Consider the following 72089-nt stretch of genomic DNA (forward strand, 5'->3'; position numbering starts at 1 on the left):
ATGTTGATTCATTATGTAAAATTAATAGCAAAAATAGATCATCTCAAATATCTATTGAGCAAGTCAACATTGACAGGGAGACTAGCCAAATGGGTTATGATACTAAGTGAGTTTGGCATAGAATATGTTGACCGAAAAGCTATCAAGGGACAAGTCATCACTGATCAATTAGCTAATACACCTTTACAAAATGACATGCCTTTGCACATTGAATTTCCTGATGCAGATATCTTGACAGTAAGTACAAACTTTTAGGAATTGTACTTTGATGGTTCTTATACTCAATATGGTTCAAGTGCAGGAATCTTTTTCATCACACCTCAAGGACACACAATTCTGAAATCGTATAGACTACGATTCCCATGCACCAATAATACTGCAGAGTATGAAGCATTGGCTATAGGGCTTAAAATGGCCATTGAATGGAATGTCAAAGAAATCCATGTCTATGGTGATTCACAACTTATCATTAATCAAATAAATGATGAATATCAAATAAAGGATGATAAGCTTATGCCATACAAACAGTTGATAGAGGAATTTAAAGGACACTTTAAAGAAATCACATTCACCTAGATTCCCAGAAATGAGAATAAAGTAGCAGATGCAATGGCTACAATAGCATCTCTCTTGCAAAATAAAGAGAATCAACAACGTTATGAATTTCTCATGGAAGATATCTTAACCCCTACCATCCAATCCCAGCATACCTATCGAATTTGTGATATATCAGGAAACTGTCAATCCTTATATGATCAAACATACCAATACTTGAAAGATCATATCCTTCCTCTTGAATTATCTCATAATCAATGAAGAAAATTTATCTGTCAGTCCTCTTGCTATACCATTATTGCTGATATCCTATATAGGCATGGTCTAGATGGTACATTGTTGAGATGTCTTGAAAAAGATGAATCTGAGAGGGTTCTTAATGACATTCATGTGGGTATTTGCGGTACACACTCAAGTGGTTTAACATTGGCTAAGAAACTTATTCGTATGGGTTACTTTTGGCCTACTATGGAAAGAGATTCATTTATCTATGCTAGAAAATGTGAACAATGTCATATCCATGGAAATCTAATTCATGCACCAACACAAGAGTTATATCCTATGACAGGATCATGGCCATTTTCAAAATGGGGCCTTGATTTGGTAGGAAAGATCAATTCCTCATCTTCTAACGAACATAAGTTTATTCTGATTGCTACTGAATATTTTACTAAGTGGATTGAAGTAGTGCCTTTAACAACAGTGATAGGAAAAAAAATATCATCATTCATCTTGAGTTACATAATCTGTCGCTATGGCGTTCCTATGACCATTATCACTGATAATGGAAGACAATTCAAAAATCAAGATGTGAAAGAGCTATGTGAACAATTTCATATCCAACATAGATTCTCTACTCCATATTATCCACAAGGTAATGGTCAAGCTGAGGCATCAAGCAAAACTATTTTTAAAATCTTGAAGAAAACAGTCAATGAAACTGGAAAAGATTGGCACATTCAGCTAAATCCTGCTCTTTGGGCATACCGAACTAGCGTCCACACTCCAATAGGGGAAACTCCATATTGTTTGGTCTATGTCTCAAAAGGCATATTACCTATAGAAGTAGAGATACCTTCTCTATGAGTATCCTTGCACGGTCTCATATCAGAAGAAGAACAACGAGTCTCTCGACTCCAGGAACTAGAATTGATTTAGGAACATCGCCAAAATGCAACAGATCATTTATAAGCATATCAACTAAGAATGGCAAGAAGCTATAATCATAGAGTCAAGCCGCGTATTTTTCAGATTGGAGATATAGTTCTAAGGGAGAATCTAAGAAATCAACAAGATCAAGACAAGAAGGGAAAATTTGAACCAAATTGGCTAGGACCCTTTGTCTTAATAGCAACATATGGATCATGAGCATACAAGTTATCTACCCCTGAAGGTGATTAGTTTGATGAACCTATCAATTCTATCCATCTCAAGAAGTTTTATGCTTGAGATTTGAAATCCTCAAAAAATCAATAAAAAGCATAAAAAGTCCTGAAGAAATAAGTAAAAAATCAGAAAAGCAGAAAATCCCTAAAAAGTACAAAAACAAATCAAAATGTGCTATAAATTTAGATGGTAAAATACTGGTAAATGGGCGCTATCTAAAAAGTAAGTTCCTCCATCTATGAGATCACTTTACGCACCTATCCATTCCATTCTACTGCATCTATCACTTCCATCTATAATAGCTTATCCATTCTATCATTCGCATCCATTGCTCTGAACCATTTAGCAAGAAATATGCAGCTTACCAACATTTATCAATTTTTGACATACTTGTCATAGTCACTGTCTTAGATTTTATTGGAATCAATCAAATCTGCATTTGTATCTCGCCATGGTTTGGATCTTGATCAATTCATACATCCATAATAAATTTCAAATTCCGCTGGGGGCAAAATCCTAATTCCTTTTGCTAAGGTGATCTTTTGAAATCTTCAAAAATCCAAAACATTCAGAAAACTTAGAAAAACCAAAAACACCTAGGGTTTTGAAACAGATAATGAGCAAGAAAGCAACAAAAATCACGACATTTCATCAACAACTGAATCATGAAACTCAGAAAATGAAGAATCAATTAGCAAGTAATACATGATTATCAAAGATCATTCATCAAGATGATTATATCAGTTAATGACCATAAGAACATGTGAATGACATATAAGATTCAATGTTTATATCTTGATTTTATTACTAATCATGAACTCTATGCGACTCAAGGATGTCCATGACTAGAGAAGCTATGATGGGGCATGATTATTTTCTTTGATTGTTGTCTGTGGTTTATCTCTTACTATGGTATGTACTTGTCTTAGGATATGATCGACAAAAGATCAAGGAGGACGTTCCAAGTCATGCATGAAAGGGGATAATCCTTGTCTGTTCTCCAAGCAATACTCAGGTCAACTTGGTCCATTATATCAAGTTGCTTGTATTAACTTGCTATATCAAAATCCATGTAAGAAATACTCAGGTCATCTTGAATCATTATGTCAAGTTGCTTGTATTTTTTTTACAACATTTAAAAAACTCAATGATGAAATCAAGCATTGTTACAAGATAGCATATGAAGAATGGCAGTACAATTTTTAGTTAGCTCATTATTTGTTTGCATTATAAGCATTCATTTTGTCAGTTGCATTATAAGAATATCATTTCATTCACCGATCAACGGTCATAAATAAAGATTGAGTATACTTGGACAAACAAAAACAATTTACATTTAATCATTATAGGTGCATTCATTCCTTAGAATTATCCATCTCATTTAGTTGCATTTTCATCATTGTATTAATTCAATTAAGTGCATTTCACTCATCATGTAGTGTATCATCATTATCATTGGCATTATCACTCCATTAATGAATTATCCATCTCATTTAGTTGCATTTTCATCATTGTATTAATTCAATTAAGTGCATTTCACTCATCTTGTAGTGTATCATCATTATCATTGGCATTATCACTCCATTAATGATCATTTAGTTGCATCTTTGCACTTACATTCATAATCATTATAAGTATTACATATAGAAACAAAAACATTTCATGCAGATAATTTGCATTTGCATCATCATAAAGCATTAAATCAAATCATTCATTTGCATTTCGATATAGATCATTACATTTGCATATCATTTTAGTTAGTAATCATTTTCATTTAGCATCTAAGATCATCAACATAAAAAATCAACAAAAGCATTTATCATTACATAATCATATAAGCATCATCAAATAGAACATGCATAATAAAGATCATCATCATATAGAGCCCATGTCTGCATATAGATCATCATAAAACAATAAAAGTCCAAAGTATACAATGATATCAGATAAAAAATACAAATGCCTCATCAAATACAAATCAAGTCAAGGTTGTCCTGTACCACTACCACCCGACTCTGTCCATCTATGTGGCTGTGGGTGAGAAGATCCTCCAGATGTCTATCTCCCATGCTCAACACTCCTCTAAGGAGGTCCCATGACCCCGCCACTGCTAGTATCCATCAACATGGTGGTATGATAACTACCTGCTCTCTGGCTCTCTACAATTGCCTCCTCATATTGTCATCGCCAGTAGGAAGTCTCCTTCCCAACCCGAAATAATGCTCTAATAGTGTCCACTGAGAGAGTACCTGTTCCAACCTGCTAAATGTGATCAAGAAGACCCTGAGTAACCTACTGTCTCCTACTAGCTCTATCTTGCTCAGTAATAAGAGTCTATACCTATGCTCAAAGCTGATCAATTTGTGCTCTCAGATTGTCAATAGTATCCTGCCCTAGCACATCATGCTTTGGTATAACCTCATCTGGAATATCACGCACTTGTGCAACCTGCTCTGGTACATCCTGCTGTGGTGCATGAATCCCAATCCCCTCCCCATCAACAACCTGTCCAACTGTTGGAATCTCGGTCCGTGTAACTCTCTAAACCCATCATCTAATCAGGGGAACATGATCCTCAGGATCCTCATCATCTCCACCATGCGCTGCAATAACTTGAGGATCTGGTTGAATCTGTCCAAAATCAATGCCTCTCCCACAACCCGCATCTAGGCCAGTCACCCTGCCTCCTGTCAATGGCAACCCTCTTGGTGATCTCATACCTACCCTGCCATGATCCCTACCAATATGTCCAACATCTCTCCCACCCATAGGACATGCTCTCTCAATCCTGCCAGCTGGTCCAAATGGCCCTCCACGGACTCTTAATCGACCTCCCCTCCGTCTAGGTCTCCTACCACCACCACCTCCATCCCCACCATCATCTCCACCTCCCCCAGCCTCATGAGAAGCTCTAAGATCTCATCTCTATCTTCGTCTCCTAGAAACTGGATCATCAATCATCATCCTCATCTCCTGAGCTGGGAGGAGGATTTGCTATATTAGTAATGCGAGGAAATGGATGCGCTAATATATACTGGGCATAATCTGCAGTAACCCCGAGATGAAGAATGTGTAATCTCATATCATAAGCCACTCTCGGAGTAGCAACAAACTCTGCATGGGCAATCTCAAATGACAACAAAGGTCCCCAATCTTTCCTATCTCTGTATCGTCGAGCATATATCGTCACACCAGTAGGCATAGGCTGAATAATACCAAACTGTCTAAGAATCCGACCAATCAACTGTCACTCAACAATGAACAGTGTCCGACCAATGAGATATCTACTCTGCATAATACATGGTAATTTTTGTGCATCATCCATCCATGGCTCATAGTCAAGATATGGTCTCCAAGTGATGTTGTCCAATGAATCAAGCACCCAATGCCAATACTCCATCTTACCCAGCTTATGCTGAGTAAGAATACCTACATAGAAATACACATATGGCCGCCTCTCTCCACGAACTCTATGATGGATAGGCCATGTAACAGCAATGTGCTCCCAGCACCAGATCTGCAATAATGTGCATCCAGTTGACAAACTCGCACTCTCATCATACACTACCTGATGAAGATCATGATATAAATGAGCCAACATGCAAACACCCCAAGCATATCAAGTATGATACTATATCATACTCAGGAGAATCTCACCCCATTCAACGGAAAAACCTCGTGATCTCCTATTAGGACATATAAATCCTCCAATCAAACTAGCAAGAATCACAAGAAGAGCCTCATAATACATCACCATATCAACCCATCTAATCTCTCCTCTACTGATGCTCTCATCAACAAGCACGACTCAACAAGCCTCTATTCCAACCCGATCCTGATAATCATACTGCACTAGCTTGCCAGTCACTGGGATGTGCAGAATCCTATAGACATCCTCAAGAGTCACACTAATCTCACCCGTTGGTAGGTGGAAAGTGTTATGCTCACTGTGCCATCTCTCGGCCAATGCTGTCAACAAACCTCTATTATGTGTAATCTCAGGCATATATAACAAATAGCGTAAACCACATGCATATATGTGTCTAATCTCAGCTTGGGTAACCTCTGGAACTAGATGACGGACTACCAGTAATTTCTCCCGACACTAGAGAACATCAAGTTTCTCCTATTTTGTCAAGAGAAATCAATCAAAACTTAATCATTAATTATCAAATCTATCAAATCAAATTGAAGCAACTTAAGCTATCAAATCATTTAAACCTATCAATCATGGTTTTATATCAATCACTGAGTTCAATCAAAACTCTGCTAAGCTCTTACATCAGAAACTAAATCGGTTTCTTAGAGCTGTCTATCAAATCTATCAATCTATCAATCAAGCTAATCAAAGCTATCTATCAATCAATCAATCAATCAAGCTAATCAAAGCTATCTATCAATCTATCAAATCTATCAATCAATTAATCAATCAATCAAGCTAATCAAAGCTATCTATCAAGCTATCAATCAAAATAATCAAAGATATCTATCAATCAACCAATCAAGCTAATCAAAGCTATCTATCAATCTATCAATCAAGATAATCAAAGCTATCTATCAATCAATCAATCAATCAAGCTAATCAAAGCTATCTATCAAATCTATCAATCAAGCTAATCAAAGCTATCTATCAATCTATCAATCATGCAATCATGCAATCAAGTCCCTATATTATCAATAATGCGTATTAAACACATTAAATCTAATCATCAAAGTGATTTTTTAGCCTTTGCACTTATCAAAAACATCAAATTTGAGCAAAAGTGCTACCTTTTTGGGCATATGCGCTAACAAACAACACATTTGCGCTACCCTATGCATATGCACTAACATCTTGAACATAAGCGCTAACATAAAAAGAATATGCGCTAAATTAAGCATTTTCACTAAACCTAAAATCATATGCGCTAAAAAAATTTGCAAAAGCGCTAAAATAATGCCGAAAAAATTGAAAAAATTGAAAAAACCAAAAACGCGCCTAAAACATGAAAATTTTGAACGAAAAATTAAAAACAAGGCTTGGGATAAGATACATACCGGATATCCATACTCGACAGGTCGTTGATAACGTTGAACATGCTCAAAATGATGGTTCTCCACATGAATCACCATTTTGCCACCTCAGCAACAATATTTTCAAACCAAGCTGACAAGGATAACAATGAAATTAAAATTAGCCTTGGTTAATTTTATATTTACTATTTCAAGAGTCATTAATGCTTTTCAATGGGGCAATTTAATTTATTTTTTTACAAATGAATTTAATTGACTAAATTTTTTATCAATTATCATGAGATCAATCGTTCAAACCAAAGTTTTCAACAATTTCACGATCAATCTCCTGAGGGGGCACAAAATCAGGATTTTCAATCTCTATCACGCATTATCGAGACTTGATTTAATCTTTGAAACAATGATGTTTTGACATCATTTCAAAGAGGGGCAAAATGTATACACCTAAAAATTGGCTATGAGCAATTAAATAAATATTGTATATTTATTTAATAATTATTCTTCTATTAAATAGTTAATTTGAAAAGATTAATTTATTTAATTCATTTCTTGTCTTTCTATTAATTAATATTTTATTAATTAATTCATCTATCATGTTCTTCTAAATTAATTAAATATCTAATATTTAATTATTCCTCTAACCAAGTTAATTAAATATCTAATATTTAATTATCTCCTCCAATCAATAAAATATCCAGTATTTAATGGTTATTCTCCTATCCTATAGTCTCGAATATTAAATAATTGTTAATTATTTAATTTCTTTTCCAACTCACCTTCCATCTGAAATTCATCTTCTCTTTGCCCACTCATCAAACATGTGACTAAGGAAATTAATATTTCTTAAATATTAATTTATCATTTATCTCCAACTTCCAAATTTAATGAATATTGTGTACATATACATATTTCATAACCATCTTCTATATTCTCTCCAACATCCCTACATCTTAGGAAGGACTTGAGTCCACTTGTCCTATCATGCCTAAATTTCCTCCAACCATCCCTAGATTCTCTTAGTGAGAAACCCAGTCAAGGTGAGATGAGTGACACTAGTCTTCTCCTTCCCCCTTTATCTCAACCTTCACCTTTGCTCACAACCATCCAAATCTATAGATCTAACCATGACCGTTGATCTAAGCCACATCATCTCATCCTCTCAAAGTCTATAAAATCAAGAGCTTCAGTTGAGAGGGAGTTAGTCTTAGAGTTAATCTGCAAGAGTCTTCAAGTGAATCTTCAAGAGTCTACAAGTTAATCTTCAAGCATTTGCAAGCTAATCTTTTGTATTGTGAGTTTTATTCTTGAAGCAAATAGCAATTATCATATAGCATAAGCATTTTAGGAAAATCATGTATCCTTGCATATCATAGCATCGGTTAACTACCAGTTATTAGTCCATTCTTCATATGCCATCTTGGAAGCCAACAGTGCATTATCTGAGAGCACACCATCTGCAACTAGGAACAGTGGAGTTAGGACATAGTGAGACATAAGCCATGAAGGTAAAATAATGTTTTATTTTAATATGTACTTCTTGTAGTTTCATTGGTTGAATTTAGATTTCGTGTAGCATTTCCATATGTATTTCGTGAAACCAACTTATTACAGGTAACATTTTGAGGATGAAATTCAAGCTCACACAATTTCCACTACCTCTCGTTCAAGTAACTGAAGATAATGTCTGCTAGACATTTGTCACCATCGTTGCAGGAAAGCTGAAAATAGCTCGCCTGGTTTTTGCTTGGTGTTACACAGATCAACCATGGTGACATCATGCTTTATATTGTGTGAATAATGCGCAATGAATTTCTGGACCAGTTCTTCGAATGTCCTAATGCCACCTACTAGTCAGGAAAACCATTGTGTGGTTGTCCCTCCCAAACTCTGAGGAAAGAGGCGCATTAAATATGTGTATTCATATGCCACTTCTAGGCAAGCTGAATGAAATTCCTTAACATGATCTTGAGGGTCTCCTTTTTCCCGATATTTTTTGAACTTAGGTGTTTCAAACCCTCGCGGAAAAGGTGGCATATGTAGATTCCTATCAAAGGGATAGGGACAAATATCATTAAGCGAAAATTGGGTAGTTTTCACACCACTGTGTAGTTGCTAGGCTAAATTCTCGACTTGTTACCTCAACATGTCAATGTCATTAGGAGGAGGAGGAGGTGGGGCATTTTCTTGATGAAGGTCATATCTGAAGTTATCTCAACCTCTTCCACCCTGTTATGACTATGGTGTTCCGATTCTTGCCTTAATTGTGCAGTATCAAAATCAGCGGGTAGTTTATCTCCCTCTTGGGCAAGTCTTAAAAACTAAGCATCAACGTTTTTCTTGGGCATTTCATCAAAAATTTGATTGAAGAGGGGGTTGTGTTGTGCCCTTTCTATTGTTGCATGAGTAGGAGTACTCAGATTTTCATCATTTGCATTTCCTCTGAGGCCTTCTTGGAATTCATTGAGATTTTCCTCCTCTTCCTCTTTGATCTCTAGTTGTTTAGACCTTGATCTGGTTTGAGCCATTTTGTTTAAAATTTGTTGTTGAAGTTTGGTGAAAATGATTATGAGTTGGTGATGGAATGAGAGATAAATGTTTGGTGAAGTGTTTTGCATATGGATCTCTAGCACTAAAGGTTTGATGTTACCAAAGTCCTTCTATGAATTGCTTGTTGTTTTTGTTGATAATGTTTGATAAGATAAGGATAAGGTATAGAGAGGCCTAAGATGTGTTACAGACCAAGCTATCTAGTAATGAGAGGATGCACTGATAGACTAGTTTTAACCTGGGTAGAAATGCCTCTTAAGATGAGTTTATCCTAGATGTAGAGACACTCTAAAAAGTGATGTGTTGTTTTTTATTCAAGCAATATCGAAAAAGAACTTAGGATAAGATCTCTTTATTTTTAGAGAGTTGGAAAGGATTGATGATGTCTGAATGTGAGAATGGACGAAATGTTAACTTCAATAAAAAATTTGTGTTACAAGTGGGACAAATTCTTCCTCTTCTCTTTTGAGAGTTGGTGGTTCTTCTCGAGTTATGTTATATGGGATGCAAATGTCTAGAAAGAAGGCAGGATTGATTTTGCCTCCCTTGTTTTTATGACAACTCAAAGCTCTATATTGAGTAAAATCTGTTCGGTTTAAAGACTCTTGATCAAACTCGTTGGATTTTCCTTGAAGATATAGACGCATATGACATAAGAAGGCTTTGTGTGAGACAAAAATATTGTCTATTGAGGTAGAAAAATTTCCTTCTTTTGATGAAAGACTTTGAGCTCAATGGTCTTTTCTTCAAATCAATATGTTGATGAAGATTCCTCTTTCTCAAAATGTGAAGGATGGTCATGTAATTTGATATCTGTTTTTGCAATTTGTTTTTTATTTTTTGCCAAATGTTGGTGTTGAAAATTTTGTGTTGGATGAATACTTGTTTTTGAATTGGTTTTGATTTTCTTTGACAAGAAAACATAGCAAGCACGCAAACACAATAATGTTGCCTTAAAAAGACACAAATAAGTGTGGGTCTAAATCAACCCAATCTTTGAACTTTTTGACCCCTTTTTCCTAATGTTTTTGTGTATTTTTTTTCAAAAATTTGGAAGTCGGCTTAGTTTATCACTAGTCTTGGCACAAAATGAAGACACTTCAAAGACACTGTTATCCCTAAGGTCAAATCGCCAGTTGTGATAATTTCATCCCACATCTTGATATTTCTTCAACATTGGTACTACATACCTTATGAATCTCGCCATGGCAGGTAAGGATGTGATATACTAAGTCTTGCACGAGCATAACAAATAGATGATCCCTATGATGGGGGAGTCACCACTTTTATCAAGCTACAAGTAGCTTTTCAAAAAGATATGTTTCTACTCAAGGAAATATGTATGGTGAGTATCTTGGGAGCAAAACCATCTATGTTCTTGCACTGAATTTATCACAAATATCCTCAATCAATAGAGTGAGTGGGTTTCTACATAAAAAGGTGTCTAGTAATTTTCAATGTTTTTAAACATAAGTTCATTCTGCAGTGACTCACTTAAGAGCCTTGTGATTTGTGGTGGGGCCCATTTGCCCTTTCGACAAGTTACACTGTAGGAACAACTATACCCAAGGCTACAACTTTCGCTCACACTTGATTTCAGCTCAAAGGATTTACCGCGCGAGGTCGTTCCCAAGAGTGATGTTTCTCTTGGCAGGCCTCTCTTAAAAATATAAACTTTGAGTGTTACTAACACTTTTCTCTTGCACCTAGGACCATGAAAGCCAAGGGAGAGGATAGTGTGTGTTAGAAGTAGGACCACTAGACAAACTTTGCACAAATGTGGCAATCACAAAAAGCACTTGTTCTTTTTAACTGATTTGCAATGTGATCTAACTATTTGGAGATGTTGCTCCAACAATCATGGTGTTCTATTTAACCTCAAAGACAAAATGTTTTGTAAACTAGGAATTTGAAATCCTGGTCAACTGAATTGAAAACATGTTTTGCTTGAAGTAAAATCATTTTTGAAACTTGAAGGAAAAATGGCTTGTTCTTTTTAGTTTGCCAAAAATGAAATGTTGATTGTGAATTTCCTTAAGTTGATGCAAGAAATGAAATTTGTGTTATTCATATTAAGCACCAAAATAAGATAAAATTTGTTGGGTTTGAGTTTGTAGTTCTTTTTACCTTTGACCAATGAAATTCTTTTTAAAAGCCCAAACAAATGTGTGATTATTTTTAAGAGCCCAAATTTGAAATGTGAAGTTAATTTTAAACCAAACTAAAATGTGAATTCATTTTTAAAAAGTGAATCTAAGACCTGCTAGAAACATGACATAAGATATCGTATATGTAGAAACAAGGGATCACGCCAATAGAAACAAAAATATGACAAAAAAACTTACATTTGCAACATAAACCCTCAAAAATGCGAAATTGTCACAGATCCGACCTGCAAATTCTGAAAATGCTACAAAACTCAAGAAAATAATTAGAAACAAAAGGGATCCAAGTGTCCCACTAAGTGTGCCAAAATGTTTATGTTGAATTTGAACCTATTTGTAAACCCTAACGGATCCAAACACTAACTTAGATCTACAAACTAATTCAACACAACATCAATAGAGATCTACAATTGCATACAAATAATAGAAAAATAAGCAAAGCTATACATTCACATGCAAGAGAGGATTGTCTCTATTGGTCTCTTATCCTCCATGATCTTGTATTTGATAATGGTTTCTCTCAGATTTGTATGTACTTGCACAAGAGATCAAGGAAGAATGGATGCAATTGTAATGATGTATTGCTTGTGATGATTTGTTGCTAGAATTATTTTGACAAAGTGTAAGTATGCTCAAGACATGTTATATGGAAAATAAGAGGAGGAAGCCTCTTTTATAGAGATCATCCTAAAAATGGAGGGTTTAAATTAAGAGGTGGGATTATGAATTACCTGGATCACATAGATGAAGGTTAATGAATAGGAGTTGAGGCTAGGTAGAAATGAAGGGAAGAGATTAAGGGGCGTGTTGACTTTGAGAAAATACAAAGTGAATGAAGAGATGGTTTGATAGTTCTGATACTTAATATAAGTACAAATCCAATAGCCAACAAGATGAGAGGGGGGGGGGTGAATCATACAAACTTAATCATCCATAAAAACATCAGATTCAACCTCGGTAACATATATATCAGTCATATAACCAAAAACTGTCAAACATGTAAACTCAAAAGTATATGAACAATATAAACCTCATAACACCAGATTTAACGTGGAAACCCAAATAGGGAAAAAGCTTTGTGGGATTTTGGACCCACTAAGAAATATACTCTTTTAGAGTATGCTCGGTTAAAAGCAAATCCTGTTAAAGATTACAAACACATTGCTAGATGTGACCCGGTTAAGGGATTTCCCTCAGATCTGTTAGGATCTTCACTTTGTTAGAAGTGACCTTGTCAAAGGATTTCAAACACTCAATCAGAATGTCACCTTGTTAGAGGATTTACATATAAGACTATTAAGTCCACTCGGTTAAGAGATTTCCTATCACTTTCACAAAATAACAGTAATACAATCTATCTGCAACTTCACATCTAAAATGCTAAAGCATATTCCTATTTGTTCAATAAAATCGAGACATAGAACTAATCTTGTCTATCTGCTGGGCATCAATATTCTGTTATTCTAATAGGTCTTCAAGCTTCTGTGCTCGGTAATCACTATGTAGTATCCTTGTGCATACATTTGCCCGCATCCATTGTTTATCAACAGTTTCTTATTTATAAACAATCTTCTAACCGCTTAATCTCCTTGATCACATTTCCCATGATCAATTATAGCCATCAGATCTTCAATCTTGTCCAGGTTCATTGTATCTTTCGATCTGAAAACATTTTACCCTGGCTTGGAACTTGCACATTCACCTTGGAACTTGTGTTAGGGTAATGCGGTTCAATCTGAGCTATAGATCTTCTTGCCAAGTTTCGATTGGCTTAGATTCATTAACAAACATCTTCTATGGCTTACCAATCATTGATCCGCTCCAGCTCATCAACATCTTGCATTAAATATCACATGTAAACATTTAATGCATTATGGTATAGCTCGGTTACAACTTGATGAATACTAAACTTCACTTGGTAGACATTCTGTCTTCATTAACCGACTACAATAAGCTTAGGGTTTACCGACTAGGTTCCTTAGGGTTTACCGACTAGGTTCTTTGCTTGATAACATAGTATAGTATTAACCTTTACATTTTACACCATATGTATGAAGTTAAAACATTCTAAAACATCAAGATCTCATCACTGTCTGACTCGGTAGAGTTGCCCATTGAATAGCTTATCCCCTTATTCATCATATTCTTTCATGTGTCTTTACCGACTTCTTTATAATCTTCATATCATATTTCTTAAGATATGGAAACATCATACTAAATTAGAAAATCAATTTCTTAACATCAATGACAAAATAATAATATCAAGATAGTAAAACACCTTTAATCATTCATGTCCATAATCATCAACAACCTTCTCAATATCCTTATAATGTAATATTGCCAACAATCTCCCCCTTTGGAATTGATGGCAAAACCAATTGATTTTATCTTTAAAAGAATCGGATTGCGGTGATTCTGAAATGCTGAAATACTCTCCCCCATACATTAGACTTCTCTTCTATTTTCAGTCTTTATTTCAATCTGTAGTCTTCTCTCAGTCTTCTCCCCTTTTGGGTCTACTCCCCTTTAGATCTTCTCCCCCTGGGTAGGTCTTCTCCCTCTTGGTGGGTCTTCTCCCCCTTTGACAACAATGCCAAAAAGAATAGAACTAAAACATAATTTCTTTCTGTAAGAAGTTATTTCCTGCTGTTTTGTATCAGCTGAGTCTCGGTCAGAGCATTTGTTTACAATTCTTGTGCCCTGTATCATTTTCTGCATTATTCCAGTATAATTCCAGTAGTAATTCCAGTACACTTTCAGAAAAACATTCTAAAGTGTATCACTCCAGCATCAACTCCCCAAAAGATATTCAATAGAGTCATTGAAGTGATGCTTTCACCGAACTTGGTCAGTGAGTAAAAGATAGGGGTAGGACCCCTAACTTACTTCTGAGATATTCAAAAGTTTCCTTTGGTAGTGGCTTGGTGAAGATATCAGCTATCTGCTCCTTTGTGTTAACATATTCCAACACCACTTTCTTCTCTTGAGCTTCTTCTCTAAGATAATGATATTTGATAGAGATGTGATTTGTCTTAGAGTGCATAACAGGGTTCTTTGAAATATTAATGGCACTAGTATTGTCACAGAATATAGTTACTGGCTCGGTAAATTTCTCATTTATACCTTCCAACAATTGTTTGATCCATGCAATGTTGGTACAATTCAGTGCTGCTACAACATATTCAGCTTCGGCTATTGACTGAGAAACACATCCTTGTTTCTTGCTAAGCCAACTCACTAGTCTTTCTCCTAAGAAGAAAGCTCCTCCACTTGTGCTTTTTCTGTCATCAATGTTGCCTGCCCAATCAACATCAGTATAAAATTTTAAATCAAAATAATTTCCTTTCTGATATACTAAGCCATAATCTTCAGTGCCTTTCAAGTATCTGAAAATTCTTTTGATTGCTGTCATGTGTATTTCCTTAGGATCTGCAGAGAATCTTGCAACAATACCTACTGCATGTGCTATATCTGGCCTGCTGTGAACAACATATTGTAATTTTCCTATCATGGATCAATAGAGTGTCTCATCAAAAGATGCAGATTCATCATTCTTTGATAGTTTATAGTTGGTAGTCATAGGAGTACTTACTAGTTTTGAATCCTCTATTCCAAATTTCTTCAAGATTTCCATTATGTACTTGGATTGAGTAATGAAAATCTCATTTTTCATTTGCAGTATTTGTAGGCCTATAAAATACTTTATCTCACTGATTAATGACATCTCAAATTCTTTGCTCATTTCATTTCCAAAGTTCTTGCATAAAGAGTCATTTTCACAAAATATAATATCATCAACAAATATGGCTGAGATTAGTATTCCATTTCATCATTCTTCATGTACATGTTGCTGTTCTCACTTGTCCTTATAAAACCAATCTTAATCAAATAAGAGTGCAATCTTTCATACCATGCTCTAGGTGCTTGTTTCAGACCATATAAAGCTTTGTTTAATTTACATACCTGATCTTTATTATTGTCTTCAACAAATCCTTCAGGTTGTTCAATGAAAACTTCTTCTTCTAATATTCCATTCAGGAATGCAGATTTGACATCCATTTGATATACCTTGAAGTTCTTGAAAGCAGCATATGCCAACAATGTTCTAACTCCTTCAAGTCTAGCAACAGGTGCAAAAGTCTCACCATAATCAATTCCTTCTTCTTGGGCATAACCTTTGCAAACTAATCTTGCTTTGTTCTGAATGACCTCACCTTTCTCATTTAGCTTGTTTATGAAGATCCACTTTCTACCAATTACGTTTTTGTCCTTCGGTCTTGGGACCAGTGTCCATGTGTCATTCTTCTTGATTTGATCAATCTCTTCAGTCATAGCATTTATCCAATCTTCACTATGAAATGCCTCTTTCACTATTCTCGGTTCAAATTCAGATATCAAACATGTTTTCTGTCTCAGTTTGTTCCTTGTCATCACTGGATCATCCTTATCTCCTATAATCTGACTTGGTGCATGGTGTCTTCTGACATACTTGGCTAATACAGGCTCGGTAGGCTCTGTATGGTCTTCTTCATCACTCGGTAACTGGATATTTTCTTCATTTTCTTCAACAGTTATCTCGGTAGGACTTCTTGGTTGCACATAGACAAATTCATCATAGTCTTCTGATTCTTTGGAATTCCCTTCATCAGTTCTTTCTGCAAATTCATCAATTTTCACATTTGCACTTTCTACTATTTTGTTAGATGATTTGATCAGACATTTATATGCTTTGCTTCTAGAAGAATATCCTAGAAATGTTCCTTCTTCACTTTTCTGATCAAACTTGCCATTTCTATCATCTTTATGAACCTAGCATTTACTTCCAAAGATCTTAAAATAACTTACATTAGGCTTCTTGCCATACCAGATTTCATAAGGTGTCTTCAAAGTACCTTTCTTCAATTGAACTCAGTTCAAGGTGTAAAAAGCTGTGCTTATTGCTTCTCTCCAAAATGTTTGTGGAACCTTCTTCTCAATCATCAGTGTTCTAGCACAATCCACAATAGATCTATTTCTTCTTTTAGCTATACCATTCTGCTGTGGGGTTCTTGGTGCAGAGACTTGTCTTTTAATACCATGATCATTGCAAAATAGGTTGAACTCATCAGATGTGAACTCTCCTCCTCTATCTGATCTAAGACATTTCAGTTGTCTTTCTGTTTCCTTTTCAACTCTAGCCTTGTACCACTTAAACATTTGAAAAGCTTCTGATTTTTCTTTTAAAAACATTACTGACATCATCCTTGAATAGTCATCCACAAATAATATGAAATACTTATCACAAAAATAACTTTGAACTTTCATAGGACCACAAAGATCATTGTGCACAAGATCTAAAATTCCCTTAGAAGTGTAGGACTTACTTGTAAAGCTAGATCTTGTCATCTTACCCATCTTGCATTCTCGACACATAGCATTCTCAGGTTTTTCAAGACTTGGTAGACCTCTTACTCTGTGCTTCTTACTTATCTTGATCAGATTATCAAAATTAACATGACAAAACCTTTTATGCCATAACCAGGTATTATAAATCTTTGCATGCAAACACTTATTGTGAGTTGAGTCAAGGTGAAATGTATTACCTTTTGTTTGTGTCCTGGTAGCAGCTAACTTTCCATTCTTGTCATGAACTTTGACAATTCCTTTCTGAAATTCTATTCGGTAACCTGTGTTGTTTAGCTATGCTACACTCAACAAATTATATTTCAAACCTTCAACCCAATAAACATCATTGCATCTTTCTTTATCAAGAAGTGTTATGGATCCTTTACCTCTCACCAGACATGGTGCATCATTACCAAATCTAACATAGCCTCCATCATAATCTTCTAACATAACAAACTTGTGTTTATCTCCTGTCATATGATGTGAGCATCCATTGTCTATAATCCAAGAATCATTAGTGTTTATGTGAGATATTAGGGATTTTTCTTCATACCTTTCTTCATCTGATCCATCCTTGATAGCCACATAAACAACTTCCTCTATATTAGTTTCATCTGATTTATTATCATCAGATTCCTCATCAACAATTAAGCATGTCTTTTCGTGTGGGGGAAAAAGTGAGACTAGGTTATCATGCCCTAATCCTACCTCTTGTCACACACTATGGAATACGAAAGAGCCTAGAGGTATCGCACAATTGGCTACTTCCTTTTGTGAAAGAGAGAGCCACGGGCTACCTATTAGGGTTTCTATTCCTTTGTTGTAATTGAAAGGTAAGATTATGCAAGTTCAATTCCTAACCCTAAAATGCAAGTATGAGCTAACAACAAGATTATAGAATTGAACTTAAACAATGGAAAGCTGTAAATACAAGGATGAAATAAGAATGCAGATGTGTACCCGGAGTCAAAATTGAATTGAAAATGTGCGGGACGGGGGCGTGGGCGCCACTGTCCTGAAAACTGCATCGGAAACTGTCGTTCTGCACTCTGAAACACTATCGGGAAGCTATCTGAAAGCTGTCTGTCCGGAGGACCAGGGCGCCCAGCGCCTCTGTCCCAGGGACCAGGGCACCCAGTGCCCCTATCCTGGTAGGACTAGGGTGCCCAGCACCCCTATCCCAGTCTTCTACTCTGCAATTTGATACAGAGTGCTGTCTCGACCTGTTCTCTCTGGATCTGTATCCTGCGGCATCGTCTGAGTCCTGAAACCTGCACTTATATCTGAAAAAGGGGGTATGGGTGGCTATATAGGGTTTTGCCTTAGTCAAACCCCCGCTTCGGTGATTTCCACCTCCACGAATAGCCAAGTTGTTTTGTAAAATGTATTGTGTGTGCAGACCTAGTGTGTGTGCAAGGTCCTAAAATGCAAGAAAGCAAACTAGAGCAACCTAGAAAGTAAACCCTAATTGCTTGTAAATGATAATGCAAATTCTCTAAATCAAGATGCAAAGTGATCTAAAGCATGAATGAAGGATATATTGAAGCTTTATGCAAAGACATGAAAACAACATGAAATCATACCCAACCCTCAAGGGAGAGGTACAAGCCAATCTTCAGTCGGTAATCTCCTATTGTTCTTCAATGTCTTCCAAGCCCTAAATGGATGAATGGAATTGATAAATGCTTGATAGAGGGATGTTGTAAGATGTTGAAGTCTTCAAAGATCTGCTCTTTCACTGCATATGAGGTTCCTGGAAACAAAAATCCCCTCCTTTCAAATGAAGAAAGAGAGCTCTTATGTATGAAACCCTAGGTCGCAATTTCGTCTTTTGGCCGACCTAGAGATCGAATATCCCGCCAATTTCTTGGGGTTAAGCTTTATTTTATGATTGGATCGCGCTCCTAAAATTTCAGGAAAAATGTCCGGGACCGTGTGCACTCCGGGCGCCACGGTCCCGACAACTTTTCACCAAATTTTCAGGGCCGTCAGATATGATGATTTTAGAGAGAATCCCGAAGTTACAGGTGATTTCGAGATGTTTTGACCCCCGAAATCAATCCCCCAAGCTTAGAATAGGGCCTAATTAGGGTTTTTGATTAAGTGATGTATTGGAGGAATAAAATGAAAGGGGCACGCTTTAATGAAAGGGCCCGACTTTGTGATGTGGAAGATGATGAAATAGAACCTTTAGACCTAATTAATTTGATTAATTAAGTGCTAAAGGGGAAATGCAATGCAAAATGCAACTGCGCCAAGGCGGGTGCTAAACTAGGTGTTAAATTGTACTGCTTTAGCAAGTGCGTACAATTTATGACGTTACACTTTCTATCTCTTCTTCTGAAGTCTCGGTGTCCTTTGTAATGATTATCTTTCTGTCTGTCATCTCGGTAATCTCTCTTTTTAGTAAAATCTTTGTCAAGACAGTTAGAAGCCATATGTCCAATCTTATCACAATTAAAACATTTCAAAGGTAGTTTTCCTTTATACTTACCTTTGCCTGTCGGTAACCTTTTGGCCAATAGTGCTTCAAACTCTTCTTGCTTTCTGATTTCTTCATACAGTTTGTGTACCTCCTCCATGTTCTTCCGAAATCTTTCACTTGCTCCACTATGATCTCCTTCATAGTACTTATACTTTCTTTCATTCTAATTATTAGATTCATTCAGATGAAAAGAACTAAATACAGATTCAATTTTATTTACCAATGACCTACTGTTATCAAAATTACTTAACTCAAATGCATGTAGCTTACCAATAGTAGCATCCAAGGAAACTGGCATATTAGGTATAGAACTCAATTCATTGATTGTAACGACTCAGATTGCATAGGCAGGTAGAAGAGTTCTTAACAACTTACTTGCCACATCCTTTTCTTCAATAGCTCCTCCTGCTCCTTTGATTTGATTTACAATCTCCTTTAGTCTTGTACTGTACTGGGTTATGTTCTCACCTTCATTCATCCTCATAGATTCAAGTTGTCCTCTTATAATATCAACTTTTGCTCTTTGAACATGTTCATCTCCTCCATATAAAGATATGAGCTTAGTCCACATTGCCTTTGCATCATTGCAGCCTTCTAGATCATTAAACTCAGAATCGATCAATGCAGATGTTATTTCAATCATTGCTTGAATATGTTCTTGCTTCGCCTTTGTGTCTTCCATAGTCAATGGATAGGTTCTCGGTGCAACAAAATCATTCTCCAGATAGTATATAGCATATTCTCCAACTCCTGATAAATGTAGCTTCATCCTTTTCTGCCATGTAGAGAAACTTGACTTATTCAGCTTAGGTGCATCCCTCTTATACATCTTTGGATCTTTAACTCAAGTGCCTTTAAACTTTCTTTTGGAGTCCAAAGCTCTGATACCAATTGATAGTTCTGATACTTAATATAAGTACAACTCCAATAGCCAACAAGATGAGAGGGGGGGGGGTGAATCATACAAACTTAATCATCCATAAAAACATCAGATTCAACCTCGGTAACATATATATCAGTCATATAACCAAAAACTGTCAAACATGCAAACTCAAAAGTATATGAACAATATAAACCTCATAACACCAGATTTAACGTGGAAACCCAAATAGGGAAAAACCACTATGGGATTTCGGACCCACTAAGAAATATACTCTTCTAGAGTATGCTTGGTTAAAAGCAAATCCTGTTAAAGATTACAAACACATTGCTAGATGTGACCCGATTAAGGGATTTCCCTCATATTTGTTAAGATCTTCACTTTGTTAGAAGTGACCTTGTCAAAGGATTTCAAACACTCAATCAGAATGTCACTTTGTTAAAGGATTTACATATAAGACTGTTAAGTCCACTTGGTTAAGAGATTTCCTATCACTTTCACCAAATAACAGTAATACAATCTATCTGCAACTTCACATCTAAAGTGATAAAGCAGATTCCTATTTGTTCAATACAATCTACACATAGAACTAATCTTATCTATCTATTGGGCATCAATACTCTGTTAATCTAACATGTCTTCAAGCTTCTGTGCTCGGTAATCACTATGTAGCATCCCTGTGCATACACTTGCCCGCATCCATTGTTTATCAACAGTTTCTTATTTATAAACAATCTTCTAACCGCTTAATCTCCTTGATCACATTTCCCATGATCAATCATAGCCATCAGATCTTCAATCTTGTCCAGGTTCATTGTATCTTTCGATCTGAAAATGTTTTACCCCGCCTTGGAACTTGTGTTAGGGTAATGCGGTTCAATCTGAGCTGTAGATCTTCTTGCCGACTTTCCATTGCCTTAGATTCGTTAACAAACGTCTTCTACGGCTTACCAATCATTGATCCGCTCTAGCTCATCAGCATCTTTCATTAAATATCACATGTAAATATTTAATGCATTCTAGTATAGCTCGGTTACAACTCGGTGAATACTAAACTTCACTCGGTAGACATTCTATCTTCATTAACCGGCTGCGATAACCTTAGGGTTTACTGACTAGGTTCCTTAGGGTTTACCGACTAGGTTCTTTGCTTGATAACATAGTATAGTATTAACCTTTACATTTTACACCATATGTATGATGTTAAAACATTCTAAAACATCAAGATCTCATCACTGTCTGACTCCGTAGAGTTGCCCATTGAATAAGTTATCCCCTTATTCATCATATTCTTTCCTGTGTCTTTACCGAATTCTTTATAATCTTCATATCATATTTCTTAAGATATGGCAACATCATACTGAATTAGAAAATCAATTTCTTGACATCAATGACAAAATAATAATATCAAGATAGTAAAACACCTTTAATCAGTTATGTCCATAATCATCAACAACCTTCTCAATATCCTTATAATGTAGTATTGCGAACATGATTGACACTTGTCACATGCCTACGAATTTAGATTATTCCATGTGGAAGCCAAATTTAAGTTTCCACAATCCATGAAATGATAGTTAGTTGTTTCCGGATATGATTGTGTGTGATTTGATGCAAAAATCACACTAAATTGAATCCGGAAACAACTGACTATTATTCCATGTGAACAAGTTAAAGGGCTAGGATTAAAAGAGAAAAAAGGTAAGTGAATAAATTAAATAAATGAAAGTATTTATTTAATTAATAGAGGAAAGAGCTAGATAAATTAAATAAATATAATATTTGTTTAATTTAGGAAACGAGGTGGGATCTAAATAAATAATAAATATTTATTTAATTAATAGAGAAGAGGCTAATGAATTAATTACTTAAATAAAATTGTTTATTTGATTAATAGAAGACATGAGGATAAAAAAAAATTAAATAAATAATAAATATTTATTTAATTAAAGGAATTTTTAGGTGTCTACATTTTACCCCTTTTTGAGACAACCAATAAGAGTTTCGAAACTTATTTCACTTAGTCACATCAAGGATGGGGCCAAGAAGATTTGCCATATTGCATCAACAAATTGCGAACTATACACACACATCATTCTTTTTTCCAATTCCAAGCAATATAGATAGTTGTATGACATTTTTACTTAAATAATTTCATTTCAATACTTCTTATTTTTTCACATTTTCATACAAGCAGTTTTCTTTTTCAATATTGTGTGTGTTTACATTTCGTGATTTCATATAATAATATTTAACTTTAGTTAATATAAACTAAATTGAATTAGAAAGAATATATCTACATCGGTGCTCAAACTTATCTCAGACAACCTTGGACACGACATAAATTGGTAAAGAATTTTAAATAATTAGCAATTGAAAATACTACAATGACCTCTTCAATGAAAAAATATGGATAATAAATATTTCAATGACATAAAGACATCCATAATTGATGTACCAATTCTTGTGCAACCCTTTTTATAGAATTCATTATTTATAATTACACATCTAAGAATACTCTATTGAAAAAATTGCTTCAAAACAATAAATAGGGAATGGAGTTCTCAATTGGATTGGATTAATGGGAGTTCCCGTAAAAGGAATGATTCAATCTATTCTACATCTGATTTCTTGCCAAGTTCTCTCAAGAGTATTCATAATGATATTTATTTAAATACACATCAATTAACAATTCAATTTAACTTTTGAACTTTTTAGACATAATAAAATTTAGTTAGGGCACCTCTTTCCAAGTATCTTTCTTCTCAAACCTCCTAAACTAACTCTTCTTCTTCACTTTCCTACTCAAGTTCTTAACTCCTAATTCTTCATTTGAAACCACTTTAATACAATGGACTTGTCCTTTTCTGAAACATCTATGACTTGGTTTAAGTAAGGCAAATTTTCTTCCTCCTTAATTCATTTCTTCTTTCTTCTTTCTTCTTTCTTCTTCTTCTTCTTCTTCTTCTTTTTTTCTTTTTTTTTTCTCGTGTCAGGGGGTCCCCGCGGCCCCAGCCTAGTGCCCCGACATTACCCTGGTTCAGGCAAGGGGTGAGCTGAGAGCGAGACTAGTCCCTACGGTCATGGTGCAATCAACACTGCCCCAGGTGCTCGTGGCTGAACAAGTTCGAGAGAGAGAGTCGGAACCCAAGACCCCGGGGAGAAAACCGGAGACTTAACACCAACTACTCTAACCCATGGAGGCATTTCTTCTTTCTTCTTTCTTCTTATATATATTATTGGTTAAAAATTTTCTTTAAAGGTTTTCTTTTTTTGGAGGAAAAGTCTTATCTGGAATTTTCTCTTCAAAATAAAAGTCTCAAGTGTGAAGGATATCTCGATTGCCTCTTGTAGTGGTGAAGGTTTAAAGCTTTGGATAAACCTTAAACGTGTTTATATAATCATTTTGTGAATGATATAATTGATCTTGTTTCAGAATCCTAGGAACCATTACAAAAAGCCTTTGAAAATCAACATAATTGTCTATAGTTTTGTATTATGTGATCTATGCTAGCTCCTACAAATCTATATTCAAATGAATAAGGAATGTCCTTAAATACAAGAATATAATGTTGCCAAGGCCTCCATTACTTATAAAACATCCACATAAAGCTGTCAATATTGTACAGTGAAAAAAAATTGATCTTAGGCGAACAGAAATGCAGTCGTTTCGCTATGGAGAGGTAACATATCAAACTCTGTAATAGTATAGCATTTTATTTCAGCCATAATAAGCACACATTTATGCTCTGTAATTTGACCATCCCTACTCAAATGCCTAAACACATTTCTGTCTTGCATTAGTTGATAAGATTTTAACTCGTGTTCAGTTTGGAAATGCCTGTACAAGCCCATTAGGGACATTAGATGAAATGAATGTGTAGGACCAATATTTTTAAAAAATATGTGCTATTATAATTTATTGATAAATGCTTGGTAATATTCAGCTTAGATGCTACACCCTAATTTCTATAATTTAATAATAAAATTAAAATACAATAATTTTAAAAGATGTGCTATTATAATTTTTATTCTTTTGTATTTTAATTTTATTATTAAATTATATTTCAAAGTGAGGACATTACATCTTACCAAACATGTATACTTAGAAGGTTGCTACAAGTGTGAATTAGGTTGCAATTGGTCACTACAAGTCATCTATAGACTGCTACAGGTATTGTATAGGTTGCTAAAGGTGTTGCATGGACTATGACAGGTGTTAAAGAAGCTGCTACAAGGGTTGTGTAGACAAATGTAGGTGCGTTGCAAGCTACTCTAGGTGTGTTGAAAGTTTGTGTGGGTGACTTGATAGCATGTTGTAGGTCATTAGAAATAAGTTTTATGTTGGAGTCATTGTTAAGTAATTATCATTGCTTTCAACAGTATAGTAAATGTTACAATGAATATATGAGTGCATGATTGGGGAAATGCTTGGCTTCACCTTAGAAGCATTTTGACTTCTTCTAGGTGTTAGTTAGGGTAGTGCTAATTCCTTTATTATGCTAGACTGTTTTGCTTTCCTAGCAACTGATTTGTTGGTTTGTTATGCTTTGTTTACACTTCTTGGCAGTTGTTATCATTCCTCTAGGTGTGCAGACCATTCAGTTGTTTGGTTGTTTTGTTTCTTGTTGTAGGCGGCAGTTATGCCATTATTATAAATAAATTGTTACTGTAATAACTGGTAGTGTAATTACTTTTGTTCTTGAGAGGTTGCTTTGTAGTTGTCAATGGTTGGTTGTCTTAACCAACTGTCCAAAACTTTAGATACTTTGATTGTTGTATCAGGAAACATTCATGTTTGTATATAGATTACACTTTGGTAATAAAAGTACCCATCTTTCTGCCATGTTATTGTGTTGATTAATGTTACCTGGTACTATTGTATGGTACGTTTCTATATCTTATTTACTCTCTGTAATCAATTAAGTTCGTTTGATGAGGAAACACTTGTGCAGGTTGTGTGTGGGCATTTCTAGTTGGTGGTTAGTGTCTTGGTGGTTAAAATAGTAATGCAGGGTGCCTTTTCAATTGTCAAAAGGAGAGCCATTTCGGTGAACGAAAATAGTTGGTGAATAATCAGATAACACAGTATCTCCTGCATGTAAAAAGTATTCATGGAACAAAACAATTGTACATTATAACATAAATGACAAATGATAATAAGTAGACCAGAAAGTTATATCTTTATTCCAATGTCCAGAATTATCCATACATAATCCCCCCTGCCGAGGTTCCAACCAAACAATATATAAACTCAACAGTTGGCCAAGTTGCCAACCGTCACCAACTCCCAACTACCCGATGGGAACCTCTCAGCAACAACATAAACATAAACATAACATAGAACACTTATAATTATTATTTATACTAACATACGTTTTTACCCCTAACATTTGCCCCCCCCAAAATGTAGTCGTCTTCCAGACGACTAAGACAATAAGAGTTGAATTATGAAATATAAACTATGACTAAGAAGAGGGAGGAGGCATCCCTCTAGTGGTTGCAGTAGGAGGCAAGTATCCGGCCTAGAATTTCAGGTTCTTTTCTACCATCAACTGTCATTCCCGTGGTTTCTTCACCATGTGAGCAGCTTCCAGTAGCGTTTTATCCTTTTGTTCTAGCTGTGAAGTGAGCTCAGCCACTTGAGTCGCTAATGCATGTGCCTCCTTTTCTTGCATGCCGCAACAGGCCTCATAGGTGGTCATCTTCATTTCCATCTCCTTCCTCAAGCTCCACTCCACTATGGCCAACTCTGCCTGCTTCTCACCTTCCTTTTCCAGGGTTGTTATGTACATCTGTTGAGCTTCTTTTTCCACCTCGTGTTGTCGCATCTGCAAGTACATCTCCCGAAAAGCCCCCTTCATGTTGCGGAAGGTGGTGCCCAAGGTGCCTGAGCCTCCTATCAAATGCTTGTGGGTCCAGTTCTGAATCATCTCAGGTGTACTATGGTCTGGCCACCCCTGCTGCTCAAAGTGTTGTGTGAACTCATCCTTGCACCCTTGGGTCATGAAGTGACATAGCTGTGTAGCGTCGGCGGAATTGCCGGCCTCCATCTATTGAGTAAGATGAGCCATGCTGCATGCAACATCAAAGATCCCTTGTAGTGTTGGCATTTTTTATGTTTATGTTGTGATTGTCATTGATGGACACACACTTGCATTAAGATCTTCTTTATATGTATGAGTTAGAGCACAACCGGTATGTTGTAGGTATGTTGTATTATAGTCATTAGACTATTGATGTTTTGCAGAATGTGTTTACCAGTCTAAAGCGGCATGTTGATGTCAAGCAGTACGAGGGATTAAAGCGGCATAACACATTTCTACCAGTCTTCATTTTTTTCAAACCGACAACTGGCTTTTTGTATGAACTGGTAATACTCTGTGATGAGTTACCAACCGACATTTTGTGATGAGTTACCAATCCACCGATTGTTTGACGATGCTGACACACTGGTGGTGCTTCTTGTGTCGTGTTACTGAGTATGTCTAGATTCATTGAACCTAGGAAATTGTAATGTAATCCTATTGGACCGACATGAAATCAGATTCCTTTAAAAGGACATCATGTCTAGGGTTTTAAGTTGTTGTCAAAAGGGTTTATGTTGTTGCTAGGGTTTAAGGTGATTGAGGAATTGGAGAGAATATGAATGTGTATAAGACCGAAGTAATGCTGGAGTGCATTAGGAATGACCTACCAAGGATCTAATCAAGCAGTCTATGCTACTAGCTAGATCAAACACTTGTTGATTACTCACATCTTTGACAAGTCTATAGCCCTTAACCGGGTAGGCCCAAAAAGCCTTTTGTAAATCCTCTAACAAGGTGGTTCACATCTGTGGATCCAAAATCCTCTAGCAAGGTAGTCTTTAACCGGACTTATCTCCTAACAGAGATTGAGATTCCTAACAGGATCTATTCTGGTAAAGAACATTGTAAGACTTTAACCGGTCTGGTTTCTATTTTGCAGATAGTGACTTGTGAGTTCCATCTCACCGTGGTTTTTCCCATTTAGGTTTCCACGTCAAATATCTTGTGTTATGGTTGTATTACTTTTGTGGGTGAATGCTTTATTTGCATTTTGGTTTGCATGTGTGATAACCGGTCTGTGTGTTAAACTGTTTTACCAATTATCTTTAGACTATTTAAGTGTTTAAGTGCAATGTTTTTTGGTATACTAATTCACCCCCCCCATTAGTATTCATCAATTGGTATCAGAGCCTACCTTTCTATAAGTTTAACCACTTGGAAAGAGATATGGGGGAATACACCTTGAGGGAACTTACTCAATGGCTCACTCAGTCTGAGCAAGCCTATGATGATCTTATGGTCAAATACAAGGCATCTCAAGCAAAAAGGAGAGAACAGGCAGAAAAGATGATGGAGCTATTTGAAAATAGTTCTACAGATGAAGCAGATATGGAAGCCCTAATTGTAGAAGTAAATAAGTTGAATGAATCAAACTCCAACTTGAGAAAGGAGTTGGAAGGACTGACTATCCGGATGTGTCAAGAGCTTGAGAACCAGAGAAAAGCTAAAGACCTAGTGAAAGAGAGAGATTTTGAGATCTCCAAGTTGAAACAAGAGATGAGTGCCCTAAATGCTCAACTCCATGCAAGCAAGGTGGAAAAGGAAAAAATGCAAGGAGAACTGAACACTGCCATCTCTGAGAATGAAAATCCGTTGGAAACAAATGCTGCTATTTCGAAAGAACTCTCTGAGTCAAAGGAAATACTTGCTAAGTTCAACAAAAGTACTGTCAAGCTAGAGCAAAAGCTTGAGTCAGCTAGACCGGTAAAGAATACCAATGGACTTGGTTTCTCTGGACATGAGGAAGGGGAATCCTCAGGGACAAATGCTGAAGCATCAAAGAAGCAACCAACATTCAAAGGAAAAGGTAAGAAAAAATTCAAACCTGTTTGCTTTAATTATCTTAAAGAAGGACACACTGCCAATGTATGTAGGAGCAAAGCCTACAATAATTTTCCTTACTTTATTAACAATGTACCTAGGTCCAATAAGTTCAGTGATCATTGTTATGCATGCAACAAGTATGGGCATAAAGCATTTGAATGCAGGTCTATCATGAATGACACTGGAAGATATCCTCAGAGGACCCAAGGAGTTGGTCCTAAACCTTTTGTGAACCGGAATCACAATCGGTTTAATGTCTTCAATCATCAGCCAAGAAGCGGTGGCTATCAAGTGGCAACCAGATGGAGAGAAAACTATATGGTATGTCATGGTCATGGTCACACTGCTACAACATGTAGAAGGAAGAATGGAAACATGGACAATGGACCTTGGAGAGCACCTGGATTGGTTTTCTATCACTGCAACAAACCGGGTCACATTGCAAGATTCTGCAGAAGTAGAAAGAGTATATCTGATGATGTACCGGTCACTCCGAAAGGAGGAATTGATGTTGAAACAATTCAAGTGGACATGAACAAAACTTGGAAGAGGAAACCAGTAATGCTGGAAGAGGAACCGGTTTCTGCACCTAGTGTGGAAATATCGGAACCAACAAACTAAGCTTCAAAAGGCTTAGGGGGAGCAAACGGCAAAATGTTTTTGAACCCCCAGTTTATACCGACAAAAGACTTTAACTGGTATGTGATACCTGTCGCTTGGCAGAAGACCGAAAATGTTAAAAAAACAAATTAGGGTTTATGCCCTAATGGAGGAGCATTAATGACGGTAGGTGAGGACTATGTTTAAAAGCATTTTTGAAATCATTTCTCACTATCAGTTTTCGAGCGAAGAAAAGTTTTTCAAAGAGCAGAGCGAAGAAAAAGGCGATTTGAGCAGAGATTTGGAGAAATTGAGAAACTGCGAAGGAGATTCAAATTCAAATAGAAAATGGTCAAGTAGAGAACACAAAGCGATGATTCAGCTACCGACGAAGTGAGGAGTGAAGGAGAATCGGAAAGCCCTAAATTCGCATGTTTTAAAAGGTATTTCTCGAGTTCTTAAAATTTCTACAATGGCTTCCGCATCTCATACCAGTTCTAGTGCATCTATTGAGTCTGAAAGTTTTATTCAACGGAAGTCAAAGTATAATGCCCTATCACAAGTTTCGGTTGGAGTGATAGTAGAAGAGGGAATTTTTGACTACATAGATTGCAAGATTGAAGATCCAGGGTCTCTAGCCATCCACTCCCAACTAGGTCTATTTTGTGGAAAGGATAAGAAAATCAAACCAGAGTATAGTATCTTGGAGAAGAAGAAACTCCATAATGTTGTATACTTCCTGGAAGACTTTACAGAGGATCATTTTGAGCAGAGTCCATGGTGACAAAATGTACCTGGAGAGGACGCATGATATCACGCTGCAGGAAATTCATGCAGTCACCGGTTTTTGCAATACAGGGGAAGTACTAGCCCTAAGGACTGTTAGCAAAACTGAAATGTCCAAGCTCACTGGTTCAGTGAGCGACTCTCGAGGCATGACAGTCAATTCAATCAAGGATGATCTGGTTAAGTATGCCTACATGGTGATAGGCTACCAGACATTCTCTGCCAGCAGAATTAACTCTTTATTTGCTGCAACGGTAAATGCTGCTTACCGGATGATAAAGGAGGATGCATCATTTGACCTATGCACCAGTATGCAGAGGCAACTCCTATGGAACCTGAAATCAATCAAACAAGATAATGCATTGAGGTTCAAGTTTGGACAACTATTGGTTGGTTGTTCTTTTACTTTCAAGGATACTTCCCAAGAGTGGGAGATATTCAGTGGTCTGCGGACCAACCGATTACCAAACAGATAAAGGAAAGTTTGCAAGCAGTGGGAATCGGTTATCCTGAAGTTCTGAACAAGTATTTTGATGAGTTTAGATGAAAAATGAGCCAAAGGATGAGGATCTCAGGTGATATCGTCAAGAAATATGAAGATGACATCTGTTTCACCATCCAGGTGGAAAAATGCATAATGGAGGCTGTTGAGCCTAGAATGGAAGAAGTGGAGCCAATGGGCTATGAGGTGATGTATGACATGTTGGAAGGGTATGCCTCACCACTTGATCCTAAGGCGAAGAGAACTGACACCTACCTAGAGAGGATAGCACCGGCTGAGGAACCACCAGCAGTGAAAGAGAAAGAACTGGCAATGAAGAAGGCAAAGGCAGTGCCTACAACATCAACACTGGTTACTATTGCAATTCCAAAAGTGATCAAGTGGTCACCAGCCAAAAAGAAATTGGAAGCAGCACCGGCTAAAGTCTTCAAGAGGAAAAGGAAGAAAAAAAGCAACTCTCTGGACTCAGAAGAAACTATGTCTAAGGAGCAGCCCAAGAAGGTGAGACAAACAAGAAAGAAGACAAAGAATGAACTGACATCTTCAGCACCGGTAAATATAGATATCTCCTCCTACAGACCTTTGACACATTGTCAAAGAACTATCAAAAAAATTAGGAGAAAAGTATTGAATGATTTAATTGATTATTTTGATGACTTTAATGATGATGAAAAGGAGGCGGTGGAAAAAGAAATAATTCAATATTTATGTATTAATGACCGGTCCCCTTCAGAAATTAGATCTGAAACACTGGATTCTTTGTATAAGTCCTTAGATAATAAATGGCGCATTACCATAGAACAAGAATAGGAAATGAGAGAAAAAGTTTTTGCTGAACACTTTCCTGATGTATCAAATTCGGAACTGTTCAATATAATGAACAAATACAAAGGTCTTTTCTTCATGAGAAGAAGAAGACTCTTGTTACTAGAAGGAAAAAGTAAGGAAGTGCTCAAGGATACATACACTCATGCTTGAGATGCTCCAAAGATGCATCAATTGGCTGAAGCCAACTGGAAAGCTGAGAAAGAACCAGTTATATCTAAACCGGATGAAGCATTTGATGATGAAGGAAACTTGGTTGATGAACCGGTCGACACTATTGATGTTGATGCCCTGGATGAAGAAGATGTTACTCAGGAAATACCATCTGAGCCAATAGGACAAGAGCAACAGGTTGAACAGGAGAAGAAAGCCGAGGACAGACAGGAAGCGGCAAAGGAAGAGGCAAAGCAGAGGAAAAAGGATGAAGAAGAGAAGCAGAAGAAGCAGGAAGAAGAGAAAAAGAAGAAAGATGAAGAGGAAAAGAAGAAGCAAGATGAAGAGGAGAAAAAGAAAAAAGATTAAGAGGAGAAAAAGAAGAAGGAAGAGGAGAAGAAGAAGAAGAATGAAGAGGAGAAGCAGAAGAAGGATGAAGAGGAGAAAAAAAAGCAAGAAGATGAAAAGAAAAAGAAAGAAGAGGAGGATAAGGAACAAGAGAAAAAGAAGGAAGCAGAGAGGAAGAAGAAGGAAAAAGAAGATAAGGAATAGGAGAAGAAGAAGGAAGCAAAAAAGAAAAAGGCTGAGGAGGACAAGGAAGCAGAGAAGAGGAGAGAAGTGGAGAAGAAGAAAGTGAAAGAGGACAAGGCAGGAGAAGCGGCGAAGAGCACCCAGATGGAGACTCCGAAGGCAACCGGGAGTCAAGCCAAACCGACTGACCTCTCCAATCCTATAGATCTCCAGTCTGCAAGTGAATCAGAGCTAATGCAGAGAATCAAGGTTTCTCAAGAGCGCCTTGAAATCATTCGAAGGAAGGAGCAGGACATAATTCAAGCAGTCGTGGACACACTTACCGGTTTGTTACCCGGTACAAATCTTCCCAACACTGAATCATCACTAGCAAAGCTTAAGCTACTATGCATAGTAGTGGATGATCAGGTGCAGAGCCTGGAAGAAGCAGCTGAGGCAAATGTCAAGAAAGAGCATCAAAAAGCTCTTAAAATTGCTCTGGTAAAGAAGTTGAATGAGCTCCGGTCTAAATTGCAGAAAGACCAAAAGGATATAAGGGACGCTTTGGATGAGAGAAATCTGCTACTTAGCAAAATCTGCCAACCCCATCTGTTCTATGATGATGTGCTAGCTTAGAAGCAAAAGCTTCAAATAGACTTACAGTCTTACTTGAGCACATTCAAGCTACCCTATGATTCCTTCACAACTTATGGGCAAACCGTTCACCAGTTTCATATCCAGTCCACCAAAATGGAGCAAGAGATCAGCACACGGTCTAGAGATTTGCAGGAGCTTCAACTGGTTTTACTTCCACGTTTGCAGATTCTTCAGAAGTGTTATCTGAACCTAGATGCCTTGACAATTACACAGGAGATGAGCATAGTTGATGCCATGGAAGAACAAGTCTCCCAGATGCAAACAGAGAAAGAAGTGGCCACCTCCTTACTTGAGTCTTGGTCTCTATCAATGAAGCAATTCTTGCAGGACTATAAATCTGTTTTTGACAAGTACTATTCCTTATTGTCAAAAACTTTTATTATTTTTATATATCAAATGGACACAGGGTTGTTTAGCAGTACTTTGTCATTGTTGGCAAAGGGGGAGAAGTATTCTATTTTGGAGAAGTATAGGGGAGAAGTATCTGGTACTTAAAATTTTGCTATATGCTTTGATATATGCTATATGCTCTGATATCTCAATGTTTATGCTCTGTATGCAAAATTGCTATACATTGTATTGATTAAGGGATAGTGTATATGACTAGGGGGAGCAATTTTTCTAATGCAATGATTTTGTTGTAAAACACTTAGATATCAAAATTTTATTTTCCTAAGTGTTGCCATCAATGCCAAAGGGGGAGATTGTTGGCATTTTTGATGTTTATGTTGTGATTGTCATTGATGGACACACACTTGCATTAAGATCCTCTTTATATGTATGAGTTAGAGCACAACCGGTATTTGTTCCAACAGGTATGTTGTAGGTATGTTGCATTATAGTCATTAGACTATTGATGTTTTGCAGAATGTGTTTACCAGTCTAAAGTGGCATGTTGACCTCAAGTGGTACGAGGGATTAAAGCGGCATAACACATTTCTACCAGTCTTCATTTTTGTCAAACCATCAACTGGCTTTTTGTATGAACCAGTAATACTTTGTGATGAGTTACCAACCAGAATTTTGTGATTAGTTACCAATCCACCGATTGTTTGACGGTGCCGACACACTGGCGGTGCTTCTTGTGTCGTGTTACTGAGTATGTCTAGATTCATTGAACCTAGGAAATTGTAATGTAATCCTATTGGACCAACATGAAATCAGATTCCTTTAAAAGGACATCATGTCTAAGGTTTTAAGTTGTTGTCAAAAGGGTTTATGTTGTTGCTAGGGTTTAAGGTGATTGAGGAATTGGAGAGAATATGAATGATAGAAGACTGAAGTAATGCTGGAGTGCATTAGGAATGAGCTACCAAGGATCTAATCAAGTAGTCTGTGCTACTAGCTAGATCAAACACTTGTTGATTACTCACATCTTTCACAAGTCTGTAGCCCTTAACCGAGTAGGCCCAAAAAGCCTTTTGTAAATCCTCTAACAAGGTGGTTCACATCTGTGGATCCAAAATCCTCTAGCAAGGTAGTCTTTAATCGGACTTATCTCCTAACAGATATTGAGATTCCTAACAGGATTTGTTCTGGTAAAGAACGTTGTAAGACCTTAACCGATTTGACCTTAACCGGTCTGGTTTCTATTCTGCAGATAGTGACTTGTGAGTTCCATCTCACCGTGGTTTTTCCCATTTGGGTTTCCACGTCAAATATCTTGTGTTATGGTTGTATTACTTTTGTGGGTGAATGCTTTATTTGTATTTTGGTTTGCATGTGTGATAGCCGATCTGTCTGTTAAATTGTTTTACCAGTTTATCTTAAGACTTTTTAAGTGCAGTGTTTTTCGGTATACTAATTCACCCCCCCCTCTTAGTATTCATCATGTAGCTCCTCCAGGAATCGTTCGAGTGAGCCTGTTGGGTCATACAAGTCAGGTGGTGTGATATCGAGTCCAGTGAGAGCTCCCTCTAGCCCACTGCTCTGCTTGTCCCTTCCCTGCTGCTCCTGATCAGTGGATCTCTCCACGTCTAGGACCCTGATCTCTCTATCTATGGTTATGCCTGGCCCAATGGCCATGTTATGAGGTGCAGGGGAGGGGGGAAGGTGTGGGGCGAGTATGAATTGCCCTAGCCATCCATCCAGCGAGGCATCTATATCCTCATATGTCATAGTATCCAAGGCTGCCTCTAAGTTAGCTGGTACCGTACCAGTTCCTGCTGACACTGTACCAATTCCTTCCAACACCGTACCAGTTCCTCTCGACATTGTACCATATCATGCTACTGTTGTACTAGTTTCTGTTTCCGCTGTACCAATTCCTACTGCCATCATACCACTTTCTGCTACCGTCGTACCAGTTTTTGTTCCTGCTGCAAGTATGACCAAACTGATATGTGGCAATGATACTCGTCGTTGTGTCGGCAGTTCCCCTCTCCAATCTTTTGGAACAACACCCCAACTGGTCATACATCTCCCACTGGGCTAGCTACTGCAAGTGACTCCTGAGGTACTAGGTGTGCCGAGGCTAGTTTCGAGGGTGTAAATTTTACCCTCATACTTTTCCATTGTGCCCACAATCTTCCTTGTTGCTCCTCTTTTTCATCTTCTTCCTGCTGCCATGACTCTGTTTCCTATTCTACCTCTACAGCAATGTGTCCTGACAAGTGGAACCCTTCATCCCCACTTTCCTATTCTTTTGTTTCTTCCACCTCTGAATCCTCTATGCTGCTAACCTCTTCAATTTCTACAGATGTGTCTAGTTTCCTCCTCTTTCATGTGGTTTGCACTGTATCGCCAAGGATTTCCAGGTGAATGTAGTAGTGCATGATAGGTTTATTTGGTTCAACCCGTCCGTGAGGTTCAAACGTCCCCCAAACCTCTGGCGGTACCTGCAGGCATACGACATCTAGGAACAAGCTAATAGCATGATGAAACATGTAGAATGTTTTGTGTTCTAATCTCAGGAAGTCGTGGATGCGTTCTGCCAGGAGTTGCCCCCAATTGTACACCTTCCCGCATCTGATCCCATTCATTAATCCAATCATCCATATGGCTATGTCAGAGGTGCGGCTAGCCCCTATTAGGTAGCTTTTGACTAGGTCCATTAACATCCTCCATTCTCCAGGTGTGATAAAGGTACGCTTCATTCCTCTACTGTCAGCCCAGGCTCTCTTACACTGCTCTTCTATGAGGTCATCTCTACACACCAAATCCATCAACCATTTCTTCTTTTCTCTAGTGAGTTTTTTGGTTGGCTTGGCAATAGATGCTCCTTCTCCGATATACCAAATACTCGCCTGAAATTCTCAGGTTTGAATGAAACCCGCACCATGTGCCCTTGAAACTGAATGACAGAAGCTTGTTTGTGTGGATTATAACTGAATACCATGGTTCGTAGGACTAGCTCGAACTCTTTAATGTTGAATGTGGGCATCTGCACAGCATGGTCGACTTGTGCCTTCCTGAGTGATTCCTTCATCACATGGTCTGGAGGGGTTTCCTCCCACCAGGTACGTCATTCACTCCCAGTCACACTCTCGAATGATACATTTGTTGTCATGAGTTCCTCTGAGTCCTTTGTTGCCTTCGGTCTGCTCCTAGTTTTCTTGCTGCTGGCGGGGTCTGTGGCAGTCATGGCTGCATTGCAACTGCCTTTCTCTATTCTTCCCATACCCCTTCTTGAGTCGTTATTATAACTATCTGAAAGATTGTCTCTCCAGTTTGTATGGCCCATTGTGTTACTCTTCGTTTCCCTAATGTACGCCTTCTTCCTTGTGTTCTGGTGGACAGGGCCTTTGCCTCTTATACCCGCGTACTGCCCCTTTGATTGTCCTGACAAGTGCCTGCCGTACGGGTAGGGTGTTTCTGCCATACTCCGTACACTTCTTTGTTTGTCACCATACGGATTTCATCATGTGTAAATGTTTTTGCATGTGCTGGTTTGCGCAGACCATACACCGTATGGTGAAGATATACCTCTTCTTCATGTTTTGTCTATACAGTCACGCTGTACGCAATACGGTATCTCCGGTTGGCTCATCTGGAGTTTCCTTATGCCATACGCATATGTCAAACAATTTCCCTTACTCCATTTTCCATACGCCAAAACAATGTGCGTTGTATGCCATACACATACGGTGAATGGGTGTCGAACGCCGTATGATGGTCCTTGTTCGTGCCTGTCCGTACCTTGTACGTCGTACACGTACAATGAATTTGCATTCTTCCTTGTACTTTGTGTGTCGTACGTTGTACAGTGACTCCTTCTCGACTCCCTTGTGCCTTGAATCTTTATGTTGTATAGTATAATCTATTGAAACCTCCCTGCGATCTATACGGCGTACGACCCAGCTTCCTGGTGCTTTTGCCTTCCCAACTGTGGAGTCCGTACACCGTACAAATTGATCAACTCCCTCTGGCTTCCTTCGACATCCATACCAGTGGTTCTACTCAATTTTGTCTGTCTGCCAGGTTCACCCTTCTCTCTTTCTTGCATTGTACCTAATGGGGTCTCGTGGAAACTTTTATAAGCATTTTCCTTTGCGAGGGTTAGGGTTAGGTATACATGTTTTATTAATTTAACATAAAATACTTGCTTTTTCAGTAAGCTTAATTTTTCCATATTGTGTTTGCTTGTACTTGCCTGACATTCTACTTTTTTAATGCTTGTTGATTTGGCCTTCTTCACTTTTTCCCTGTATTTCCCCTCAGCTTTTAAGACCCCTTGTTTTGCTAGTCATCTTACTTCTTTTGTCTGGCATGGCTTTTTCAATATTAGCTTCCTTGCCTTTAGTTTACCTTGGTACCGCTTGGCCTGATTGTGCCCTCTAACTGACCTTCTGTAGGCTATTGGCCGGTTTATTGAGTTTGTTATTGTGCGCAAGGAGTTTCCTTGTCTCCTTTGTTTCCTTCTTACCTTTCTTTTTCTTCCATTTCTTCCCTGGTTCATCGTTCCTTGTCTTGTCCTCCTTCCATTTCTTGTTTGCTTCCCATTCGAAGTTTCCATCCCCTTTGTTCCCCCTTTTTACTCCTGAGGTATTGATCGGTGTCCTCATTCTTATTTCTGAATCGTGCAACCACGTACACACATGTGGTAGTCTTCTGTAGCACTCTTGTGCACAACACGTCCTTATGTATTTCGGGTCCCATATCTTGTCTACCAGTGGGGCGGGTTCCACCCCCTTGTAGCGGTCGTCAATGTACCGGTACCCGTATTGGTGGTGCCATTTTACTCTTTCTTCATCGATGATCTCTGGTGGTCCAGCTGGGTTGGAGATAACCTGATACAATGAGTTAGGTCTGGCCTCTACCGTGCCTGCTTCAGAAGCAATGACGAATAGGTCCTCTGTCTTCAGTACCATTTTTAAACATGGGCATAGGGTTGCCCCATATTCTTCGAGGTTGAGCTCTTCCTCCAGATCCACCGGTTCCTCCTCTTTAATTATGTCCTTAGCTCTCCTCCTGGCTTCTACTTCTTCATCAATGTCATATGCTATGTATCCCTCCCGAGGTCCTTCATATGGGGCCCCTTTTTTCCAATACCCGGAAACTCGCACCCACATAGCTGGGTCCCTGAAGTATGCATTCGTGAGATGTTTGTGAATCCTAGGGACCGCCACACCTTCCACCATTTTTGGTACGAGTCATTTTTCCATGGCCAATAAGGGCTTCGCCTAGTCGTCATCCCTCGATAGGGTTCTCCTTTTACTACCGGGTCTTCCTCGATCTCCTTGTTTTGACTAATGGTCCAATGCCCTCTCGTGGCGTATCCTAGCATGTTGATCCCAATCACAGGTTTATTTCTTTCCCTATAGATTTTTAACTTGGAACTGTTCACCGGGTCTCTGATCAGATTGTTATCCAAAGTCATGAGCTTCACTGATCCATTCCTACCAACCTCTCTGATCTTATAGGGCTCGAGCCAATGGACCTTGAACTTCCCTGGTCAAAGTTCGTTCCAACTATTATACTTCAAAACTAATTGTCCCGGCCAAAAGTTGGCCTTCCGTAGGTGCTAGTTGTGCCAATGCTTCCGTCGACGTTGTGCCACCTCAGTTGCCCATTGTGCCATTAGTCTCCATTCATCCAGCTTTATCAACCCATCAAGCCTTGCATTCATACTTTCGGTGTCCCCTAGTCTATTTTCTATCGCCACGCGAAGGCTCGACACAATGTACTCGGCTGGTACCACTGCCTCCTATCCATACATGAGCTAAAATGGTGCATGCCTAGTAGTGACTTTGTATGTTGTATGGTAGGCCCATAGCACGGTTGGTAGTCTTTCCTCCTAGTCTTCTTGTTACACCCCACATGATTTGTAGATTATTGATACGAACACCTTGTTGGTTGCTTCTGTCTGTCCATTAGCACGGGGATAGTATAGACTAGATAGGTTGTGGAATATTTTAAATTCCACTGTCATGGTACGGATTACTTGATTGACAAAGTGCACTCCTTTGTCACTGGTGATTTGAAGTGGCATCCCTTACTTGGTGACAACTTGTTCATACAAGAACCGTGTTGTACTCAGAGTTGTGTTATTCAGCAAGGCCCTAGCTTCTCCCCACTTGGTGAGATATTCTGTGGCAACTACAATGTATTTGCATCAGTGTAGGCTACTTGGCTTCAAAGGTCCCACAAAGTCCAAACCCCATCATTCGAATAGTTCTTGCAGCTGTGAAGGGAAGAGAGGCATGAAGTCCCTCTTGAGAGGTTTTCCCACTCGTTGACAAGTGCCGCATTCGATCACCCACTCTCGGGCATCGGTGTGCAGAGTTGGCCACCACAAGCTTGCTAGAAGCACTTTCCTGGTGGTTGCATCTTGTCCCACATGTCCTCTTTCCATTTCATCATGTGCCTCCTTTAGTATCCTACGAATTTCCTCCTCCATGACACACCTCCTCAAGATTTGGTTGGGACCCATCTTGTATAGAAGCCCATTAATTAGTTGGAAGGTTTTGCTCTTCAATGCCAATTTCCTTCGTTCCCCTGAAAGCATCTCACTTGGAAATGTGGAGGTAGATAGGTATTGGCCTATCTTTTCATACCAAGTTGGTAGTATTGCAATTTGGAACAAGTGTGCATCTGGGAAGTCTTCATTTATTCCCTCGGCTGGTTCCCCTGATCGGATCCTTGATAGTTGGTCGGCTATCACATGGGACTTCCCTGGCCGTACGACAATGGTGAATGTGAATTCTTGTAAGAGTAGTAGCCACTGACTTACCCTCCCTTGTATGATTGGTTTATTCACTAGGTACATTAGTGTCTGGTGGTCCACATAAAATGTGAACGGTTTAGCCAACAAGTAGTGATGGAACTTCTATATTGCATACACCATCCCTAGTGCCTCTCACTCCGTTGTGCTATAGGTTTGTTTGGTTTTTGACAGGAGTCGACTTGCAAAGAAGACAGAATGGTCTAGACCTTGTGCCTCTACCTGGGCAAGGGTAGCACCAATTGCAAAGTTGGAGGCGTCGACGTGCACGTGAAATTCTTTGTTCCAGTTTTGGTATACCACTCACTAGCCGATCTTTCAATTCCTCGAAGGCTTCTTCTTGTTCCGTACCCCACACAAATGGCTCTCCCTTCCCTATCAACTTATCTAATGGCAAAGACACCTATGCAAAACCCTTGATGAATCTCTGGTAGTAGCTGACATGGCCGAGGAACGATTTCACCCCTGTTATGTTCGTTGGGCTTTCCATGTTGACAATTACTCCTATTTTGTTTGGGTCTGTCTTCAATCCTTCCTTATAGATGATGTGGCCCAGGAGTTTCACTTGTGGTACCATAAATATGCACTTCTTTGGATTTAGGGCTAACCTAGCCTTCCGACATCTTTCCATACATTCCCCCAACCTTTAAATGGGTGTCCTGATCGCTAAAAATCGACCAGTAATCCAGAAATGCTCTAAAATTCCCTACTGACATCTTGTCAAAAATGTGCAGAATTATTCGCTGGAAGGTCGTGGGTGTGTTGCGTAGCCCAAAGGGCATGTGGTTATAAGCGTACACTCCTTCCTCCACCACGAATGTGGTCTTTAGCTTATCCTCCTCCACAATACTTTTCTGATTGTACTCGATGAATCCATACAGGAATGTGTATATTTCGTGCCCGATGACTTCTTCCAAGATACTGCCAGTGACTGGGATCAGAAATGGGTCCTTTATGGTTACTGCATTTAGGTACCTAAAATCTACACATATCCTTATCTAATTAGCCTCTTTTTTAAGGGAGATGACTATTGGGGAAACCCAGTCACTTGTCTCCACTTTGAATATAATCCCTGCTTCTAGCATTTTATTGATTTCCTCATTTACTTTGGCTATGTATTTTTTTTTTCATCCTGTATGGCCTCCTTCATACTGGTTGGGCTCTTGGTATGAGGGTTATGTGATGCACGCATAGCTCTGGCGGTACCCCCTTCAAGTCTTTGTAGGTCCAGGCAAAGACGTCTTTATATTCCAGAAATGTCTTGAAGACTGCTGCCTTCAACATAGGGTTCCAGTCATCTCCTACCAGTATCACATGTGGTTATACCTCATTGCCCAAATTAATCTTCTCCACACCTTGTTCCTTGTATTTGATGGGTTTATCCCATTCAAACTGGTTGGCTGGCGTGTCCTCCATTCTTTCCATTCCCTCTTGGTAACTCCTATACTCTGGGGAAAAGGATTTTTCTTCCATCCCGCCGCTTGATTCTCCTATCTCATATATATGCAGCATGTGACACTTTGGGTGGGAGACCTCATAGTCCTCCATTTTCCAATGAAAAAGTCCCACCAGTGAACTGGTTCCATCCTCGGAACACCCATCCAATTCCAACACTCCTTCCTCGTTGGGCTCTTTCCCTCCTCTGTCTCCTTCAGAACCCCACTCCCATCAATTTGAATCTTCTGATTCAGAGTCCGATGATGCGATTTCTTTGCTAACGGACTAATTCCTTAGATCAAATACATACTTATGGTTGTCATTCTTGATTGAGGGCGTATTCCTTTTTCAGTTGTGGTTAGCTTTGGCCATGATCAGCCACCTCCTTCCTAGAAGAGCATCGTGTGCTTTCCTTTCCAGTGGAATTACTACAAAATCAAGAAGGAATTGTTGCATCACAATTACCACCTTTTGTGCCATGACGGTACCTAGAGGTTTGATGTCGTGCTGATCCGCACCGACCAGATGGAATGTTGGTGGCCTAAGTGTTGGCTTACCGAGGCTTTGCCAAGTTTCCTCCGGTAGCATGTTGACTCCGGACCCACCATCAAAAATGGTTTTTGTCAGCTTTTGTCCCATTATGTCCATCTCCACTACTGCGGGTTTATGTCCGACGCCCACCTCCAGTAGCATCGGGTTAATGGCATCCGTACCAAATTCCTTCACCAGGTCCGTGCCAAATTTTGCCATCATTTGGTGTTGCTGACCGAGGGTGGTGTCCTCGATTACATTTGTCAAAGCCATCCTCAACTGTGGCATGGTTTGTAGAAGGTCAGACACCTGTATGAGTATTGTGGTTTGTAACATCTGCTTGATGATAGTTTTCTTTGGTTCCAACCGGATAGGTGTATCTGCAGCCAGGTGTGAGGCCCTCCGCTCTCCAGCCATTGCCTGCTTGATATTCGCCCTTGCCTCCTTGAGCCTTTCTTTTTCTGTGCGAGGGTCCGAGTACACGGCTTTCTTGTTCTGTAACCTTGTGATTGCCAGTACATCTTCTCTTGATCCCTCCACATCGAGCATGTTCACCCCTTTTTGCTTTGGACTATCTATGTCCTCGTGATTCCCTAGACCGCACCATGTGCACAGCAAACTTCTTGCATCACTTCCATTTTGGAATTCATGGGCAAAGTGACCCCATTCATTGCACTTCCTACACTGAATCATGGGTCACCCCTTCCCGTCATATGAATTCTACTACTTGGTGTGTTATTATTGGATCTATTGTTACCCCGCCGATTGTTTTTGTACCCTCCAGGTGAGGTGGAGGTGGTGATGCGTCTTCCTCATCTGAAGTATTGAGATGTACGGAAGCAAATTCCCCCTCATGTGAGTCAGTCTCTAAGTCGCTTTCAAATATCCCATTACTATACCAAACCGCGATATCCTTTGAGTTAAACACTTCAGGTGTGATCGGTTGATGTACCTTTGGAGATTAAATGATTGGTACTGGAGGAAGGATTATTGGGATGAGTGAATCCGATACTAGGAGTATCGACATTGTTGAATCTGTGGCTTCTGATGGAATTTTTGGTGTTGTCGATACTGCTATGGGTTCTGATACTGCTAATGGTGTGACTGATGCAATTGTTGTTGTTGATGGGGTTGTTGGTTTGATTGGTGGGATGATTGGTGTTGTGGATGGTATTGCTGCGATTCTCAACCGCATTGGGGAAATTGGTGTGGTTCTCGGTGCTGCTGATATAATCAAGGGTGGCCTCTTTATAGTATTAGGCTAATATAGAGATTTGTTGGGTTTCCCTTTCAATCTGAGCTTAGGAAGAATCTCATTTTGAAAGCCTAATCCAGTGTTATCTTTAGGCTTTAATTCTGGTTGTAGCGGCTCATGTCCTTCTTGCTTGCAAGGTCCCAAAGCACTCTGACCATCATAGCCTATTCTTTTCATAATGAGAAGGCCTTTTCCATATTGATCTATGGGAAGCTTAGCTTATGGGATTTACGTGGTGATAGGATCCTTATAAATCCATTCTACTAAGTCCTCATCTTTGGTCTCTTCTTCTTGACGCTTTCCAACAATAAAAGGTGTCAAAGTGCATGCTGGCTTGACTAGTGGTGCTTGAAGTAACCTTTGAGGCTTACCACCAGTTCTAGGAGAAGTGGGTAGTTGCCCAACACAAAAGAGTTGGCTCTGGCTAATGGTTGATATTGTTACAATATGCAAAGGGATTTGCATCAACCAAGATCGTAATTTCTATACCGTTGTGAGGAAACTTGATACACTGGTGGTAGGTGGATGGAACCACGTGCATGGCGTGTACCTAAGGTCTTCCTAACAACAAATTATACAGCAAAGGAAGGTCCAGAATTTTACATATGATGTGCTTCACCATTGGGCCCACTCGGATTGGTAACACAAATGCTCCTTTTGAAGAATGGTTCGCATCATCATAGGCTTTTATGGTTATCTTTTTGTGAGGGTCCACTGATTCTATTGCATATCCCAATGTTGTGACCAACTGTAATGTACATATATTTAGGCTTGCTCTATTGTCAATTAGGACTCACTTGATACTATGTTGGTTGATAAATCCTTCAATATGGAGTGAGGCATTATGAGGTTGTCGGAAGGATGTATTGTCGCTTTTAGAGAAAGTGAGACATGGTGATGACCTCAGATTACCAACCATAGCTTGAAATTGATCTATATTTAGATTAGCAAGGACTGACACCTCTTGAAGAGCTTGATCCAAGATTGTTTTATGAGACAGGGATAGGCACAAAAGCTCTAAGATAGATATAAGTATGTACGTCTTATCTAATTGTTCCACAAGGTTATACTCCTTTGGGATTGATGTTGTGCCTTGTGGAGCTTCTTTAATGGTGATCTTGCTACCTCGCGTAACAACATTGTAGGTAGAGCTTGGATCTTTGATGGTAATAGTTGCAATTTGTTCATTGGCATCATATAGGTGATTCATAGTGTAATTATAGGCAGCTCATGTATAATCATTGGTACCTTTGTTTCATCCTGAAGTGGAAGGACCCCTTTGATCTTGTGATGGAAGCAGTTTCTTAAATATGAGATGATCATTATTTGAGGTTTTTGGGTTGTGTCCTTCAATTTCAATCTCTCCTCGGTCAATAAGAGCTTGAACAAGATCTTTCAATCTATGGCAGTTACTTGTTTTATGCCCTTTCCCTTGATGGAATTCACAATGTTCATTATCCCTCCACCATGGGGGTTTGACATGAGGTTCATAATTAGATGTCTTTGGTAAGGTCACCAGATTTGAAGAGATCAACTAACGTAATATTGTTTCAATAGGTTCCCCTAAGGGAGTGTATGTATGCTTTGGTTTATAATTTTTTTGGTGTTGCCTCGGTTCCCCTTGCGGTACATTGCGTCCTTGATTTGGCAGGGGAGAAACCGTGTTATTCTTCGGAGGGGGGTTTTGCCCCGCAAATTGGACCACAGGTTGTGCACTCTTGATAGTCCTTGCATCTACAACCCCGTCATTGACGATGTTTTTTTTAATTCCAGAAGTTAGGTTTATCACTATTGAGTCGCGGGCGAGGGTCATCTTTTGGTTAATTGTATATCTTGATAAGCCCCTTTTTGATGATAGCCCGTTCACATTTTAAACCCTGGGTGATCATGTCATTAAAGGACTCTGTGCCTTTCATGTCTAGATGGAATTCCATTTCTTCATTCAAGTTGGAAATAAATATTTCCACTAGCTCTCATTCAGGTAATTGAAGAGAACGTTTACTAGACATTTGTCGCCATCGTTGTAAGAAAGCTGAAAATAGCTCCCCTGGTTTTTGCTTGGTGTTACACAGATCGACCATAGTGACATCACGCTTTATGTTGTGTGAATAATGTGCAATGAATTTCTGGACCAGTTCTTTGAATGTCCTAATGCTGCCTGCTAGTGGGGAAACCATTGTGTGGTTGTCCTTCCCAAACTCTGACGAAAGAGGTGCATTAAATATGTGTATTCATATGCCACTTCTAGGCAAGCTGAATGAAATTCCCTGACATGATCTCGAGGGTCTCCTTTTCCCTGATATTTTTTGAAATTAAGTGTTTCAAACCCTCATGGAAAAGGTGGCATATGTAGATTCCTATCAAAGGGATAGGGACAAATATCATTAAGTGAAAACTGGGTAGTTTTCACACCACTGTGTAGTTGCTAGGCTAAATTTTTGACTTGTTACCTCAACATGTCAATGTCAATAAGAGGAGGAGGAGGTCGGGTATTTTCTTGATGAAGGTCATATCTGAAGTTATCTCAGCCTCTTCCACCCTATTATGACTATGGTGTTCCGATTCTTGCCTTAATTGTGCAGTATCAAAATCAGCAGGTAGTTTGGCTCCCTCTTGGGCAAGTCTAAAAAACTCAGCATCAACGTTTTTCTTGAGGATTTCATCAAAAAGTCAATTGAAGAGGGGGTTGTGTTGTGCCCTTTCTATTGCTGCACCAGTAGGAGTACTTAGATTTTCATCATTTGTGTTTCCTCCAAGGGCTTCTTGGAATTCATTGAGATTTTCCTCCTCTTCCTCTTCGATCTCTAATTGTCTAGACCTTGATTTGGTTTGATTCATTTTGTTTAAAAGTTGTTGGTGAAGTTTGGTGAAAATGATTATGAGTTGGTGATTGAATGAGAGATAAATGTTTGGTGAAGTGTTTTGCATATGGATCTCCAGCACTAAAGGTTTGATGTTACCAAAGTCCTTCTATGAATTGCTTGTTGTGTTTTTTGACAATGTTTGATATGATAAGGTATAGAGAGGCTTGAGATGTATTATAGACCAAGCTATCTAGTAATGAGAGGATGCACTGATAGACTAGTTTTAACCTGGGTAGAAATGCCTCTTAAGATGAGTTTATCCTAGATGTAGAGACACTCTAAAAAGTCATGTGTTGTTTTTTATTCAAGCAATATCAAAAAAGAACTTAGGACAAGATCTCCTTATGTTTTGAGAGTTTGAACAGCTATACTCATTTGTCCTTTCGACAAGTTACACTATAGGAACAACTATACCCAAGGCTATAGCTTTCGCTCACACTTGATTTCTATAGCATCTCAAAGGATTTACTGCGCGAGGTCATTCCCAAGAGTGATGTGTCTCTTGGTAGGCCTCTCTTAAAAAGATAAACTTTGAGTGTTACTAATAATTTTCTCTTGCACCTAGGACCACGAAAGCCAAGGGAGAGGATAGTGTGTGTTAGAAGTAGGACCACTAGACAAACTTTGCACAAATGTGCCAATCACAAAAAACACTTGTTCTTTTTAACTAATTTGCAATGTGATTTAACTATTTGGAGATGTTGCTCCAACAATCATGGTGTTCTTTTTAACCTCAAAGGCAAAATGTTTTGTAAACTAGGAATTTGAAATCGTGGTCAACTAAATTGAAAACACGTTTTGCTTGAAGTAAAATCGTTTTTGAAACTTGAAGGAAAAATGGCTTGTTCTTTTTAGTTTGCCAAAAATGAAATGTTGATTGTGAATTTCCTTAAGTTGATGCAAGAAATGAAATTTGTGTTGTTGATTTTAAGCAGCAAAATAAGATGAAATTTGTTGGGTTTGAGTTTGTAGTTCTTTTTACCTTTGACCATTGAAATTCTTTTTAAAAGCCCAAACAAATGTGTGATTCTTTTTAAGAGCCCAAATTTGAAATGTGAAGTTAAATTTAAACCAAAATAAAATGTGAATTCATTTTTTAAAAGTGAAGATAAGACCTGCTAGAAACACGACATCAGACATCGTATACATAGAAACAAGGGATCACGCCAATAGAAACAAAAATATGACAAAAGAAACTTACATTTGCAACATAAACCCTCAAAAATGCAAAATTGTCACGGATCCAACCTACAACTTCTGAAAATGCTGCAAAACTCAAGAAAATAATTAGAAACAAAAGGGATCTAAGTGTCCCACCAAGCGTGCCAAAATGTTTATGTTGAATTCGAACCTATTTGTAAACCCTAACGAATCCAAACACTAACCTAGATCTACAAACTAATTCAACACATCATCAGTAGAGATCTACAAGTGCATACAAATAATAATAAAATAAGCAAAGCTATACGTTCACATGCAAGAGAGGATTGTCTGTATTGGTCTCTTATCCTCCATGATCTTGTATTTGATAATGGTTGCTCTCAGATTTGTATGCACTTGCACAAGAGATCAAGGAAGAATGGATGCAGTTGTTATGATGTATTGCTTGTGATGATTTGTTGCTAGAATGATTTTGACAAAGTGTAAGTATGCTCAAGACATGTTATATGGAAAATAAGAGGAGGAAGCCTCTTTTATAGAGATCATCCTAAAAATGGAGGGTTTAAATTAAGAGGTGGGATTATGAATTACCTGGATCACATAGATGAAGGTGAATGAATAGGAGTTGAGGTTAGGTAGAATTGAAGGGAGGAGATTAAGGGGCGTGTTGACTTTGAGAAAATACAAAGTGAATGAAGAGATGGTTGACACTTCTCACATGCCTACAAATTTAGATTATTCCATGTGGAAGCCAAATTTAGGTTTCCACAATCCATGAAATGATAGTTAGCTGTTTTCAGATTCGATTGTGTGTGATTTGATGCAAAAATCACACAAAATTGAATCCAGAAACAAATGACTATTATTCCATGTGAACAAGTTGAAGGGCTAGGATTAAAAGAGAAGAAATGTAAGTGAATTAATTAAATAAATGAAAGTATTTATTTAATTAATAGAGGAAAGAGCTAGATAAATTAAATAAATATAATATTTATTTAATTTAGGAAAGGAGGTGGGATCTAAATAAATAATAAATATTTATTAATATTTATTTAATTAATAGAGAAGAGGCTAATGAATTAGTTAATAAAATAAAATTGTTTATTTGATTAATAGAAGACATGAGGATAAAAAAAATTTAAATAAATAATAACTATTTATTTAATTAAAGGAATTTTTAGGTATCTACATTTTACCCCTTTTTGAGACAACCAATAAGAGTTTCAAAACTCATTTCACTTAGTCACGTCAAGGATGGGGCCTAGAAGATTTGTCATATTGCATCAACAAATTGCGAACTACACACACACACACATCATTCTTTTTTCCAATTCCAAGTAATATAGATAGTTGTATGACATTTTTACTTAAATAATTTCATTTCAATACTTCTTATTTTTTCACATTTTCATACAAGCAGTTTTCTTTTTCAATATTGTGTGTGTTTACAATTTGTGATTTCATATAATAATATTTAAATTTAGTTAATATAAACTAACTTGAATTAGAAAGAATATATCTACATCGGTGCTCAAACTTATCCCAGACAACCTTGGACACTACACAAATTGGTAAAGAATTTTAAATAATGAGCAATTGAAAATACTACAATGACCTCGTCAATGAAAAAATATGGATAAGAAATATTTCAATGACATAAAGGCATCCATAATTGATGTACCAATTCTTGTGCAACCCTTTTTATAGACTTCATTATTTAAAATTACACATCTAAGAATACTCTATTGACAAAATTGCTTCAAAACAATAACTAGGGAATGGAGTTCTCAATTGGATTGGATTAATGGGAATTCCCTTAAAAAGAATGATTAAATCTACTCTACATCTGATTTCTTGCCAAGTTCTCTCAAGAGTATTCATAATGATATATATTTAAATACACATCAATTAACAATTCAATTTAACTTTTGAACTATTTAGAGATAATAAAATTTAGTTAGGGCACCTCTTTCCAAAGTATCTTTCTTCTCAAACCTCCCAAACTACCTCTTCTTCTTCAGTTTCCTACTCCTAAACTAACTCTTTTTCTTCACTTTCCTACTCAAGTTATTAACTCCTAATTCTTCATTTGAAACCACTTTAATACAATGGACTTGTCCTTTTCTGAAACATCTATGACTTGATTTATGTGAGGCAAATTTTCTTCCTTCTTAATTCATTACTTCTTTCTTCTTTCTTCTTTCTTTTTCTTTTTTTTTTTTCTTTTTTTTTCTTTTTTTTTTTTTCTCGCGTAAGGGGGTCCCTGCGGTCCCAGAATAGCGCCTTGACCTTACCCTGGTTCAAGCAAGGGGTGAGATGGGAGCGAGACTAGTCCCTATGGTCACAGTGCAATCAACACCGCCCCATGTGTTCGCGGTTGAACAAGTTCGAGAGAGAGAGTCAAAACCCAAGACCCCAAGGAGCAAACCCGAGACTTAACACCAACTACTCTAACCCATGGGGGCATTTCTTCTTTCTTCTTTCTTCTTATATATATTATTGGTTAAAAAATTTCTTTAAAGGCTTTCTTTTTTTGGGAGGAAAAGTCTCAAGTGTTAAGGATATCTTGATTGCCTCTTGTAGTGGTGAAGGTTTAAAGCTTTGGATAAACCTTAAAGGTGTTTATATAATCGTTTTGTGAATATTATAATTGATCTTGTTTCAGAATCCTAGGAACCATTGCAAAAAGCCTTTGAAAATCAACATAATTGTCTATAGTTTTGTATTATGTGAGCTATGCTAGCTCCTACAAATCTGTATTCAAATGAATAAGGAATGTCCTTAAATACAAAAATATAACACACAAATTCATACAAACATGTATTAGATCAACCTAATAGCTAATAAGAAAAGGGTTTCAGTATTCAAATTTAGATGTTGGCTTTAAAAGTTTGTGATTCAAATCCATGTACATAGAAATGATTGAAGTCAATTCACACTTACAAATTTGAATTGAGATGGTGAATAAAAGATTTATTGATCAAAATCAACTCCTAAAAATAAATTATGACAAGAACATGTTAAAATAAGATTGTGAGTTAAATTTAATGTTAATCATATGACACTTATGCACTTATTAGCATATAAAATAATCTTATTCAAAATAAATAAATAAAATTAAAAAAATGAATATAATTTTTCCTTTATTTTAAAAAGATTAAAACTTGTTTAAAATTTATCAAAGGTTGATTTTCTACTCATAGCAATAATAATAAGTTTCATAGCAATAATAATAACTTTCATAGCAATAATAATACCACAAGCTTCGTATGTATCGGTTCATGGTCGCCTTACGTCTTAAAAGTTCCATACACATTCCTTTAATCTATCTATGCTATGCTTAAAATTAATTCTTAAATAAAAAAATTTACGTTGGTTTGTTGCTAATGAAGACGTGCATGATAAAACCCATCAAAGTTAAGATTTACTGAGGGTAAAAATCTTATCTGCCTTTGAAAACCCTCCTAAAACCCCATTATAATGTTGCCAAGGCCTCCAATACTTATAAAACATCCACATAAAGTTGTTAATATTGTACTGTAAAAAAAAAATTGATCTTAGGCGAACAAAAATGTAGTCGTTTAGCAATGGAGAGATAACATATCAAACTCTGTAATAGTATAGCATTTTATTTCAGCCATAATAAGCACACATTTATGCTCCGTAATTTGACCATCCCTGCTTAGATGCCTGAACACATTTCTATCTTGCATTAGTTGATAAGATTTTAACTCGTGTTCAGTTTGGAAATGCCTGTACAAGCCCATTTGGGACATCAGATGAAATGAATGTGTAGGACCAATATTTAAAAAAAATATGTGCTATTATAATTTATTGATAAATACTTGGTAATATTTAGCTTAGATGCTACACCTGAGAGGTATCACTTTCATCTAAATCACCTAGGATGCATTATTTTACCCAATTTCAATATTTATCAATAAATTATAATTTAATCTTTATTTTTATTCTTCTATATTTTAATTTTATTATTAAATTATATTTGAAAGTGAGGACATTACATCTTACCAAACATGTATACTTAGAAGGCTGCTACAAGTGTGACTTAGGCTGCAATGGGTCACTACAAGTCAGCTATAGACTGCTATAGGTATTGTATAGGTTGCTAAAGGTGTTGCATGAACTATGACAGGTGTTAAAGAAGCTGCTACAAGGGTTGTGTAGACAGTTGTAGGTGTGTTGCAAGCTGCTCTAGGTGTGTTGAAAGTTTTTGTGGGTGACTTGATAACATGCTGTAGGTCATTAAAAATAAGTTTTATGCTGGAGTCATTGTTAAGCAATTATCATTGCTTTAAACAATATAGTAAATGTTACTATGAATATATGAGTGCGTGATTGGGGAAATGCTTGGCTTCATCTTAGAAGCATTTTGACTTCTTCTAGGTGTCAGTTAGGGTAGTTACAATTCCTTTATTATGTTGGATTGTTTTGCTTTGCTAGCAACTGATTTGTTGGGTTGTTATGCTTTGTTTACACTTCTTGGCAGTTGTTATCATTCCTCTAGGTGTGCAGGCCATTCAGTTGTTTGATTGTTTTGTTGGTGGTTGTAGGCGGTAGTTATGCCATTATTATAAATAAATTGTTAATATAATAACTGGTAGTGTAATTACTTTTGTTCTCGAGAGGTTGCTTGGTAGTTGTCAACGGTTGGTTGTCTTAACAAACTATCAGACACTTTAGATACTTTGATTGTTGTATCAGGAAACATTCATGTTTGTATATAGATTACACTTTGGCAATAAAAGAACCCATCTTTCTACCATGTTATTGTGTTGATTAATGTTATTTGGTACTATTGTATGGTATGTTTCTATATCTTGTTTACTCTACGTAATCAATTAAGTTAGTTTGATGAGGAAACACTTGTGCAAGTTGTGTGTGGGCATTTTTAGTTGGTGGTTAGTGTCTTGGTGGTTAAAATAGTAATGCGGGGTGTCTTTTCAATTATCAAAAGGAGAGCCATTTCGGTGAAAGAAAATATTTGGTGAATAATCAGATAACACAGTATCTCCTGCACGTACCAATTATTCATGGAACAGAACAATTGTACATCATAACATAAATGACAAATGATAATAAGTAGACCAGAAAGTTATATCTTTATTCCAATGTCCAGAATTGTCCATACATAATCCCCCCTGTCGAGGTTCCAACCAAACAATATATAGACTCGACGGTTGGCCAAGTTGCCAACCATCACCAACTCCCAACTACCCGACCAAAACCTCTCGGCAACAACATAAATATAAACATAACATAACACACTTATAATTATTATTTATACTAACATACATTTTTACCCCTAACATTAGCCCCCCGAAAAATGTAGTCGTCTTCCAAACGACTAAGAAAATAAGTGCTGAATTATGAAACATAAACTATGACCGAGAAGAGGGAGGAGGCATCCCTGTAGTGTTCGCAGTAGAAGGCTATTGTCTAGCCTTGAATTTTAGGTTCTTTTCTACCATCAACTATCGTTCTCGTGCTTTCTTCACCATGTGAGCAGCTTCTAGTAGCTTTTTATCCTTTTGTTCCAGCTGTGAAGTGAGCTCAGCCACTTGAGTCGCTAATGCCTATGCCTCCTTCTCCTGCATGCTACAAAGGTCCTCATAGGTGGTCATCTTCATTTCCATCTCCTTCCTTAAGCTCCACTCCAATGTGGCCAACTCTGCCTACTTCTCACCTTCCTTTTACAGGGTTGTTATGTACATCTATTGAGCTTCTTTTTCCACTTGGTGCTGCCGCATCTGTAAGTACATCTCACAAAAGCCCCCTCCATGCTGTGGAAGGTGGTGCCCAAGGTGCCTGAGCCTCCTATCAAGTTCTTGTGGGTCCAGTTCTGAATCATCTTAGGTGTACTATGGTCTGGCCACCCTTGCTGCTCATAGTGTTGTGTGAACTCATCCTTGCACCCCTGGGTCATGAAGTGACACAGTTGTGTAGCGTTGGTGGAATTGTCGGCCTCCATCTATCCAGTAAGTTGAGCCATGCTATGTGCAACATTAGAGAGCCCTTGTAGCTCCTCCAGGAATCATTTGAGTGAGCCTCTTGGGTCATTCGGGTCAGGTGGTGTGATATGGAGTCCAGTGAGAGCTCCCTCCGGCCCACTGCTCTGCTTGTCCCTTCCCTGCTGCTCCTGATCAATGGATCTCTCCACGTCTGGGACCGTGTTATCTCTATCTGTGGTCATGCCTAGCCCAATGGCCATGTTATGAGGTGTAGGGGAGGGGGAAGGTGTGGGGCGAGTGCGAACTATCCTAGCCATCCATCCAGCAAGGTGTCTATATCCTCATCTGTCATAGTATCCAAGGCTGCCTCTAATTTAGCTGGTACCATATTGGTTCCTGCTGACACCGTACCAGTTCTTTCCAACACCGTACCAGTTCCTACCAACACCATACCAATTCATGTTGCCACCGTACTAGTTTCTATTGCCGCCATACAAGTTCATGTTGCCGCTGTACCAGTTTATGTTGTTGTCGTACCAATTTCTACTGCCGCCATACCAGTTTTTGTTCTTGCTGCAAGTACGACCAAACTGATTTGTGGCAACAATACCCGTCGCTGTGCTAGCAGTCCCCTCTCAAATCTTCTGGAATAGCACCCCCACTAGTCATACATCTCCCACTGGGCTAGCTATTGCAAGGGACTCCTGAGGTACCAAGTGTGTCGAGGCTAGTTTAGAGGGTGTAAATTATACCCTCGTACTCTTCCATTGCGCCTGCAATCCTCCCTATTGCTCGTCTTCTTCATCTTCTTCCTACTGTCATGACTCTATTTCCTCCTCTTCCTCTACAACGGTGTGTCCTAAAAAGTGGAACCCTTCATCCCCACTTTCCTATTCTTTCGTTTCTTCCACCTCCTCTAAATCCTTCGCGCTGCTAACCTCTTCAATTTCTACAGATGTGTCTAGTTTCCCCCTCTTCCATGTGGGTTGCGTTGTGTCGCCAAGGATATCTAGGTGAATGTAGTAGTACATGGTGGGTTTATTTGGTTCAACCCATCTATGAGGTTCAAATGTCCCCCAAACCTCTGGCGGTACCTGTAGGTGTACGACATCTAGGAACAAGTTGATAGCATGATGACACATGTAGAATGTTTTGTATTCTAATCTCAGGAAGTCATGGATGCATTCTGCTAGGAGTTGCCCCACATTGTACACCTTCCCGCATTTGATCCCATTCATTAATCGAATCATCCATATGGCTATGTCAGAGGCGCGGCTGGCCCTTGTTAGGTGACTTTTGACTAGGTCCATTAACATCCTCCATTCCCCAGGTGTGATAAAGGTATGCTTCATTCCTCTGCTATCAGCCCAGGCACTCTTCCACTGCTCTTGTATGAGGTCGTCTCTGCACACCAAATCCATCGACCATTTCTTCTTTTCTCTAGTGAGTGTTTTGGTTGGCTTGGCAGCAGATGCTCCTTTCTCTGGTATACATAATACTTGCCTAAAATCCTCAAGTTTGAATGAAACACGCACTGTGTGCCCTTGAAATTGAATGATAGAATCTCATTTGTGCAGATTATAGACAAATACCATGGTTCGCAGGACTGGCTCAAACTCTTTAATGTTGAATATGGGCATCTACATAGTGTGGTTGACTTGTGCCTTCCTTAGTGATTCCTTCATCACATGGTCTGGAGGGTTTTCCTCCCACCAGGTATGACATTCACTGCTAGTCACACTCTCAAATGCTACATTTGTTGTCATGAGTTCCTCTGAGTCCTTTGTTGCCTTCGGTCTGCTCCTGGTTTTCTTGCTGCTGGTGGGCTCTGTGGTAGTCATGGTTGCACTGCAACTGTCTTTCTCTATTCTTCTTCCCATACCCCTTCTTGAGTCATTATTATAACTATCTAACAGATTGTCTTGCCAGTTTGTATGGCCCATTGTGTTACTCTTTGTTTCCCTGATGTACGGCTTCTTCCTTGTGTTCTAGCAGACAGGCCCTTTGCCTCTTATATGTGCGTATTGCCTCTTTGATTGTCCTGACAACTGCATGTCATAAGGATAGGGTGTTTCCGACATACTCCGTACGTTTCTCTGTCTATCGTCATATGGATTCTGTCATGTGCAAATGTTTTTGCACGTGCTGGTTTGCGCAGATCATACACCGTATGGTGAAGATGTGCCTCTTCTTCATGTTTTGTCTGTACGGTCACGTTGTACGCCGTATGGTATCTCCCATTGGCTCTTCTAGAGTTTCCTTATGCCGTACACATATGTCGAACAATTTCCCTTATTATGTTTTCCGTATGCCAAAACAATGTGCGTCGTACACCATACACGTATGGTGAATGTGTGTCGTACGTCGTACGGTGATCCTTGTTCGTGCATGTCCGTACCTCGTACGTCATACATGCATGGTGAATTTGCGTTCTTCCTTGTACTTCGTGTGTCGTACGTTGTACAGTGACTCCTGCTTGACTCCCTTGTGCCTTGAATCTGTACGTTGTACGGTATAATATTCTGACAACTCCCTGCAATCCATACGTCGTACAACCCAGCTTCTTGGCACTTTTGCCTTGCCAACTTTGCAGCTTGTACACCATACGAATTGATCAACTCCCTTTGGCTTCCTTTGGCGTCCGTACCAGTGGTTCTGCTCAATGTTGTTTGGCTGCTAGGTTCATCCTACTCTCTTTCCTGCATTGTGCCTAATGGGGTCTCGTGGCATCTTTTATAAGCACTTTCCTTTGCGAGGGTTAGGGTTAGGTATACATGTTTTATTAATTTAACATAAAATACTTGCTTTTTCAGTAACCTTAAATTTTCCATACTATGTTTCCTTGTACTTGCCTGACATTCTATTTTTTTAATGCTTGCTAATTTGGCCTTCTTCACTTTTTCCCTGTATTTCCCCTGAGCTTTTAAGACCCCTTGTTTTGCTAGTCGTCTTACTTCTTTTATCTGGCACGGATTTTTCAATATTAGCTTCCTTGCCTTTAGTTTACCTTGGTACCGCTTGGCCTGATTGTGCCCTTTGACTGACCTTCTGTAGGCTACTGGCCGGTTTATTGAGTTTGTTATTGTGCGCAAGGAGTTTCCTTGTCTCCTTTGTTTCCTTCTTACCTTTCTTTTTCATCCATTTCTTCCCTGGTTCGTCATTCCTCCCCTTGTCCTCCTTCCATTTCTTGTTTGGTTCCTGTTCGGAGTCTCCATCCCCTTTGTTCCTCCTTTTTACTCCTGAGGTATTGTTGGGCATCCTCATTCTTATTTTTGAATCGTGCAACCATGTAAAAACATGTGGTAGTCTTTTGTAGAACTCTTGTGCACAACACATCCCTACGTATTCCAGGTCCCATGTCTTGTCTACCAGTGGGGCAGGTCCCACCCCCTTGTAGCGGTCATCAATGTACCAGTCCCCGTATTGGTGGTGCCATTTTACTCTTTCTTCGTCGATGATCCCTGGTGGTCTAGCTAGGTTGGGGATAACCCAATACAATGAGTTAGGTCTGGAGTCTACCTCGCCTTCTTTAGAAGCAATGACGAATAGATCCTCTGTCTTCAGTAGCATTTTTAAACATGGGCCTAGGGTTGCCCCATATTCTTTGAGGTTGAGCTCTTCCTCCAGATCCACTGGTTCCTCCTCTTTAATTATGTCCTCAGCTCTCCTCCTAGCTTCTGCTTCTTCATCAATGTCATATGCTACGTATCCCTCTAGAGCTCCTTCATATGGGGCCCATTTTTTCCAATACCCGAAAACTCGCACCCACACAGCTGGGTCCCCAAAGTATGCATTCATGAGATGTTTGTGAATCCTAGGGACCGCAACACCTTCAACCATTTTTGGTATGAGTCGGTCTTGCATGGCCGACAAGGGCTTCGCCCAGTCGTCATCCCTTCAATAGGGTTCTCCTTTTAATAATGGGTCTTCCTCGACCTCCTTGTTTTGACCAATGGTCCAATGCCCTCTCGTGGCATATCCTAGCATGTTGATCCCAATCACAGGTTTATTTCTTTCCCTGTAGATTTTTAACTTGGAACCGTTCACCGGGTCCCTGATCGAACTGTTATCCAAATTCGTGAGCTTCACTGATCCATTCCTACCGACCTCTTTGATCTTATAGGGCCCGAGCCAATGGACCTTGAACTTCCCTAGTCGAAGTTCGTTCCGACCATTATACTTCAAAACTAACTGTCCCGGCTGAAAGTTGGCCTTCCGTAGGTACTGGTCGTGCCAATGCTTCCGCCGACATTGTGCCACCTCAGTTGTGATAACTCAATGATGAGAAAATAGTACCAAACTAGTACTGAGAGAGGGGAGTGAATCAGTACAGGCAAAAATACTGTCTTAAACTAGTTTGACAGCAAACACTTCAAAAGACTGGCAGACAGAGATACTGGTTTGAAACAAAGTGCAACCGGTAAACCTAAGAATGTCTGAGACAAGCATTAACCAGTTACCCACTTAGCCTTTCATTCAACTTGAGACTACACTACCATTTCACCCTTATGCATAAACAGGTGATCTATCATCAGATCATAATAACAACTAGTTCAACATGTTTTATTGATAGGCATAAAACACAGAACCATCATATGCTTGACAAACAATAGCAAAGCATCACAAGATAAAAGCATCACACATGACACACATATTTTTCACGTGGAAACCCAACTGGGAAAAACCACGGTGGGGATGAGTACCCACATTCTATTTTTGAACTATTTGGAAGTCTGCTCTATTAGGAGCCTTGTCCGGTTAGAGACATTACAATAGGTTCTGCTAGGAACCGATCCTGTTAGAGATCACCCGGTTAAGGGATGGCTACAATACCTGATTAAGGGTTAAACCCTATTAAAGGTTACCTTGTTAGAGGATTTCAAGAACTCAATAGCTAAAGGACTTTGAACTCAGTAGCTTAGAATTACCTTGTTAAAGGATTTACAGCAAGCCGGTTAAGGCTACCCTGTTAAGGGATTTTCCAACTGTTGAGGTGGTTAGAGATCAATAGGTAATATAATGATCTGGTAATAGCACTCAATGCCAATACAGATCCACTTAGGCTCCTCTTTTCCTTCTGCACTTACACTCTATAGGCATCACTTCTCTCCTCTTGGTCTGGCAAGAATCACGTATCAATTCTTTTGGATACTCACACACAACTTTTGCCAACAACCCTAGAAAGAGTCACAACATCGACCTTATAGAAAATAGTTGGGTCGGTAGCATAAACCCTAAACCCTAAACCTAATAGGTTAAGGAATTCAACCGGTTCAATCCTGACCATTGAGCATACTGCATTAATCTCCATCGTTCATTTTCCACCATTTTCAGGGCGGCTGATAACCCATCACACGTTATATTCATTTTATAGTCTTCTCATATTCCTGAGGTAGATAGGCAAGATCTTCTTCATGCACGATCCTTCATGCACACAAGTCTTTCATGGAAACATGATCTTGTTCTTTGTTATCATGCTAACTCATCGCACAAAGTCACCGGTTGAGCCATACAAGCTTGAAGCACTTCAACTGGAAACCCTAAAGTTGAGACTACCAACCGGTACTCATACAACACTTCCATGTGTCGGTTCACATAACCATATGCCGGTTTATCTTGAACAAGAACACCGCTTCACTTTTGCACAAATGTCGGTTCACAGTGTTATACCAGTGCTCACATATGCTGGTTCACACCTTTGCAACATATTGACATCAATGACAACATACAATGTCACTATGTCCACCTACTGGTTCTCATAATGCCAACAATCTCCCCCTTTGGAATTGATGGCAATATACAAAGATATATCTCTGCTTCACATCGATTCCCCAATTTCTGCAGATATCTTCTTCTCTCTACTTCACATCTTCTCCCCCTTTGACAACAATGCCAAAGTGGAGGCACAAGCTTCCCTGCTCCATTATGCTGCTCCCCCTGAGGAGTAGCATCCTTCAACACATCAATCCAAAAAAAATTTGACTATGCAATACTTGACTGATGTGGAGTATATGATTTTAGTTCACCTCCTGAAGGGGCAGTACCCCTAATTCACCTCTTAAGTATTTAAATGTAGTCTTTGGGAGAGGCTTGGTGAATATGTCTGCTAACTGCTCCTTACTAGAAACATGCTTCAGTGCAATCTCTTTGTTCTGAACCTTTTCCCTCAAGAAATGATACTTAAGCTCAAAATGCTTGGTTCTAGAATTTAAAACCAGATTCTTGGAGATATTAATTGCACTAGTATTGTCACAAAATATACTTACCGATTCAGATACAGGAACTTTGAAGCCATTCAATACATGCTTCATCCAAATTGTCTGAGTGCAGTTCATGAAAGCTGCAACATACTCCACTTCCGCTGTAGACCGAGAGATACAACTCTGCTTTTTACTCATCCAGGAGACCAGTCTACCACCAAGAAAGAATGCACAACCAGTTGTGCTTTTCCGGTCATCTACATTGCTAACCGAATCATCATTTGTGAACACTTTCAAGTTGAAATCCTTGCTATATGGATACCACAATCCATAGTCAATAGTTCCCTTCAGATACCTAAGAATCCACTTGACTGTAACCAAGTGGGATTCTCTTGGACTTTTTTGGAACCTTGCAGTAATGCCAACTGCATGTGCAATATCCGGTCTTCTATGCACTACATAATGCAATTTACCAATCATTGATTGGTATTCTTTCTCATCGACCAATGCTGAGTCATCCTCTTGATGAATACTAAGAGGGGGGGTGAATTAGTATGCCAAAAATCTTTGTACTTAAACACTTAAACAGTCTGAAGATAAACCAGTAAAATAGTTTAATAGACAGACTGGTTATCACACATGCAAACCAAAATGCAAATAAAGCATTCACCCACAAAAGAAATACAACCATAACACAAGATATTTGACGTGGAAACCCAAATGGGAAAAACCACAGTGAGATGGAACTCACAAGTCACTATCTGCAGAATAGAAACCAGACCGGTTAAGGTCTTACAATGTTCTTCACCAGAACAAATCCTGTTAGGAATCTCAATCTCGGTTAGGAGATAAGTCCGATTAAAGACTACCTTGGTAGAGGATTTTAGATTCACAGAGGTGAACCACCTTGTTAGAGGATTTTACAAAAGGCTTTTGGGCCTACCCGGTTAAGGGCTACAAACTTGTCAAAGATGTGAGTAATCAACAAGTTGTTTGATCTATCTAATAGCACAGACTGCTTGGTTAGATCCAGTATTGCTCACAGTTAATGCATTCCAGCATTACTTCAGTCTTCTCTATCTCTCTCTCAGTTACAACTTGATCTTCTTAGATAATATCGCTCTTACAACAACTCATCTACCACCTTAAACCCTAGACATGATGTCCTTTTAAAGAAATCTGATTTCATGTCGCTCCAATAGGATTACATTCCAATTTCCTAGGTTCAATGAATCTAGACATACTCGGTAACATGACACAAGAAGCATCGCCAGTGTGTCAGCACCGTCAAACAATCGGTGGATTGGTAACTCATCACAAAATGCCGGTTGGTAACTCATCACAGAGTATTACCGGCTCATACAAAATACCGGTTGCCGGTTTGACAAAAATGAAGACTGATAAGAATGTGTTGTGTTTCTTTGCTCCCTCATACCGCTTGAAATCTATGAACCGCTTGGGGTCGACATGCCGCTTCAGACCAGGAAACACATTCTGCAAAATCACCAATAGTCTAAAGACTAGAATACAACATACCGGTTGGAACAAATACCGGTTGAGCTCTAGCTCATACATATAAAGGGGGTCTCAATGCAAGTGTGTGTCCATCAATAACAATCACAACATAAACATAAAAAATGCCAACAATCTCCCCCTTTGGCATTGATGGCAACACTTAGCAAAATAAAATTTTAACATCTAAGTGTTTTACAACAAAAACATGCCATTAACAAAATCTCTCCCCCTAAGCATATACACTATCCCTTAATCAATACAATGTATAGCAATTTTGTATACAGAGCATAAACATTGAGATATCAGAGCATACATATATCAAAATTTTAAAGCCAAATACTTCTCCCTATTTCCTTCTACAAAATAGATAGAGTAATTCTCCCCCTTTGCCAACAATGACAAAGTACCGTTGAATAACCCTGTTTCTATTTGATATTAAAATAATAAAAGTTTATGACAACAAGGAATAATACTTGTCAAAAATCGATTTATAGTCCTGCAAAAATTGTTTCATTGACAGAGACCGGGATTCAAGTAGGGAGGTGGCCACTTCTTTCTTTGTTTGCATCTGGGAGACCTGTTCTTCCATGGCATCAACTATGCTCATCTCCTAGGTAACTGTCAAGGCATCTAGGTTCAGATAACACTTCTGAAGAATTTGTAGTCGTGGAAGTAAAACCAGTTGTAGCTCTTGCAAATCTCTAGACCGTGTACTGATCTCTTGCTCTAGTTTGGCCGAATGGATCTGAAACCGGTGAACGGTTTCCCATAAGTTGCAAAGGAATCATAAGGTGGCTTAAATGTGCTCAAGTAAAACTGTAAGTCCATTTGAAGCTTTTGCTTCTAAGCTAGCACATCATCATAGAATAGATGGGGTTGATAGATTTTGCTTAGTAGCAGATTTCCCTCATCCAAAGTGTCCCTTATATCCTTTTGGTCTTTCAGCAGTTCAGACCGGAGTTCATTCAACTTCTTTACCAGAGCAATGTTAAGAGCCTTTTGATGCTCTTTCTTGACATTTGCCTCAGCTGCTTCTTCCAGGCTCTGTACCTAATCATCCACTACAGTACATAGTAGCTTAAGCTGTGCTAGTGATGATTCAGTGTTGGGAAGATTGGTACCGGAGATCAAACCAGTAAGGGTGTCTATAGCCGCTTGAATTATATCTTGCTCCTTTTTCCTTCGAATGATTTCAAGGCGCTCTTGAGAAACCTTGATGCTCTGCATTAGCTCCGATTCACTTGCAAACTGAAGATTGATAGGACTGAAGATATTCGCCGGTTTGGCTTGACTCCCGGTTGTCTTCGGAGTCTCCATCTGTGTGCTCTTCACCACTTCCACTGCCTTGTCTGCTTCTTCCTTCTTTTTCTCTGCTTCCTTCTTCTTTTCTTGTTCCTTATCTTCCTCTTCCTTCTTCTTCTTCTCTTCTTCCTTCTTCTTCTTCTCTTCTTCCTATTCCTTTTCTTTGTCTTCCTCTTCTTTCTTCTTCTTTTCCTCTTCCTTCTTCTTCTTCTCTTCTTCCTCCTTCTTCTTCTCTTCTTCCTTTTCCTTTTCCTTCTTCTTCTTCTTCTCTTCCTTATCCTCTTCTTCTTTCTTTTTCCTCTCATCTTCTTGCTTCTTTTTCTCTTCATCTTTTCTTTTCTCCTCTTCATCTTTTCTCTTCTCTTCCTTATCCTCTTCTTCTTTCTTTTTCCTCTCATCTTCTTGCTTCTTTTTCTCTTCATCTTTTCTTTTCTCCTCTTCCTCTTTTCTCTTCTCTTCCTCTTTCCGCTTTTTCTCATCTTCATCCCTCTTCCTCTTCTCTTCCTGTTCCTTAGCCGCTACCTATCTGTCCTCGGCTTGCTCACTGCCCTATTCGGCCTGTTGCACCTGTTCTGTTCCCTCGTAAGGTATGTCCTGAGTGACATCTTCTATGTCCAGGGCATCGACATCAATAGTGTCGATTGGTTCTTCAATCGGGTTTCCTTCTTCATCAAAAACAAAATCCGGTTTGGATATAATCGGTTCTTTTTCCACTTGCAGGTTGGCCATAGGTGCTTTGTGAGCTTGAATAGCATGATTCATATGCTGATGAGTGTCTTTTTCAACATCATCAATTCTTCCCTCTAACAGCCAGAGTCTTCTTTTCCTTGTGAAGAAGAGTCCTTTATTTTGGTCCAAAACATCAAATAATTCTGAATTTAAGAGGTCGGGAAAGTACTGTGCAAAGACTTTCTCCCTAATCTCCTGTTCTTTTTCTATGGCAATGTGCCATTTATTATCTAATGCCTTATATAATGAATTTGGTGTCTGAGATTTAATCTCTGAAGGCGACTGGTCATTCTTACACAAATAAATAATAATCTCCTATAATACTTCTTCTTTCTCCTCACCACTAAAATCATCATAATAATCTATCAAATCATGAAGTAATTTTCTCCTAATGTTCTTTACTGTTATTTGACAATGTGTCAAAGGTTTATATGAGGAGATATCAATATTTACCGGTGCAGACACTGCCGGTTCATTCTTCTTCATCTTCTTCATTTGTCTGGCCTTCTTTGGCATCTCCTCAGACTCAGTCTCTTCAAAGTCCGGTTCATTTGACTTAGTCTTTCTTTTTCTTTCAAAGACTTTTGTCGGTGCCACTTCCGGTTTTTTCTTTGCAGGTGACCACTTGGTCACTCTTGGAGTTGCAGTAGTAGCCGGTGCCGATGCTGCAGGCACTACCTTTTCCTTCTTTGCTGCCAGTTCTTTTCCTTTCTTAATAGAGGGTTCCTCAACTGGTGCAATCCTTTCCAGATAGGTTCCGGTCCTCTTTGCCTTAGGATCAAGAGGTGAGGCAATAAGGGTTGAGGCATACCCTTCCAACATATTGTACATCACCTCATAGCCCATTGGCTCCACTTCTTCCATTCTAGGCTCAACAACCTCCATTAGGCATTTGTCCACCTAGATGGTGAAACAGATGTCATCTTCATATTTCTTAACAATATCACCTAAGATCCTCATCCTTTGGCTCATTTTCTGTCTGAACTCATCAAAATATTTGTTCAGCACATCAGGGTAACCTGTTCTGATAGCTTGAATGCTTTCCTTGATCTGCTTGGTTACTAGTTGGTCAGGAGACCACTGGACATCTGCTGCTCCAGGAAAGTAGCCTTGGAAATAGAAGAACAACCCATTCAATAGTTGTCCGAACTTGAATCTCAGTGCATTATCCTGTTTAATCGACTTCAGATTAGACAGGAGTTGCCTCTGCATACCAGTGCATAGGTCAAATGATGCATCCTCTTTAATCATCTGGTAAGTGGAATTAACCACTACAGCAGATACATAATTAATCCTGTTGGCTGAGAATGTTCTATAGCCTATCACCATGCAAGCATACTTAACAAGTTCATCCTTGATGGAGTTGACTGTCATGCCTCGTGAGTCGCTTGTTGAACCGGTTAGCTTGGCCATTTCCATTTTGCTTACCATTCTAAGGGCTGGCACTTCCCTTGTGTTGCAGAAACTGGTGACTCCATGAATTGCCTGCAGTGTGATATCATGTGTCCATTCTAGGTACATCTTGTCACCATGGATTCTGCTCAAAATGATCCTAATATGATCCTCTATAAAGTCTTCCAGAAAATAGTTTGATTTTCTTGTCCTTTCCACAAAACAGACCTAGTTGAGAGTGGATGGCTAGAGACCCTAGGTCTTCAATCTTGCAATCAATATAGTCTAAAATTCCTTCTTCCACTATCACTCCAGCTGAAACTTGTTATAGGGCATTATACTTTGACTTCCTTTGAATGAAACCTTCAGACTCAATGGATGTACTATAACTGGTATGAGATGCGAAAGCCATTGTAGAATATTTAAAGAACTCAAGGAATACCTTCAAAACGCGAATTTAGAGCTTTCTGATTCTGGTTCACTCCACACTTTGTCGGTTGCCGAATCACCGCTTTGTGTTCTCCACTTGACCGTTTGCAAACTGAGTTTAAATCTCCTTTAAGATTATTCAATTTCTTGAAATCTTAGCTCAAATCACCTTTTCTTCACTCTACACTTTGAAAAACTTTTCTTTGCTCGAAAATAGATAGTGAGAAATGATTTGAAATATGCTTTTATACATGTCTCTCACCTACCGTCATTAATGCTCCTCTATTAGGGCGTAAACCCTAATTTTCCTTTTTACCATTTCTAGTCTTCTGCCAAGAGATAGGTATCGCATACCGGTTAAGGTCTTTTACCGGTGTAAACTGGGGGTTCTAAAACGTTTCGCCATTTGCTCCCCCTAAGCCTTTTGAAGCTTAGTTTGTCGGTTCTGATATTTCCACACTAGGTGCAGAAACCGGTTCTTCTTCCAACATTGTTGGTTTCTTCCTCCAAGTTTTGTTCATGTCTACTTGAATTGTTTCAACACCAATTTCTCCTTCCCGAGTGACTGGTATATCATCAGATATACTCTTTCTGCTTCTGCAAAATCTTGCAATGTGACCCGGTTTGTTGCAGTTATAGCAAACCAATCCAGGTGCTCTCCAAGGTCCATTGTTCATGTTTCCATTCTTTGTTCTACATGTTGCAGCAGTGTGACCATGACCATGATAGATCATACAATTTTATCTCCATCTGATTGCCGCTTGATGGCCACCGCTTCTCGACTGATGATTGAAGACATTAAACCGGTTGTGGTTCCAGTTCACAAAAGGTTCAGGACCAGTTCCTTGGGTCCTTTGAGTATATCTTCTAGCGTTATCCATCACAGACCTGCATTCAAATGCTCTATGCCCAAACTTGTTGCATGCATAACAATAACCATTGAATTTATTGGATCTAGGTACATTGTTAATAAAGTTAGGAAAATTATTATAGGCTTTGCTCCTACATACATTGGCAGTGTGTCCTTCTTTAAGAAAGTTAAAGCAAACAGGTTTGAATTTTTGCTTACCTTTTCCTTTGAGTGTTGATTGCTTCTTTGATGTTTCAGCATTTGTTCCTAAGGATTCTCCTTCCTCATGTCTAGAGAAACCAAGTCCATTGGTATTCTTTACTGGCCTAGATGACTCAAGCTTTTGCTCTAGCTTAACAGTACTTTTGCTGAGCTTAGCAAGTATTTCCTTTGACTCAAAGAGTTCTTTGGAAATAGCAGTATTTGTCTCCATTAGGCTTGCATTTTCAGAGATGGCTATGTTCAGTTCATCTTGTACTCCTTCTTTTTCCATTCTGCTCTCATGAAGGTGAGCAGTCAGTGCACTAATCTCTTGTTTCAACTTGGAGATCTCATGATCTCTATCCTTCACCAGATCTCCAGCTTTCCTCCTATTCTCAAGCTCTTAACTAAACCGGATAGTCAATCCTTCCAACTCTTTTCTCAGGTTGGAGTTTGATTCATTCAACTTATTTACTTCTGCTATCATGGCTTCCATATCTACTTCATCTACAGAAGTATTTTTAGATAGCTCCATCAGCTTTTCTGCATGTTCTCTCCTTTTTGCTTGAGATGCCTTGTATTTGACCATAAGATCATCATAGGATTGCTCAGATTGAGTGAGCCATTGAGTAAGTTCCCTCAAGGTGTATTCCCCCATATCTCTTTCCAAGTGGTTAAACTTATAGAAAGGTAGGCTCTGATACCAATTGATGAATACTAAGAGTGGGGGGTGAATTAGTATGCCAAAAATCTTTGTACTTAAACACTTAAACAGTCTGAAGATAAACCGGTAAAACAGTTTAACAGACAGACTGTTATCACACATGCAAACCAAAATGCAAATAAAGCATTCACCCACAAAAGAAATACAACCATAACACAAGATATTTGATGTGGAAACCCAAATAGGAAAAACCACGGTGAGATGGAACTCACAAGTCACTATCTGTAGAATAGAAACCAGACCGGTTAAGGTCTTACAATGTTCTTCACCAGAATAGATCCTATTAGGAATCTCAATCTCTGTTAGGAGATAAGTCCGATTAAAGACTACCTTGGTAGAGGATTTTAGATTCACAGAGGTGAACCACCTTGTAAGAGGATTTTACAAAAGGCTTTTGGGCCTACCCGGTTAAGGGCTACAAACTTGTCAAAGATGTGAGTAATCAACAAGTTGTTTGATCTATCTAATAGCACAGACTGCTTGGTAGATCCAGTATTGCTCACAGTTAATGCATTCCAGCATTACTTCAGTCTTCTCTATCTCTCTCTCAGTTACAACTTGATCTTCTCAGATAATATCGCTCTTACAACAACTCATCTACCACCTTAAACCCTAGCACAACATAAACCCTTTTAGCAACAACCTAAAACCCTAGACATGATGTCCTTTTAAAGAAATCTGATTGCATGTCGTTCCAATAGGATTACATTCCAATTTTATAGGTTTAATGAATCTAGACATACTCAGTAACACGACACAAGAAGCACCGCCAGTGTGTCGGCACCGTCAAACAATCAGTGGATTGGTAACTCATCACAAAATGCTGGTTGGTAACTCATCACAGAGTATTACTGGTTCATACAAAATACCGGTCGCCGGTTTGACAAAAATGAAGACTGGTAAGAATGTGTTGTGCCACTTTAATCCCTCGTACCACTTGAGATCTACGAACCGCTTGGGGTCGACATGCCGCTTCAGACCGGGAAACACATTTTGCAAAATCAAGAATAGTCTAAAGACTAGAATACAACATACCAGTTGGAACAGATACCGGTTGAGCTCTAGCTCATACATATAAAGCGGATCTCAATGTAAGTGTGTGTCCATCAATGACAATAAAAACATAAACATAAAAAATGCCAACACCTCTTTGGATAGTTTACAACTGGTCACCATCGGTGTACCAACCAGTTTTCTATCTTCTATGCCAAAGGTTTTCAACACCTTTTTGACATACTTGGACTGAGTGATAAAGATTCCATCTCTCATCTGCTGGATCTGTAGTCCAATGAAGAACTTAATCTCCCCTATGAGTGACATCTCAAACTCTTTCTTCATCTCATCTGCAAACTCATAACTCATCTTGTCATCTCCACCAAAGATAATGTCATCAACAAATACCTCACAGATCAGGATCTGATCTCCTTCAGACTTCAAGTAGATATTTCTATCTTCACTTGTTCTCTCAAATCCAATCTTCACAAGATGGGAATGCAGGTGTTCATACCATGCTCTAGGTGCTTGCTTTAGACCATATAAGGCTTTATGTAGCCTACACACCATGTCACTGTCTTCAGATAGGGCAAACCCATCTGGTTGCTCTATATACACCTCCTCTTCAAGTACACCATTTAGGAATGGAGATTTTACATCCATTTGATATACTTTGAAGCCTTTTAAAGCTGCATATGCTAGAAGCATATGAACTCCTTCCAATCTGGCTATAGGAGCAAACGTTTCACCATAGTCTTCTCCTTCTTCTTGGGCATATCCCTTGCACACCAGTTTGGCTTTGTTTCTAATCACTGTGCCACCCTCATTTAGCTTATTTCTGAAGACCCATTTGGTACCAATGACATTTTTGTGCTCTAGTCTGGGTACCAAGGACCATGTACCATTTTTTTCTATCTGGTCAAGTTCCTCTTCCATTGCCTTGATCCAGTCTTCATCCTTATGTGCCTCTTTGAATGTTTTAGGCTCGAATTCAGAGATCATGCATGATTTTTCTCTGACTTTTCTTCTTGTAAGGATTCCTGCATCCTTATCTTCTATGATCTTCTTAGGATCATGAATCAACTTAACATACCGAGGAATGGTCTTGATAGATTCCTCTTGCTTTTCTTCTTCATCCTCATCTCCATCAGTATCAGCATCTACATTTGTCGATGTAGGAACACTGTTACTGGTACTTGGTTGACTGACAACCGATTCCCAGAAGGTTGCAACCGGTTCACTTACATCTTTCTCACTACCAGTTTCATCAGTTTTCTCAGAGGTTTCATCAACTCTTACGTTGATGCTTTCCACAGTTCTCCGAGTCCTAGTGTTGAAACACTTGAGAGCATTGCTCTTGGTGGAATATCCTAGGAATATTCCCTCATCACATTTCACATCAAATTTTCTCTGGTGTTCACTTCTCTTGATGTAACATTTTCTACCAAACATTCTAAAGTAGCTCACCACAGGTGTCTTACCGGTCCAATACTCATAAGGAGTTTTATCCTTACCTTTCTTGATGAGTACCCGGTTCATTGTCTAGACTGCAGTGCTCACCACTTCTCTCCAAAAGGTGTGAGCTCCCTTTCCTTGAATAAACATGGTTCTAGTTGCTTCAACAATAGTCTGGTTATTCCTCTCTGCTAGGCCATTCTGCTATGGAGTCCGGGGGGCAGACAATTGCCTCTTGATGCCATGTTCTTCACAGTACTTGTTGAATTCACCGGAAGTTAATTCCCCTCCTTGATCAGTTCTCAAGCACTTGATCTTTTTACCACTTTCCTTCTCCACTAATGCTCTAAAAGCTTTAAAATTTACAAAGGCTTTAGACTTGTCTTTCAAGAATGTGACCCACATCATTATTGAGCAGTCATCAGTGAGAATCATGAAGTACCTATCACCCTGCACACTCCTAGTTTTCATAGGACCACACAAATCAGTATGCACAATATCAAGCAAGTTGTCAGCAGTGAAAGATTTACCTTTAAAACTTGAGGAGGACATTTTCCCCAATTGACACTCTCTGCACAAGGTATTATCCAGTTTGCTTAGCACCGACAACCCTCTAACTGCCTTGATCTTATCGGCCTTTACAATTTTATCAAAGTTTACATGGTAGAGTCTCCTGTGCCATATCCAGCTATCATCAAATTTAGCCATAAGAAATGTACTTATATTTGCATTCACATGAAATAGGTAACCTTTGGTCTGCATGCCGATGGCCAGAAATTCACCATCTTTTCCTTTGATTCTGCAAACTCCATTCTTGAATTCTAGAGTGAGGCCACTGTCATTCAGCTCAGCAACACTCATAAGGTTGTGTCTGAGACCATCAACCCAGTACACATTGTCAACACTACTCTTTCCATTCAGAGAGATGGACCCTCTACCTTTGACCATACAAGGTGCATCATTACCAAAGCGAACCACACCACCATCATACTCCTCCAAGGATAGAAACTTGCTTTGGTCACTAGTCATATGGTGAGAACAACCACTGTCAATGATCCACTCATTGAAATTATCAAACCAGGAGACAAGAGCCTTCTTGTCTGACACATCTTCTTTGATAGCAACAAACACAATATCTTCATTTTCTTCATCCTCCGATTCTTCATCTGTGACACTTTCATCAACTGCCACAAAATAGTTCCTCCGATTTCCTCCTTTGAATTTCTTGAACCTTTCTGGTTTGTCCTTGTTGTCTGCATTAGGATAGTTTACAACAATATGTCCTATCTGGTTACAAGAGAAGCATTTCAAATGTAGCTTACCTTTGTATTTTCCCGTTCCCTTAGGAAGTTTCCTGGCAAAGAGAGCTTCAAAAGCCATCAAAATCTCCTCATCATCTATTTCTCTGCTCTATCTTGGTTCAACAAAACTATTTAGCTCATAGGCTATCAACTTTTCTATGATGGAGTCCAAGGATACCTTAGTCTTGTCTATTGATCTCAGCTCCTGAATAGCAGCAACCCTTATTGCATAGACCAGCAATAGGGATCTCAGGACTTTTCTTACCATAGTGGAATCTTCTATTTTACCACCTGCACTCTTGATATCTGCAACAACGGTTTTGATTCTTATTCCATACTATTGAATGGTCTCACCTTCAACCATCCGCATATCTTCAAACTTCCCTCTCAGGATTTCTTTCTTATCCTGTTTTACATGTTCATCATCACCATAGATATTTTCATGAGCATCCATACCTCTTTGGGATTTACTTTGTCTTGAACATCAATAAACTCAATGTCAGATAAACTACTAATTAGGGCTTCCATGACTTACCCATTTTCTTGTATCTCTCTCTTTTGGTCATCGGTGAGAGTATCGGTAGGGGCAACATAGACATTCTCAACATAGCTCCAATGTTGAGCACCCATGCTTCTGATGAATATCTTCATCCTATCTTTCCATATACTAAAAAATTTTCTATTAAACTTTGGACCTTCCCTCTTCATCATTTGACTAGGATCTTTACCTCAAGCGGTTAAGCTTATAACATAGAGGACCTGGAGGATACTTTGATACCAATTGATAACTCAATGATGAGAAAATAGTACCAAACTAGTACTGAGAGGGGGTGGTGAATCAGTACAGGCAAAAATATTGTCTTAAACCGGTTTGATAGCAAACACTTCAAAAGATTGGCAGATAGAGATACCGGTTTGAAACAGAGTGCAACCGGTAAACCTAAGAATGTCTGAGACAAGCATTAACCGGTTACCCACTTAGCCTTTCATTCAACTTGAGACTACACTACCATTTCACCCTTATGCATAAACAGGTGATCTATCATCAGATCGTAATAACAGCTAGTTCAACACGTTTTATTGACAGGCATAAAACACAGAACCATCATATGCTTGACAAACAATAGCAAAGCATCACAAGATAAAAGCATCACACATGACACACATATTTTTCATGTGGAAACCCAACTAGGAAAAACCACGGTGGGGATGAGTACCCACAATCTATTTTTGAACTCTTTGGAAGTCCAATCTGTTAGGAGCCTTGTCCGGTTAGAGACATTACAATAGGTTCTGCTAGGAACCGATCCTATTAGAGATCACCCGGTTAAGGGATGGCTACAATACCTGATTAAGTGTTAAACCCTGTTAAAGGTTACCTTGTTAGAGGATTTCAAGAACTCAATAGCTAAAGGACTTCAAACTCAGTAGCTTAGAGTTACCCTGTTAAAGGATTTACAGCAAGCCGGTTAAGGCTACCCTATTAAGGGATTTTCCAATTGTTGAGGTGGTTAAAGATGAACAGATATTACAATGATCTGGTAACAACACTCAATGCCAATGCAGATCCACTTAGGCTCCTCTTTTCCTTCAGCACTTACACTCTGTAGGTATCACTTCTCTCCTCTTGGTCTGGCAAGAATCACATATCCCTTCTCTTGGATACTCACACACAACTTTTGCCAACAACCCTAGAAAGAGTCACAACGTCAACCTTATAGAAAATAGTTGAGTCAGTAGCATAAACCCTAAACCCTAAACCTAATAGGTGATAACTCAATGATGAACCAGTTTGACAAGAAACACTCACAATGACTGATAAACAGAGATACTGGTAAAACAGAGTGCAATCGGTAGCATCCAGTATAGCTCAATCAGTTATGAACCGGTCACTCACTAAGCTTTTCTCTTAGCTCAATACCACATTATCATAATATTCACATGCATGAACTAGTAGACTTTAACTATCAAATCTTCACAACAGGGAGTTCAATATGTTTTATGGACAAGCATAAAACATAGAACCTTCATGTGCATAACAAATAAAACAATGCATCACAAGACAAAAAGCATTTCACATGACACACATATTTTTCACGTGGAAACCCAACTGGGAAAAACCACGGTGGGGATGAATACCCACAAGCTACTTTTTGAACTCTTTAGAAGTCTACTCTGTTAGGAGCCTTGTCCAGTTAAGAACATTACAATAGGTTCTGGTAGGAACCGATCCTGTTAGGGATCACCCGGTTAAGGG

Source organism: Cryptomeria japonica, chromosome 3 (assembly GCF_030272615.1).
Source record: "Cryptomeria japonica chromosome 3, Sugi_1.0, whole genome shotgun sequence".
Taxonomy (NCBI): Eukaryota; Viridiplantae; Streptophyta; class Pinopsida; order Cupressales; family Cupressaceae; genus Cryptomeria; species Cryptomeria japonica.